This window comes from Heterodontus francisci, unplaced genomic scaffold (assembly GCF_036365525.1).
Source record: "Heterodontus francisci isolate sHetFra1 unplaced genomic scaffold, sHetFra1.hap1 HAP1_SCAFFOLD_571, whole genome shotgun sequence".
In the NCBI taxonomy this organism is placed as follows: domain Eukaryota; kingdom Metazoa; phylum Chordata; class Chondrichthyes; order Heterodontiformes; family Heterodontidae; genus Heterodontus; species Heterodontus francisci.
Window position 1 is genome coordinate 715,558 of NW_027141237.1, and position 72,089 is coordinate 787,646.

The 72,089-nt window shown below is 42.7% G+C and overlaps 2 protein-coding genes and 1 pseudogene across 3 annotated transcripts in view; all 3 read left to right on the forward strand.

Moving 5' to 3' along the window:
- Positions 1-7,887: 7,887 nt before the first annotated feature.
- Positions 7,888-23,468, forward strand: LOC137362519 (myelin-associated glycoprotein-like; annotated as a pseudogene).
- Positions 23,469-36,265: 12,797 nt separating this feature from the next.
- LOC137362505 (myelin-associated glycoprotein-like) lies at positions 36,266-56,180 on the forward strand. Of its 2 annotated transcripts, XR_010972509.1 has the most exons (8): positions 36,266-36,497; positions 37,399-37,755; positions 39,999-40,322; positions 42,325-42,585; positions 43,626-43,886; positions 52,934-53,027; positions 53,816-53,861; positions 55,192-56,180. XR_010972509.1 is itself a non-coding variant. In XM_068026890.1 (6 exons), coding segments are annotated over exons 1-6 (1,254 nt in total). In that variant the 5' UTR covers positions 36,266-36,448; the 3' UTR covers positions 52,936-53,028. The 2 variants fall into 2 exon arrangements, 1 of the variants encoding a protein (XP_067882991.1); XM_068026890.1 differs by lacking the exons at positions 53,816-53,861; positions 55,192-56,180 and having other exon boundaries at positions 52,934-53,028.
- Positions 56,181-67,501: 11,321 nt separating this feature from the next.
- LOC137362504 (myelin-associated glycoprotein-like) overlaps positions 67,502-72,089 on the forward strand; it is a 9,852-nt gene continuing 5,264 nt past the window's right edge. Inside the window, exons 1-4 of the mRNA XM_068026889.1 lie at positions 67,502-67,758; positions 68,397-68,777; positions 69,467-69,724; positions 71,870-72,089. The exon at positions 71,870-72,089 is cut by the window's right edge and continues 68 nt beyond it. Coding sequence (XP_067882990.1) covers positions 67,716-67,758; positions 68,397-68,777; positions 69,467-69,724; positions 71,870-72,089 — 902 coding nt within the window. The 5' untranslated portion in view covers positions 67,502-67,715. The remainder of the gene's footprint in view (positions 67,759-68,396; positions 68,778-69,466; positions 69,725-71,869) is intronic.

Here is a 72,089-nt window from a genome sequence, read left to right on the forward strand (position 1 = left end):
GTAATAGACATGAAATAACTTCGTCGCAAATTTACAAATCACTCACTATCAATATGCTACTTCTATCAATACGTACTTTGTTAGTTTTCCACAAGCTGGAAATCGCCTCAGTCTGAAATGATTAGAAAGAATATTATACCTTTGCTAACTATCAGGATGGAAGAAGCAAACTTCACAATCTTCATCATTACAGAAGCTTCACCATGTAGAAATAAAGAGCAACTATCGGATTATAATGTTAAACATTGTTCTGGATTCCGCTGGTTGGTAGCATATTGCTTAGCGATGCTAATTGAATTGGGGTATTGGGAGGTCCCCTGCTGGACACCCATATTGGGAATCATGTTACCTTGCACAGCTTGTGCTCTCTGCTCCTATCCTTCACTGTCATAGACCATAACTACCAGCAATCTAGAACAGAGTCAATATAAAGGTGGGAGCAAAATGTGGGACCTACAGTTACTGGATATGATGATATCAACACAGTTACAAAGACTCTCGAACAGAGAATGAATGAGCTACATTCCCATCAGCAGCAGCTCAGCAGTTACAGGACAGGAACTGCATTAACATCCCCCCCCGCCCCGCCCCTTCCCACATCCCCACTCTATCAGCAGCTCTGCAGTTATAGGACAGGAACTACATTAATCTCACCTCCTCTCCCCTTCAGCAGCTCTGCAGTTACCGGACAGGAATTGCATTAACACCCCCCACCCCTCCCCCTCCGCATCAACAGCTCTGCAGTTGCAGGACAGGAACTACATTTCACATTCCAAGATAAAGCTTCTCTGCCTTTTCAGACTGTCACTACATGCTGAGGTTCTATCTGTCCCGCGTGCTGCAAAGGATGGTTATGGCCACATTGCCGCTACACACTGCATTTAGTTGTCCCTCGTGGAAAGGTTTGTGCAGAAAAACACCTTTGACCACCAATCCATCAGGCAGTGCAATGCACAGAATGTCCTCAAGACCCTACGGGATAAGTAGATGGTAGATCCTGTCAGATGGTTCCCTGAACAGATTGTCAACTCATTTAGCAGAATAAATCATTGCCAGAACGTTCAAACAAGCAAAACGGAGTAGCTTGGCTGGTGGTGTGAAGCTCCCTCCCCAACAAATCCTTCCTGCATGCCAGGAGTGTCAGTGCCTCTGCACGCTGCCCTCGAGGCGGCTGTGGTGAGGAAGACACCGTCGTCCACCTCCTTCTGGAATGTCTTTGCAAAGTAGGTGTGGAAAGAGATACAATGGTTTTTGCCAAGGTTCATCCTGAGAAGCTCCATAACACAGGAGTCTGTGCTCTATGGGCTGTTCCCAGGGACTCATACCGAGATAATCATCAACTGCTGCTGATGGGAATGGGGATGTTTGTGAAGTCTCCTCCAACCTTTAGTTTTGAATTTGTCCACCACCATTCATGACTGGATGTGGCAGGGCTGCAGAGCTTTGATCTGTTGGTTGTGGGATCGCTTAGCCCTGTCTATCACATGTTGCTTTGCAGATTCACCAGTTTGGCAAATAATTCTTAGCTATGCTCTATGCTGCTCCTGACATGTTCTCTTGCACTCTTCATTGAAGCAGGGTTGGTCCACCGGCTAAATAGTAATGGTAGAGTGAGGGATATGCTGAGCCATAAGGTTGCAGATTGTGGTGGAATACGATTCTGCTGCTGATGGCCTTCATGGATAACCAGTTTTGAGGGGCTTGATCAGTTCTGATTCTGCCCCATTTATCAGAGTGGTAGTGCCACGCAACACGATAGAGGGTATCCTCAAGGTGAAGATGGGACATCGCCTCTACAAGAACTGTGCAGTGGTCACTCCTACCAATTCTGTCATGGACAGATGCATCTGTCACAGGTAGATCGGTGAGGGCGAGGTCATGTAGGTTGCTTCCCTCTTGTTGTTTCTCTCACCACCTGCCGCAAACACAGTCTAGCAGATATAGCCTTCAGGACTTGGCCAACATGGGCAGTCGTGGTTTTACCGAGCCACTTTGGTCATTAGCTTTGAAGTCCCCCAAGCAGAGTACATTTTGTGCCCTTACTACTATCGGTGCTTCTTCAAAGTGATGTTCGACATGGAGGAGTACAAATTCATCAGCTGGAAGTTGGGGGGGCGGGGGCGTGGGGTAGTGGAGGTGTGGTGATGGGTGGTAGGTGCTAATAAGCTGGAGGTTTCCTTGCCCATGGTTGGCTTGATACCATGAGACTTCATGAAATCCAGAGACAATGAGAGAAGTCACAGTGCAATTCCCTCCCAACTGCTGTCACCTTTGTTGGGTCTGTCCTGCTGTTGGGAGAAAACATACTCAGGGATGATGATGGTGGTATCTTGGAGATTGCCTGTAAGGTATGATTCAGTGAACATGACTATGTCAGGCTTTTGATTGACTAATCTGTGTCACAGCTCTTACAATTTTGGGACAAGTCCCCAGACGCTCGTAAGGAGGACTTTGCAGTGTCGACTGGGCAGGAACTGGCTTTGTCATGTCCAGAGTCTAGGTCGATGCCAGGTGATCCATCCGCTTTTATTCTGCTTTGACCTTTCTACAGTCATTTGAAACAATTGAGTGACTTGCTCAGCTATTTCAGAGGGCAGTTAAGAGTCAACTGGATTACTGTGGGTCTGGCGTCACATGTAGGCCAGAGCGGTTAATGACGCCATATTTTCTTCCCTAAAGGACATTATTGAACTAGAGGGTTGTTATGAAAATCCATTTGCTTCCTGGTCACCATTACTGAGATGAGTTTCTGTTTTTTTCATTGCATTCTTTAATAATTAATTGAATTCAAATTCCACCAGCTGTCATGCTGGGACTTGAACTTGTGTCTCCTCAGCTTTAGTCCGAGCCTCTGAATTACAAATCAATTAACATTACCACTCAGGCACCGGTCTCTTACATACCCAACCTCATACACAAATATTGAAAAATTGATAAAATATTGGTTCACTTTAGAACAAAAAAAGCGTGCTTGAGTGTGAAGGTAAAGAGTTAAATCAATTCGGGAAAAAAACTGCTATACTACAGGGTCGATCTCTGACGTGAAAGATGCATATTGCAAGACTAAGGTGTGATAGTTACCTGTGTACAGATTGCAGAACCTAAATTAAGTGTCGTTTCGACTCTCCAACATGCATCTCATATTAGCTACCAGAAAGCTAAATACGTGTGAAATGTGAGTCAGAAGTGTCCATATGCGTGGGCGGTGCTGTTCTGCCTCAGATTCCGTGAAGTGGTAATGCAACTGATTGTACCATTCTTTATGGGGCATTTGCAGCGTGGAGCTGGAGTGATGTTATCAAGCTGTCCAGGCAGCCAATCATATGAAAGGGTTTTCACAACAAGGGAAAAAAGGTGCAAAATAAAATCACAGCAGAGTCTGTGGAGGACTCCTGAAGGAAAAGCCTCAACTTCAGGACTTCTGGCTGATCTGTGCGTGTTCTACATTCAGAAGTTGCAGCCAGTTTCAGAGGGGTAATGATGGGACAGTTCGCTGTTTAGCATTCTACCCCCATGCTTCCCTCACAAAATCCGAGTTAGTAAAGAAATCCAAGATGCGACGGCCCAGAGAAAATGCAGAAAGCTGAATGGCCTTAATTAGGAAATGGTTCATCATTTTGATAGTGAAATGGGCAGCAGTTTTCAGCCACATGGAGTTGCATGTCTATTTCTATCATGACACTGACAGGAATAAATCTGTTATGTTTTTTTACAATCTTTGCAACAGTGAGGGGGAAACAGGAAGAACATAATATAAATGACTTTGGTTATTGGTTTTAAAGCTGATGGGAGGCAGTGCCGCAGTAGTAATGTTACTGGGTTAGTAATTCAGATGCCCTGGCTAATGCTCTGGGGATGGCACCATGGCAGATGGTGAAATTTGAATTAAATTAATAAATCTGGAATCAAAATATAGTGTTATCGTGATCATGAAACCATTGTCGACTGTTGCAAAAGCCTATCTGGGTCACTAATGTGATTCAGAGAAGAAATTCAGCAGTCCGAACCAGGTCTGGCCTACATGTGACTCCATACCGACAACAATGTGTTTGACTCTTAACTGCACTCTGAAATGACCGAGTAAGCCACTCAGTTGTACTAAACTGCCACAAAGTGCAAGAAAACTAATGAAACCAGATGGACTACCCAGCATCAACCTAGGCACCAGCATGACAGACCCACCAGAGGTGGAAGCACAGTGGTATGCAATAAGGAAAGAGTTTCTCTGGGACTCCATGAAGTCTCATGACATCAGGTGGAACATGGGAAATGAAACCTTCCGCTGATTACCACCTAACACCGCTCCCACCGCACACCAGCCCCATGCCCCACCCCCACCACCACCCCCCCCCCCCCCACCCCCCCCCCCCCCCCCCCCCCCCCACCGCCAACCCACCTGGCTGATGTATCAGTGCTGCTCCTTGTTGAATACGAACTGGAAGAAGCACTGCATGTGGCAAGGGCACAGAATGTACTCTGGGTCGGGGACATTCATGACCAAAACCAACATGGCTCGATAGCATCACTACTGAGCGAGCTGGCCAAGTCATAAAGGATATTGCTGCGAGAATGGGTCTTTGGCAGGTGGTGAGGGAACCAAGAAGAGGGAAAAACCTACTTGAACTCAGTCTCACCAATCTGTCGCAGATGCATCTGCCCATGACATTATTAGTAAGAGTGACCACCGCAAAATCCTTGTTGAGACGGAGTCCTGTCTTCACATTCAGGATACCCTCCATCGTGTTGTGTGGCACTACCAGCGTGCTAAATGGGATAGAGTTCAAACAGATCCAGCAACTTAAATTTGGGCATCCATGAGGTGCATTGGGCCATCAGCAGCAGCAGAATTGCACTCAACCACAATCTGTAACCTCATTGACCAGCGTATACCCTATTCTGCCAGTACTATCAAGCCGGGTGACCAACGCTCGTTCAATGAAGGGTGAAGGAGGGCATGCCAGGAGCAGCACCGGGCATACAACAAGTGAGTCATAACAGAGATTAAGCGTCATCACGGTTCATAAAGGGGCTCATGTTATTGATAATTTATTTAGATTAGACCAATTCCTATAACCCAACCATCGGCTTATTCTTTTGGGTTACAATTAGCTTTTTCTTTTATGAGTGGCTCGACAAGCTGAACCTTGAATTTTCATGCTGCTGTCACGATGTTATTCCCGCTGGGATTTTCCTTAACACTTCAGTGTTTCACAGGTTTTCATTTCAGTTCAAGTTAAAGTAAATGACGGAATTCAGGAGGGGAAAGCAAATGAACCAGTGGCGTTGCCATGCCAACATTATTTGTTAATCTGCCGTTATGCATTGATGAAATTATTCCACGGCAATCTCCATTGTTTTGTACAGACGTATGCCAACGTTCATTTAAGATATCATCGGTGCTGTAAATCTCTCCTATCCTTATATATGTGTGATTTCCCCAGTTTTACACTTCCCACCTGTTCAATATCGATTTATACAGATTAGACTCGTTTATTTGAGTTCTGATGAAAGGTCACTAACCTGAAACGTTAACTCTGCTTCTCTCCCCACAGATATTGCTGGATCTACTGAGTCTTTCCAGCGCATTTTGTTTTCATTTCAGATTTCCAGCATCTGCAGTATTTTGCTTTTATATTAGACTAGTTTTTTTGTCAGTTTCAGTGACTGACAGTGTTTAGTATAGACACTGTACATTTAATGGAGAGATTTGTCCTGTTCTGTAGGGGAGCCTTTGGCCCAGTGCTATTGTCACTGATTTAGTAACCTCGAGTCCGAAGCTAATGCTATGGATCTGGTTTCAAATTCGACCACAACAGCTGGTGTAATTTAAATTTAAGGAATACATCCAAGTAATCAATCCGGAACTGAAAGTTAGTCTTTGTATTTGTGCCAGGACACTATCATCGACTGTTGTACAAACCCATCTCGTTCACTAATGCCCTTGATGGAAGGACATCTGCAATGTGGTTGACTCTGAAATGGCCTTGTAAGTCACCCAGTTATCAAGGTTAATTAGGGATGGGCAACAAATGCTGGCTTTGTCAGCGACGCCCACCTCCCATGAACGAATTTTTAAAAAGTATGAGTGCCAATACGAATAGAATGGAAATATTTCCTCTCGTCTCTTTGTGGTAACGACTGCAAAAATTTCGAGGTTTTTTTCTAAGCTATTTACGGGCGGAGCAGTGTGGAAGTTTTCCCTCTAGTCTCCATAGGAGAGAGAGTGTAGAAATGTTGGGGACATTACTTCTCATCTATGCGCGTTAGGGACACTGCAGATCCAGTTTGAAGAATCCTCTGGTATCTATGTGGGTCGATTCTCGTTGCACGAGTGGATTGGTAAACAGCCTGCTGAGCAGCTTTAAACTTTGCATAAATTGCTGTTCCAATTGTAACACATGACTGCTTCTAACCGTAACTTAATCATAGCCGCTGCTATTGTGTGTGCTGCCATTATTTTCCATGATTTTCTGAATTATCATTCTCCTGCACACAAATAACCATCTCACTGTTTTTTACTGCATAGTGCAGTGCTGCTACTTAGTGATCAGGGCAAACATTCTTTCATTTCCTCTTATCACGGTGCAAAATCCAGGATCAGTGAGCAAAGCACTGAAATCAACTAGAATCTCCCCATTTAGCGCCTCTTTTATCACCAATTTACAATGATGCCTTTAATGGAAATAATGTTTTTTTCTCATGAGGAATCGTGTCAGCATCATGCAAAAAGTGATATGCATTTGTTTGTGGTGAAAAGAAGTGTCCACAACATCAAACACACCTGGTTACTTATAGCATCTACTCCAACCAGCTGCCGAATGAGCAATCCGAATCATCTGTTATGAACCAGAAGACACATGGACTAAAGGCGGACTTGACAATATTTGTGGTTCAGTTTAATAATTCAATGAACTGCTTGCCATGACCTGTTGCACCAGTGTCATTGTTTTCATAAAAAAACCCCGTATTCTAATGCTAAAAATAATTATTCAGCATAGTACCAAATATAATCCGAGGCGAATTTTCACTTTTACACCCGGATGGGAAACGGGCGGGAGGCCTGGGCTCAGAATAAAATATCCCGGAGAAATGTTCACTTCCGTTGAGCTCAGTTAATAAAACCACTGAACCCTGACTGTGGCTAATTCGGCTCTTTTTTACGATTCGGGCCTTTCATTCACAATTGGAATAAATGGTTCGGACCTGAACCCATGTCAATTTCGTTCCACTTCCGCTCAAGTGATGTTAGAGGTGAATGGTTCATAATTACTATTTATCCAGGATCTTCCCATATTGATCAGCTTCTCGGGGGCTGTTCATTCAAACACTTGCAAGCGGCACTTGCATTTACGACCATAACTCAAGATCAATAAAAAGTACCAGACCTTGCACCGAAATGTGAAAAAAACACTGCTACAATTGGTTTAATTTTGTATTATTTCAGCCACATGACGGCACTTGTGCGTGATGGTCAAGAGTTAATTAAATTGGGGATAGTGGCTGCTGCACAGGGGGTTAAGCAATTCCTATTTCTGACAAAGCAGATGCGCATTGTAGCGCTAACTAAGGAAGATGCAGAAACCACAAGTCTACACGATGTAATAGCCACATTAACTGCAGTGACATATCTGAAACATTCAACTCGTATTAGCATCCAGAAAGCTAAATGTGTGTGAAATGTGATTCAGAGCTGCCTGCATGCTTGGGCTGCACCGTTCGGATTCCGTTTTCAACATATTGGTTTCCTAAATAACAGTACATTTGGTGCGTGTATGTTTGAGCGAAAGAGAGATATGTTGTTTCTGAACCGGGCATTCTTTAGCGACTGTTAGATATACCACAGCATTATACTCAATAACATTGGGGCACACGCAATACACGGACAAGATGCGCAAACTGCCGACCTCGTCAACGGAGCTGAGTGAGTAAGCACAGTTCGGTAAGCTCCGAATATCTGAATTCCCAAACAGTCTGAAGTTGATTAGTCAAGAAATACAAAGATGTGACTGGCAAGAGGAATGCAGAAACGTGAATATTCTGAATAGTGAAATAAGTTCTCATAATTTTGACAACGAAATCGGCAATTGCTCCAGCCATGAGGAGTTGCGTGTTTGTTTCTCTCATGACCTTGACACAAGGTACATTTCTGATGTTTTCACAATTCTTACAGCAGGTCATTTATGTTTTATTGGAAAAGAATAGGAAGCACAGAATGTAAATGATTTCTGGTTATTGATTTTAAAACTAGTGGAATGGTAATTTCTTGAATGATTGATTTTTGCCTTTTCAAATAACATTGAAGTCCAGGGCTTTTCAATTGTATTAAATGAGTATTGTGGTGCTCAACTAAAAGCATTTTAGTTCATATTTATTGCGCAATTCAAAGCAATTTAATGCAGGTTGTGATCAATGCTTAAATGAATATTTAAGGAGCATTTTGGAGCATTCAATTCCTCGTTAGTGCACACATATTCGGTTTTAAGAAGAATATTGTATCTGCATATTATTAATTCATAAATCTCCTATCCAACAGGTATTTCATCCTGCAATTTAGTAGGTGTCGTGATTGGTGTTTTATAAGTATTTTGCCTTGATTTGAAAAATGCCGTAACTGATATTTAAATTGTTGTAGAGATTTGATCTGTCAATTAAGAAATATGTTAAAGTTTAAGATGTTGCAATCGATTTTGAATGGATGATTAAAGGGAGTCTATTTTTTTCTCAGTTATTTGTGTTGCTCAATGCTCTGTCGCGATGCCAAAAGTTGTCCCAGCGGTGTTGGGTTCATGTGCAGAGATCCAGACTAAACGGGATGTGGATGAAGTTGGGCACTGGTGCTGGTGAACAAAGCATATCCATTATCTATGATTCAAAACATTCACGCAGTCAGCATTCTAACTATGTTAGGAGAGCTGAGTTCAAGGGAAACCTTGCAACAAATCAATGCTCCCTCCTGATAAAGAATATTAAGAAAAGCGATCATGGCACATATCAGTTCATCCTGGAAATATCTTCCGGCTGGAATATTTTGCAATATCACGAGGAGCAGTCCCATGTCTTTCTTTCTGTTTCAGGTGAATGTTCTCTTTGTTCCTTTTGCACATTTTCTCTCCATTGGTTCAATATAAATTAAATGACGTGAAAAGTGGGCAGATATTGCAATGTCTGTGGTCAAACTCAGAAGGATCTTGAAACACAGGATGACTTTTCTGAATGGAGGGATGTGACTAGTGGTGTTCCGCAGGGATCAGTGCTGGGACCTTTGCTCTTTGTAGTATATATAAATGATTTGGAGGAAAATGTAGCTGGTCTGATCAATAAGTTTGCGGACGACACAAAGGTTCGTGGTGTTGTGGACAGTGATGAGGATTGTCAGAATATACAGCAGAATATAGATCGGTTGGAGACTTGGGCGGAGAAATGGCAGATGGAGTTTGATCTGGACAAATGTGAGGTAATGTATTTTGGAAGGTCTAATGCAGGTGGGAAGTATACAGTATATGGCAGAATCCTTAGCAGTATTGACAAGCAGGGAGATCTGGGCATACAGGTCCACAGGTCACTGAAAGTGGCAACGCAGGTGGATAAGGTAGTCAAGAAGGCATACGGCATGCTTGCCTTCATTGGTTGGGGAATAGAGTATAAAAAATGGCAAGTCATGCTGCAGCTGTAAAGAACTTTAGTTAGGGCACACTTAGAATATTGCGTGCAATTCTGGTCGCCACACTACCAGAAGGACGTGGAGGTTTTGGAGAGGGTACAGAAGAGGTTTACCAGGATGTTGCCTGGTCTGGATGGCATTAGCTATGAGGAGTGGTTGGATAAACTCGGATTGTTTTCACTGGAACGACGGAGGTGGAGGGGCGACATGATAAGGTTTACAAAGTTATGAGTGGCATAGACTGAGTGGATAGTCAGAAGCTTTTTCCCAGGGTGGAAGAGTCAGTTACTAGGGGACATAGGTTTAAGGTGAGAGGGGCAAAGTTTTGAGAGGATGTGCGAGGTAAGTTCTTTGCACAAAGGGTGGTGAGTGCGTGGAACTTGCTACCGAGGGAGGTGGTGGAAGCAGGTACGATAATGACGTTTAAGAGACATCTTGACAAATACATGAATAGGATGGGAATAGAGGGATACGGTCCCTGGAAGTTTAGGCAGGCATCAAGATCGGCGCAGGCTTAGAGGGCCGAATGGTCTGTTCCTCTGCTGTACTGTTCTTTGTTCTTTGTTCTTTGACTGGGTAGCGATAACAGGCGCAGTGCTCCATATCCTAAAGACATAAATATAGAGAAATGACAGCAGTAAAACTGACGTTTCCACTCAGCCAGTCCGTGTTGTTGTTTATCCTCCACATGAACAACATTCCTAATCGCATGTGCGTGCTCATTTCACATAGAAATTTCAATTCCCATTTAACTTTCTAACCTATTCCTAAATGTCCAATTGAGAATTTATTTGCAACGTGTTGACCGAACGTGAAACCCGGGTTGTAGGGCTAATGTACAAAACAAAAGTCAGCAGGTTATTATTGTCATTGAAATCGGGGATTGCGCGAATGGGCGGCTGATTGGGAATGCCAGTTTTCATTGGCAATTCAAATCCTACCACAGGCTGATTCTATTTCCGTTGACCCAGCTACTTCATAAGTTTAAGGACTTTTATTAAATTATCCCCAAATCTATTTTACTCTCACATCTGCCCCAGTTTTGGGGCTTTGTATGTATTTATACTCCCTCATACCAGCCAGACCCACACCAAACCGCCCTGTGGCCTTCCTTTCGAGTGGAGCGAGAAGGACCAGGTATAGATTTCTGGCACAAGACGATGTTTCCCGTCCTTTATCTGGTCTATTCATTTCTTCAGTATCATCTTTGTATAGTGATTGTTCTTTGCAACAGATTCTGGGGTTTGTCTGAATCTGCATTAGCAAGCATGAGACTGGTAAAAGCTGGTCAAAAAGTCAAAAGGAAGCACATGAGTAGATTAAATATTCGTGATATTAATGGAAATAATGCTGATTCAACCTGCAGTTTGCAAAGCTGTTCCACTTGTCTCCACCTATCAGCTCCACCACCTGAATAATGCAGGTGTTGAAACAAGCAATGATTCATTAAGTGGAGCTATGTATTCCTGGATGAGGCATTGACTAATTTATTACTCAAAGGAATAATTCAGAACAATGAACTCACTCGTAAGACATAACTGACAGAAAATAATGAAGTATGATTTTTAAAATATTGTTTTTCAGATTTACTTGGTGCAGATCACTTCCCAGTTTTAAGATTGAAATGAACCTGATATACACCTTCTCTCCTGCTCTTATAGAAACGCCAGGTATTTCAGGTTACGACGACCTGATTGCTGCACGAACTGCACGACTGACCTGTTCAATCACCGACAGCTGCCCGAATAGCAACCTGAAAGTGAAGTGGATTCATCACAGTGCGCCCCTTCCTCTTGCATGGGATACTAAAGAAGGTGCAGAAATAATCAACAATTGGTCATATTCTCGGAGAGTTTTATCCGTGCTCACCTTCACTCCATCATTTACTCATCACGGAAGCATTCTGGGATGCACACTTATAATTGATGTCTTCCAAACCTCTTCAACACAAAAGCTTAACTTGCAGATTAAATGTAAGTGTTTGTTACAAAATTCATAGACATAATTTGATGTCCAACCAGTTCAATATTTGTATTTCCATCACAATCATTGTGTTACGGATTTGGTAACATATTAAAGAATGAATCGAGGTACCATTCGCCCCTGTACTGTGAGAGTTTAATCTGATAATCAATGAAGAGGAATGGAGCTCAGTCGCACTCTGTGAGGAAGAGACAGACCCGTCGAACAATTCTGGAGCTTTAACAATTTGGATTATTAATTTATTAATTCTTAAACCAAGGCCTTTTTGTGTCATTCTGAGTTTAGTCAGTCAGAAAGTGACACAAATAAACGGCCATGCTGAGTCATGGCCTGAAGCTGGTCTCTGATTTGAAGCCCGATTTCAGCTCTCGTTGGCCATCAGAATTGGGGTGAATAAGGTACCAGTGTCACTGTATGTACAACGCCAAACAGACAAAACGGAGAGGAGAGGAGGAACTTCTCAGGAAAAAAAAAAGAAATTTTTATAACTTTAAACTGATTTATACTCGTCCTCTTACCCAGTAAAATGAAGAATGGTTGAGCAGGTTGAGTCGATACCCATTGGATTTTAGAAGAATGGGAGGTGATCTTATTGAAACACATGGATCCTGAGGGGACTTCACAGGGTGCATGCTGAGAAGATGATTCCCCTTGTGAGGGAGTCGAGATCTAGGGGATGCAGTTTAACTGTTAGGGGCCTCTCGTTTAAGACTAATAAAAGGAGAAATCCTTTCAGAGGATCGTTAGACTGTGGAATTCTTTTCCCCGGAGAGAGGTGGAGGCTGCCTCATTGAATATATTCAAGGCTGACTTAGTTAACTGCTTTATCCACAAGGGTTAGAGGGAGCAGGCAAGAAAGTGGAGTTGAGGCCACAATCAGATCAGCCATGATCTTATTGAATGGCGGAGCAGGCTCTCGGGGCCGAATGGCCTACTGCTGCTCCTAATTCGTGTGCGTTCTTGTAATATAACGATTTACATTCATGCCTGTTTCAGATGGACTGGAAAACCCAAAAGTCAATTCGTCTGCAGTAGCGGTGGAAGGTAACTCACTATTATTATATTGCATGGCAAGGTGGAAACCTCCGTTCAATTTAACGTGGGTGAAAAATGGTAAGGAGATCAGCAGATCTTCCATTGGTGAACTAAAACAGCTAATCCACAGCATCAGTTCTGAAGATGACGGTGAATATTGGTGCGTGGCTGAAAATGAACAATGCAGCGCGAACAGCTCCACACAGATTTCTGTACAATGTAAGTGTGTATGACTTCCTGAATTTCCATTTCATGAACGCTCAATTAAAACCCAACTTTTTGTCACCTGCTTGCTCGAAAGAACCGATGTGATGTGCGTTTGGTAAACATCCTCTCTTCTTTGCGCATTTATGTAAAAAATAAATCCATGGGAAATGCAGGAGAAAAAAATGACCCTCTGGGTTAGGATGGCAAGATTTGCCGATGGCATAGTGTGATATAAATGCAGCCTTTTGCACTATTCTAATTAGGAGAGAGGCAGATTTACTGGGTGTTTTTAGCTTTGGTCTCCTTGTCTCAGGAGACATTGGGTAAGTGCCTGGAGGTGGTCAGTGGTTTGTGAAGTGGTTTGTGTGCTTTACCCTGCATCTAATTGTTCAGAAGTATATTGTAGCCTGGATTAAACAGTTTACACCCTTTAGAACTGGCATTGCGCACTTTGATGTGCACTAATACTCCAAAATTAAAATCAAATGAAAAGTTGCTAACTCAGACTCTGTTCGTTGAACGAATGTTGAGCTAACAACGTCATATTTCAAGAAGTTTAAATAAAATGTTGTCATGTCAACTGAGCCTCTAGAGAAGAATAGTTCAAAGTTCCCAACAAAGGAAGAACATAGTAAAGAAAGTAGCAATAGAAATAAAATGGATTGACATTTAAAACACTGACACGTCAGACATATTTTGGATGCGTTATACACAATAACACCCAGATCCCCTCCATCTGAGGAAAAGCCCACAACATTTGTTTGTGAAAGCATTGTTGCACTGAACACTCACTGGATTCAACATGAAGCTGTAACTAACGTGCTACCCTGTTTTAAGTGTAAATGTCATAAGCTATCTTAACTTATTTCATGTTAAAATAGAAGCTGCTGGCACCATTATGGTCAGTTCAAAAACTGAATGTATTTGTCTTTGGAGACTATGGCTGTTAAGGTAATCATTTATTTTTCAGATAAACCCACAATAATAGCAGGCCCGACCTGCACTTGGTCTGAGAATGAGACAATTTGTAGCTGCCAGATCAGAGGCAATCCACCAGCTAATATTACATGGGACCTCAATGGGAAAATTATCACTGGGAACACGTCATATATGGAAGTGTTCTCCTGGGCGATGAATACTTACCACATGCAGAGCTCCCTGAGACTGATTCACTCAACTGGAACTGGAAACACGATTTCATGTGCTGCAGCAAACAGGCACGGTGATTGTGTCAGCACATACCAGCTCCACTCTGAGGGTAGGTGTTTAATTTCTCTGCAATTTGAACACTATACGGGAGCTGGTCATCACTGGTCAGTCATTAACTGAACGGTGTTAGAGTCAGCAGGTTAATACTGAATTTGTCTCTAATTAGTGTCAAGAGTTCATTTTATCACTGTTCAGTCTCCAACTGAATGGTCAAGCAGTAAACTGCATTCTAGCCTTTTGTATGTGCATGCTTATTATATCTTGTTCAGATTAATTTGAGTACATATAACAGATATTTGTTCATCTAAGCAAAATTCAATTATTTTCATATATTACAGACCTTTCATCTGTAACTGATAGTTTTGGCGGGTCTGCATTCCAATTAAAGTATGTCCATAGTTTTTCAAAAGTGTAAGTTTGCAGACCCTTAATTTGTCAGTTGTGATTGGTACATCATGAACATTTAATTATCTATTGTAAACCGGGATCAGAGGGGAGCTGGCAAGATGGATACAGAATTGGCTCGCCCATAGAAGACAGAGGGTAGCAGTGGAAGGGTGCATTTCTGAAAGGAGGGATGTGACTAGTGGTGTTCCGCAGGGATCAGTGCTGGGACCTTTGCTGTTTGTAGTATCTATGAATGATTTGAAGGAAAATGTAGCTGGTCTGATTAGTAAGTTTGCGAATGACACACAGGTTCCTGGTGTTGCGGACAGTGATGAGGATTGTCAGAATATACAGCAGGATATAGATTGGTTGGAGACTTGGGCAGAGAAATGGCAGATGGAGTGTAAACGGGACAAATGTGAGGTAATGTATTTTGGAAGGTCTAATGCAGGTGGGAAGTATACAGTAAATGGCAGAATCCTTAGGAGTATTGACAGGCAGAGAGATCTGGGCGTACAGGTCAACAGTTCACTGAAAGTGGCAACGCAGGTGGATAAGGTAGTCAAGGTGGCATACGGCATGCTTGCCTTCATTGGTCAGGGCATAGAGTATAAAAATTCGCAAGTCATGCTGCAGCTGTACAGAACTTTAGTTAGGCCACACTTAGAATATTGTGTGCAATTCTGGTTGCCACACTACCAGAAGGACGTGGAGGCTTTGGAGAGGGTACAGAGGAGGTTTACCAAGATTTTGCCTGGTCTGGAGGGCAGGAGCTATGAGGAGTGGTTGGATAAACTCGGATTGTTTTCACTGGAATGACGGAGGTGGAGGGGCGACATGATAGAGGTTTACAAAGTTACAAGTGGCATGGACAGAGTGGATAGTCAGAAGCTTTCTCCCAGGGTGGAAGAGTCAGTTACTAGTGGTCATAGGATTAAGGTGAGAGGGGCAACGTTTAGAGGGGATGTGCGAGGCAAGTTCTTTACACAGATGGTGGTGAGTGCCTGGAACCTGTTGCTGGGGGAGGTGGTGGAAGCAGGTACCATGGAGACGTTTAAGAGGTATCTTGACAAATACATGAATAGGATGGGAATAGAGCGATACTGACCCCGGAAGTGCAGAAGGTTTTAGTTTAGGCAGGAATCAAGATCGGCGCAGGCTTGGAGGTACGAATGGCCTGTTCCTGTGCTGTACTGTTCTTTGTTCTTTTTGTTATTTGATGACTGTGAGCAAGTTAGAAATATATAGTTTTTAAAGAAGAATCAGCAGACAGGGACAAATGGAGTACCTCAGTTTCCATTAGCTTTATGATCCAAATATAAAGGAAACTTCCTTCTTTGGACTCAAATATGTTTCCACAGTTGATATTTTGAACCCAATATGCGAATATACATCAACGTGTTTTCCAATATTTTAGGTCTAATCTCTTGGACAAACATCTGCATAACAGGAGGAGGGGCCTCTGGACTTGTTATTTTAACTGCAATCGTGCTCATGGTGAAGATGCAAATGTATGTGTGTTTCTAAATAGCATAAACTTGAGTTTTAAAGTGGATTTCCACATAGAGTCATAGAGTTATAAAGCACTGACACAGGCCTTTCGGTCCATCGTGTCTGTGCCGGCCATCAAGCTCCTATCTATTCTAATCCCATTTTCCAGCACTCAGCCTGTAGTATTGCATGCTATGGTGTTCTAGGTGAACATCTAAATACTTCTTAAATGTTGTGAGGGTTCCTGCCTCTACCTCCCCTTCAGGTAGTATGTTCCAGATTTCAAACTCCTACTGGGTGAAACATATCGTCAAATCCCCTGTAAACGTCCTGTCCCTTACCTTAAATCGATGCCCCATGGTTATTGATCCCGCCATTAAGGGAAAATGTTTATTCCTATCGATTCTATCAATGCCCCTCATAATTTAGTGCACAACAATCAGGTCCTCCCTCAGCCATCTCTGCTCTAAGGAAAACAACCTTCGCCTATCCAATCTCTCCTCATAGCTGAAATCCTCCAGCCCAGGCAACATTCTGATGACTCTCCTTTACACCCTCTCCAGTGCAATCACATCCTTCTTATAGTCTGGTGAACAGAACTGGACACAGTACTCCAGCTGTGGCCGAACTAGCGTTTTATCCAGCTCCATCATTACCTCCATGCTCTTATATACTATGGCTCAGCCAATAAAGGCCGTTTAAATAACAACCCCCTGATAAAAGTGACCATCTGTGGGAACTGGAGCAGTGTTGTGAAAGTAGAGGACGGTGGGCGGGAAGTGGAAGTGTGGCCATTGCACACTATCGATGTTCTCGCATCTCCCAGCATCGATTACAGTGTTCTGTTAGTAAATGCCAGGATCAGACTGTCTTTGCATTCTTCCTGAAGGAAAGCTTTCACTGGCAGCACATTGTAAACTGAGCAAACAGTAATTTCAGCCTGACCATTTCAAAGCAGGGAGTCTGTCTGGAGCTTTTAAGGAGAAGGGAGTTCGTCAAGCCAAATAGCTGAAATTGTCCTGTGTTTTTTTTAATACCTGTTTAAAGAGGCCATTTTTGAACTTGTGATGACAGCGACTTCTGTCCCGGCGAGTGTTGTCACCACCCCTGCATTCTACAGAAAATGTGTAGCATTCCCGAAGAACGAGCACAGAATGCTGTTCAGTTTGTTTCAGCTGCTGCTTTTCTCGGGCACCCCCGTGTAAGTCTCCTTGACATGTTAAGGTCTCAGCATAACAATATACTAGAATGACACTCAACCTCTAACGATCAAGCGATTCCATCAGACAGTGAAATAATAAGAAATTAGTAGAAGTAACGAGAGACAGATGTTTGCCGTAGTTGTTAAGTGTGTTTGACTCCAGGAGCAGAAGATTATATTTCAAAATTGGGTGCGACTGATATGCGAAAGTATGAGGAAACAATCAATTCTGTTGGGTTTGCTAACCTATTCTTAAAAGTGAATGAAACTATTTGGCCTGACTAGCTCTCTTTGAATACTCTAGGCAGACTCCCTGCTTTTACATTGCCACACTGAAAATGACCTTCAAAAAGGTGACTGGCTCCAAGTTTATTCAAATTACTCTGTTTGGTTTACAATGTGCTGCCAATCAAATGTATCCTTCGACAAACCACACTCAATGTTTGCTATTGAAATCAATGACGTGACTCCTCATGTCGGCAGTTTTGAGGTTGTGCAAAAACAGAGTGAACTGGTGGTGTTTGTGCACAGATCTTCTAATGTGGTAGGATAGGTTTACAAAGCCCTTAATGAAGAGGGATCCTGCCTGGGCTTTATAAATAGAGGCACAGAGTACAAAATCAAGGATGTTATGCTAAACCCAAGGAAAAACAGTGTCGACCCTAACTACAGTATTCTGACCAATTGTAGAAAACACACTTGCAGAAGTACGGGAATGTTTTGGACATGGTACTAAAACGATTTACTGGAATGGTTCCAGGGATGAGTGCTTCCCATGACAATGATAGTTTGGAAATACTCGGGTTCATGTCTTTATAGCAGAGAAGCTTGAGAAGAGATTTGATTTATTTGTTTCAAATCATTACAGGTTTTGTTACAATAAATAAAGATAAACTGTTTCCAATGATTGAAACGTCGTTCATGAGAGGGTGCAGATTTAAGGTGAGTGGGAAAGAGTCAGAGACAAGAAGAGGAAAGAATTGTAAGGTAACCGGTGCTTACAATTTGGAATGCAATGCCCGATAGGGTGGTGGATATAGATTCAGTAGTAGCCTTTGAAAAGGAGTGGGATAAATTCTTGAAAGAAAAAGGTGCAGGGATTCGGGTCAAGAGTTCCGAGTGGGATCAAGAGAGCTGGCTCATTACGCAGTGGGCCGAATGGCTTCCATCTCTGCTGCTTCTCGATGATTCTCTATGTGTATATTTCTTACTTAGAGCGGGGAATGTGTTTTCTCGCTGAAACATTTCCACCTGCTATTTAGCAAGATTTGCATTTATTTTATTATTGTATTTATTTGGAGATACATTACTGAAACAGGCCATTCGGCCCACCGAGTATGTGCCGACCAAGAACCACCAATTCTTCTAACCCTGCAGTCATCCCATATTCCTCCCATGTTCTCGACCACCCAGCTACACTAGGGGTAATTTACAATAGCCAATTTACCTATCACCTGCAAGTGTTTTGGTAGTGGGAGGAAACCGGAGCACCCGGTGAAAACCCACACAGTCACAGAGGGAGCAAGCTTCGCACAGGCAGTACCCAGAATTGAACCCGGGTCCCTGGAGCTGTGTGCCTACGGTGCTAACCACTGCGCCACTGTGCCACCCTGTGCGTCACTGTGACGATGTTAAATTATTGGATGAGCCTCCTATACCCGTTCGTTAGCACAATTTATTTCATCTGCAGCAGACAGCACCTCGCCTTTCGCGGGCTTCATTGGAAAAGTAGACAGATCGCTTTTGAAATCTGGGCAGGTATTCATTGAAAAGAATCCGGTATTGGAGCTGGTCGGTGCTAGTTAGGAAATGCAAAAGGCACAAGTCTGTCCTGATTTACTGATGTTCTTCTTCGTACAGTTACAGTATACATTAAATAAATATCCAAGTTAATAATAGGAAGCCCATCATTTTTATGTTTTATTATTTAGGAAGAAGCGTACTGATACTGCATGTGTCTCAGAAAGGGATAGTGATGCGGTGATTTACAGTACAGTGCAGATCGTGTTAAACGCTGGGGTAAGTGATGCAGAGCTGCAATGACAATTATGGGATATTTGGTCTCTTTTCAACCAGCAAGTGACACATGAAAGACAAAACACAACAGATGAATGGGAGTTTCAGAAACGTGGTCGCTGCTATTCTGAAGAGAAGAGTAGTCACTAAGTGTGAAGTATTTCTATGGCCTCTGTAGTTAGTGACCTGTTAAATTCAATTAACGAGTATTACTCACGTGGGCGATTCTACGCTAAACAAACTGGTTCAAACAGAATGTTAGCCCGCAACTCATTTTACTCCCTTCCCTTTGACAATATGCCTCAAGATTAAATGCTCAACGTGGTCTCAGAAGGTTTCAGATGTCCCAGAAGGGATGCACATTACTCTCAATTATATGCAATTTCCACTGGCATCTTCGTGTCTATATGGCTAAGTTATCCCTCAACTTCCAGTCTGCAGAATTTGCCTTCAAGCGTCGCTCCAGCTTTGAAACATAAAATCGAGGCTGAAAATTCAATGCAGCATTGAGTGAGTGCTGCATTGCTGGAGATCCCGTCCTTTGGATAAGCCTCAAAATGCTGCTCCTTTTGCTTCTTTCTGAGGAGCCAAGCATAAGAAAAAAACAAGAGAAGCAGGAGTAGACCGTTCGGCGCCTCGAAGCTGAACCACCATTCAAAATGTCATGGCTGACCTGACTGTGACCTTAACCCCACTTTTCTGCCTGCCCCATAACCTTAGATTTCCTTGTAAACCAAAAATCTGTCTAACTCAGCCTTGAATATATTCAATGACCCAGCCTCCAGTGCTCTCTGGGGAAGAGAATTCCAAAGATTAACAACCCTCTGAGAGAAGGAATTCCTCCTCATTTCCGTCATAAATGTAAGATACTTGAAACTGCACTCCCGAGTTCTCGATTCCCCCATGAAGGGAAATATCACCTCAGTATCTATCCTGTCACGCATGCTCAGAATCCTGTACGTTTTAATAAGATCACCTCTCATTCTTCTAAACTCCAATGAGTATAGGTCCAATCTGATCAATCTTTCCTCATAAGACAACATCTTATTTCTTGGAAACAGCCTCGTGAACCTTCCCTGAACAGCTTACTCATGAGGGAAGAAGACCAAATTTGTACGCAGTACTCTAGGTGCAGTCTCACCAATGCCTAAACAGTTGTAGCAAAACATTCCTACTTTTATACTCATCACCCTTGCAATAAATGCTAGTTAATTGCTATACCTGCATGCTAACATTTTGTGATTCAGGTACAAGGACACCCAGATCCCTCTGCACTGCAGCTTTCTATAATCTCTCTCCATGTAAATAATATTCCTTTTTTCTATTCTTGCCTTCAAAGTGGGCAACCTTACACTTTCCCACATTATCCTCCATCTGCCAAAGTTTTGCCCACTCAATTAACCGATCTATATCTATTTGCAGGCACTTTTTGTCTTCCTAACAACTGGCCATCCTACCTATCTTTGTATCATCCGCAAATTTGGCTGCAGTACACTCGGTCCCTTCATCCAAATCATTAATATAGATCAAAAATATTTGAGGGCCCTGCACAGATCGCTGTGACACCCCACTAGTTACAGTTGGCCAAACTGAAAATGCCCCATTTATCCCTACTCTTTGTTTCCTGTTACTTAGCCAATCCTCTATCCATGCGAATATATTACCCCCAAACTATGAGCTTCTTTCTTATGTTTTAACGTTTTATATGCCACTTCATCAAATTCTTGTTGGAAATCCAAATACACTACATCTACCAGCTTCCTGTTATCCACCCAACTTGTTCTCTCCTCAAAAACCGTTAATAATTTTTCAAGCAGAATTTTTCTTTCATAGACCCATGTTGACTCTTCCAGATTGCATTATGTTTTTCTAAATGTCCTTTTTTTATTCTTTCATGGGATGGGGATGTTGCTGGCATAGCCAGCATGTGTTGCCCGTCCCAAATTTCCCTTGACAATTGAATGGCTTGCTTGGCCATTTCAGAGTGCAGTTAAGAGTCAACCACATTGCTGTGGGAGTGCAGTCCCATGTAAGCCAGACCAGGTGAGGACGGCAGATTTCCTTCCCTAAAGGACATTAGTGAACCAGATGTGTTTTTCAACAATCGATGATAGATTCATGGCACCATTACTGAGACGAGCTTTCGATTCCAGATTGATTATTGAATTTAAATTCCAACAGCAGTCGCGGTGGGATTTGAACCCGTGTCCCCAGGGCATTAACCTGGGCCTCTGGCTTATTAGTGCAGTGCCTTTATCACCCTGCCACCGTCTCCCCTCCATTCTTAACACTGGCACCTGGCAGACAATACAGCCTTTGGGACTCACGATCATGGCTGCAGAGAACAGTTTCTATCCCCCGAAATAATTTTCCGCTACAACTGCTACATTCCTTTTTATTCACCTCACTTGAATGGCCTCCAGCACCACGATAAGGTGGTCAGTTTGCTCATCTTCCCTGCAGTCCCTGCTATAGTCCACGCAAGCTGCAAGAACCTCAACCCTGTTGGAAAAGTGCAAGGTCTGAGGCTACTCCATTGCTCCCTTCTGGATCCCATACCTACCTCACTCACAATCGCACCCTCCTGTGACTGGCCACGGACCGAATCTTAAGTAAGTAACCTAAGGGGTGTGACTGCCTCCTGGAACAAAGTGTCCAGGTAACTTTCGCCCTCCCTGATGCATCTCTGTATCCGAAGCACAACTCCAGTTCCACAACTCTGACCCAAAGTTCCTTGAGCGGGACACTTACTGCAGACGTGGCTGCTGCAGCTCACACTGGTGTCCACCAGCTCCCACGTGCTCCTGCCTTGCATGTTTATTCTGTTTTATTTAAATAGTTAGGTTTCAAGTTTAGAAACATCACTCAATATTAATTTGTAGCTAGATTAAGTAGTTTAACGAGTTAAGTTGTAAATTATAATATAATACTTATATCGTCCCGGCACCAGTTTAAACTACTGTCCCAGATTCCTGAGTTAAGCACTTCATCTCGCAGGAATCAGTGGAGCTGAACTTCGGGCTGCTTCCTTCTTGCATTGGCAAAACCTTTTGTACTTGCACTGGTTGGAATTCTAGCAACCTGAGTCAGCCCCTGCTGACTGGGGAACCAGTTCTCACTAGCTACCTAATTATCTAACTATGTGGCTGGCACTAACAGGCAGCTTCTTTATTACAGACTAAAACTGAAAGAACTACAATGTAACGTTTAAGTTAAGTTAAATTATAAATACAAACAGGACTATATTAGGGAAATAGATCAACCATTGAAATTCCCAAACTTACCATATTCCCGAGTTAAGCACTCTGTTTCGCAGAACTCAGTCAAGCTGGCCTTCTGGCTACTAACCTCATTGTTCAGTTCCGCAGAGAGAAGCAATTGCTGCCTCTGCCCTTGCAAACATTTCTCTCCCAATGAACACGATCTAAAACAGATGAACTCTCCATTCTTCAAATGTACTGCTTGCTGCATTTTTACAGAACGTTCGGTATACATTAATAGTTATCCATTGCATTGCAATGTTGAGTCTCTTTAAAACGAAAAATCATACATCACAGATGGAGGGAATTCAGTCTATCATGTCGGTGTTGGATCTTTGACAGAGCTATCCAATTGGCCCCAGTGTCCACAACTCTGTTTGCACAACCCAGTAAATGATCTCTATTTCAAATGTTCCCCTTATCTGTTTGCTCCAAGGACAACAATCGCTGCTTCTACCGTATCACCACTGAACTGAAGTCCTGTACCCCTGGTACCATTCGTGTTAATCTAATCAGCACCTCTCCGAGGTTTTGGCATCTTTATTTAACCGTGAGATCCTGCAACACTGCAACTGAGAGCTAATCACTGATTTATAAAGGTTTAGCAACATTTCTTTACTTTCGTATTCTCTTAAGTTACTCATAAAGCCAGCAATCCCATATGCTTTATAATAGCTTTATCTGCTTGTCCTGATATATCGTGGCATCAAAAGTCACCTCCCCCATCTCATGGATCAGTGATATTGGAAAACTGAGCTGAGATTAAATCGTTAGATTTCTTCTGGTGCAAACAACATACTCAAATCACGTTCAGCTCACTATCTGCAAAAACTAACAAAAACACCTTCCCTTGCAGAGTCAGGATCAATATACAGACGCGGGTTCAGGTGCCTCACACCCGAGAAAGACAGCTCAGAATAATGTGTCCGCAACTATCAATATTTCAGACTTCCATAAAAATCAACGACACATCAAAAATGAGGAGACCTGCGAATATGCTGCAATCTCTTATAAATGAAAGCCTACAGAAGTTGTACCATAAAGTCCGATGGTCTTGAAATTGGCAATACCTTAATACACCTGATGTTATGAAGTAAAACAGACATTGCAATGAGGCACATGAAAGTGAACTTCTTGCAAAAAATATATGGAATATACTTTGATTGACATTCACAAATTTAGTTATGCAATTAAAATGCAATTCTTTAACATTGTTCTTTATTCTGTGTTAATAACTGTTTTACAAACAAGTTCTAACATGACCTTGTCTGAAAACCTGCTGCAATGAAATGCCCACAATATGAACCCTCACAACTGGGGACTAGGTTGCAAATAAAAAAAAAACTTGCACTAAAGCACCAAAAAAACAATTGTATTTGCAGCTGCGCCTCAAAATGTCGTCCCAATTTATCGGAATTATGCACGGCGACAAATTACACTTCGAGAGTCAGACAAGTTACCAATTATTTGGGCGCAGTTGATTTGAACCCGATTGTGTGTGTGGGCCACAATTCGCAGGGCGTATTAGTCTTTTGCTGGCTGAGTCAGAAGAACATACAACTTTCTGCTTGTTTCTGTAAGTTATAACAGTGAAATCTGGGATGAATCGGCCGCACCAGAGCAAGCGATGCTAACATTTTAAAACACATTTAGCTACATCCAGAGTAATGCTCAAGTTTCCCGTGATCGTTTAAGCTTGTTCAAGATGTAATTCGGCCCAATAAGGCTTCATGCAGAAAACTGAACCTGTCCCCTCCGATATTGCATGATTGTGCTTGTTCTGGAGGCTGTTCCGTGTATGTATATTGTGTTCAGTGCACAGTAACTAGCAGACGCATTTTAAAAGTTTCCTCATATCAATCAATGTGTAACTTCTAAGAAGCAGACTATTGGTGCAACAATTACATTTGAGCCCTAACTGAAAGCCTAACCCAACCAGCGCAGCTGTCAAGTGCAAAGTTCCCTCTTTGGAGGGTATTCGGGAAATTGTGAATGAATACGCTTCATGTTGTATTGGTTATGTTAGCGATTTCTATATTTCAGTAATAAATTCATATTTCCGTCTTTTTGTGGAGCTACAGTGCGTCAACATCCGGGAGGGCGGAATTACATTTTGATCAGTTTGCACAGACAGTTTCCATTGGAAATCAAGGCACAGCAATTTATTGTGAGAATGATTGACTGGAATTGCATCAAATGCATGTTATACTATTTACTGATTCAACATTTATGTCACACCACGTGTGGTCAATCAAAGAGCATGACCGCTCTTACCTTCCTCAACACGCATCCGCTTTCCATTTTGCTCTGTCCATTCATTTTCCACTTCTCTCTCTCTCGTTCTCTGATCTTTTGTGCTTATCACCATTAAGTTTTCCACTTTCTTCTCGCCCCTGCTGATTTGCTATATTTTTGTTATTTTTCTTCTGCTGTTTCAATACGCTTTGTATTGCATGAGTTGATGTGGGAAAACAGTCACTAATCTCTTTATCTTGATTTGAAAATTGTAGGAAAATGTCTCCACAGCAGTTCTTGTCCCATCTGTTCCTCAACAGTTAAGCGACCTCAGTTCCCCAATCCAGTCTCATCGCCTATTTCTTCAACTTCCGAATGCCCTCTTCCTGTCCTATTAGGGCTGCACTGCCATAATGCTGCAATCTCTGCCACCTAACACGATCTTCTTAACCGTTGTACGCTTACCTTATTTTCTGCAGTATAATTCATCCAACCCTTAACCACCCCTTCAGCACCATACCATCTCATAATAGAGATGGTGAAAAATGATAATAATGGATTTTAAAAATTGAGCTGTCTGTATCCTGCAGCCTGTTTTCCAGAATGAGTTTTCCTCTCGGTTTCTATTCCCCTTTCCAACTTGTTGCTCTTAGAATCGTGAATGGTGGAGGACAATTAAACGGCTAACAGGAGAAGGTGGCTCCACAATTCTCCGCATCCACAATGATGAGGGAGCCTATCACAACAGTGCAACGTAAAGGCTGAAGCAATTGCAACCATCTTCAGCCAGAATTGGCAAGAGAATTATCCAGCTCGGCCTCCTCCAGAGGACCCCAGCATCACAGATGCCAGTCTTCAGCCAATTTGATTCACTCCATGTGATATCAAGAAATTGCTGAAGGCACTGGATACTGAAAAGGCGAAAGGCCCTCACAACATTATGCCAATAGTACTGAAGAAGTGTTCTCCAGAACTAGTCACAATCCTAAACCAAGTTGTTCCAACACTGGCATCTACCTTGCAAAGTGGAAAATTGCCCAGGTATGTACTGTGCACAAAAAGCGGGACAAATCCAACTCGGCCAATTACCGCCATATCAGTCTACTCTCAATCATCAGTAAAGTGATGGAAGAGGTCATCGACAGTGCTGTCAAGCGGAAATTGCTCAGCAATAACCTGCTCACTGACGCTCAATTTGGGTTCCGCCAGGGCCACTCAGTTCCTGACGTCATTACAGCCTTGGTCCAAATATGGGCAAACGAATTGAACTCGAGAGCTGAGGTGAGAGTGACTGTCCTTGACGTCAAGGCAGCATTTGGCCGAGTATGGCATCAAAGAGCTCAAGCAAAACTGGGGTCAATGGGAACCAGGGCGATAACTCTTCACTGGTTAGAGACATACCTCAAGCAAAGGAAGATGGTTGTGGTTGTTGAAGGTCCATCATCTCAGTCCCAGGACATTACTGCAGGAGTCTCTCAGGATAGTGTCCTCGGCCCAAATTTCTTCAGTTGCTTCATTAATGACCTTCCCTCGGTTATAAGTTCAGAAGTGGGAATGATTGCTGATGATTGCACAATGTTCATCACCATTCATGACTCCTCAGATACTGATACAGTCCGTGTCCAGATTCAGCAAGACCTGCACAGCATACGGACTTAAGCTGAGAAGTGGCAAGTAACGTTTGTACCACCAAAGTGTCAGGCGATGACCATTTCAAACAAGAGAGAATCTAACCATCTCCCCATGATATTCTACGGCATTACTATCGCTGAATCACCCGCTATCAACATCTTGGGGGTTACCATTAACCAGAAACTGAACTGGAATCGCAACGTAAATACTGTGGCAAAATCAGTCCAGAGGCTGGGAATTCCATGGCGAGTAACTCACCTCCTGACTTCCCAATACCTGTCCACCATCTGCAAGGCACAAGTCAGGATGTGATGGAATACTCTCCACTTGCCTGGATGGGTGCAGCTCCAACAACACTCGAGAAGCTTGACACCATCCAGGACAAAGCAACCCACTTGATCGGCACTCTACTCACAACTTTAAACATTCACTCTCTTTACCACAGATCATAGTGGCAGCAGTGTGTACCATCTACAAGATGCACTGCAGCAATGCAACAAGGCTTCTTAGAGACCACCTTCCCAACCCACGACCTCTATCACCTAGAAGGACAAGAGCAGCAGATACATGGAACACCACCACCTGCAAGTTCCCCTCCAAGCCACACACCGTCCTGACATGGAACTACATCGCTGTTCTTTCATTGTCGCTGGGTCAAAATCCTGGAACACCCTTCCTCACAGCAATGTTTGTGTACCTACACCAAATGGACTGCAGGCTCAAGACGACAGCACACCACCATCTTCTCGAGGACAATTAGGGATGAGAATGTCATGCTGGCCTAGCCAGCGACGCTCACAACCCACGAACGGAAAATACATTAAAAAAAATTAGGTGCATTGACACTTAATCTGTACTAATGCATTGTCTTTCAACACACCATTAACATATTGTTTGCTTTTGCTCCGTGACCTTTTGGTCAGCTATGTGGCCTGGTCCAATCTGGACCTCCTTTGTTATCTCTTGCCCCACCCCCACCTCACTTGCTTATAACCTGTGACTTTTCTTATATTTGTCAGTTCCGAAGAAGGGTCACTGACCCGAAACGTTAACTCTGCTTCTCTTTTCACAGATGCTGCCAGACCTGCTGAGCGGTTCCAGCATTTCTTGTTTTTATTTCAGATTTCCAGCATCTGCAGTATTTTGCTTTTATTTTAAAAAAGGATGTTGTTCTCTCGAGCTAGCTGACTGTTTGTCGGCAGATTGTTTTCGAGGTCAATGGCGAGCTCAGTTCCTTCCCTGTTGACTGGAACATTCTGACACAATTACGTTTCTAGCCTCTTGTTTGCACTGACTATCAGATTGCCATTTCATGCTGTGGAATAATGACAGACAGTGTCATTTCAAGGCCAGTTTAGCATTTGTATGTTATCGCGCAGTGTTATTCTAAGGTAAGCAAATTATTCATGCAATAGTGCCATTTCAAATCCAATCCTGTATTTGTAAACTGCTGTCATGCAATGCCTATCAAAGCTGGTATATTTTTTTATCATGCAAAAAAAAAACCTCAGTGAACCAAAGAGAAGAACTTTGTCTGGGTGACGGTAACGAAACTGCAAGCTCACCGATTCTAATTTTGGTGATACAGGAAATTCTGGACAGCTGCACGTTGGAAATGCGGAACCAGCAACAAACTATTCCAAAACTTGTGGCTTATTATTAACCCATTAATAAACTATTTTCAGGGAAAAGACTGAATGGAATCTACTATTGTGTCAGATGGGCACTGGAACTTCAAAATGAGATAACAGATGCCGGCCTCACCTGCATACACCAATTAGAAACTAATTCATTGTTATGCGCTGGAGCCTCGTCCTGTTCAAAGCTGTAAGATGTTGATATGGAGAGTCAGAACAGTGCATGCAGGTTAGTGTAGGCAGCGAGTGAAAATATCAGAATGGGGCATATTAAATACAACACTAACCTGACAGTACTTCGGAGAGAGATCAAAAAGGCGTGAAGCATTTCAAAGATCAACTATGTGCAGAAGAGCTATTGTACTTGGACTGTTGTAGGAGTAAATAAGACCAATGATGCCCTGAGTGCTGTGTGCATTGACAGCATCAATGAATATTGAGTATTATCTCTAATTTGTATTCCCAGTTAAATAGAAAATAGATTCCAGCAGATCACATATTAAATCAATTCGCTAATGCATCCAGTCCAGGAGTTTGCATTGTTTATGTGTGGAGAATTGATAGGTAAGTGTAGGTCATAGCTGAAATGTAAAGAAGAAGTAACTACTAACATAAACTCGATCAAGTAATTGCTCAAATAACGTAAATAACTTTAAAACTAAATACATGACCTTCAATTAACTAAATTAAGGCTTGACAGGGGTGGTAGTGCAGGATTGGAACTACAGCATATGGCAGTCTGCAGACTACATCTCAATCCCAAACAACCACACCTGCTGCATGTGTTGTTGAGCTGAAGTCTGAGGTGCAGGAATTTTTGGGGCATCAGGGAGGGGCAGAGTCCCCTGGACAAGGTGATCCAGAGGCTGTCACACAACTTATGAGACTTGGCATTTGCCTTAATGCAAGAGATACAAGATTATTGCTGCCTGTACGGACGAGTGTAAATGCTGCACGGTGAATAAACAAACTGATCACGGCACCACGGCCATTAAAGTGGCGGGTCTGAAAAGCATTGCGGTCGCGGTAGGGGACAGTATGGTCAGGAGATAGATACTGTTCTCTGTAACTCAGACCATGACTTCCAAAGATTTTGTTACCTTCTTGATGCCAGGGTGAAGTATACCTTCTTGCTATTGGAGAGGAACTTGGAGTATGGTGGGGTAGAGATGGGTGATGATGATGTGGTAAAGAATCCAGTTGTCTTGCTCCACCTATGAACCAACGCCGGGAAAACGAGGAATGACGTTCCGCTGAGAATGCTTTTTTGGAGTTTGGGGTCCATATGAAAATGCAAAACCTCACAGGTAATAATCTCTGGGTTACTATTTCCTGAAATTGCTTTCAGGCAACAAGATTAGAAGTCTACATGCATGGCAGAATGAGCGGTGTTGGTGGCAGGGGTTTTGATTCATGGAGCCCTGGCACCAGGTCGGGGAAGAGAGAGCTATTTTGTTGGAATTGGCATCACTTACACAGCCTGCTATCAGTATCCCAGTAAATCAAATAACTAGGGCTGTAGTTCGGTCATCAAATTAATGAAAGGAGTGGTTGGGCGATTCAGGAAACGGTCAATTCAAAAGCAGTAAGAGAAAGGTTATGGCTGTAGAGCAGGACGATCTTTCGGGTAAAAATAAACAGAGTGGTTGAGAAAGGAATAGAGAAGAAAATGGAAAAGGGTGGGCTGGAGTAAAGACTGTCCCGGTATAAAATTAAAACACGACCTGGGCCAGACCCCACAACAGCCAACCCGAATTCGACCCAGGCCCGAGTCCTTTAATTTCTTTCCATGCCCGACCTACCAGAAATATACTATTTAACAGGAAAAAAACATTGTAAATGAAAAAGAAAACAATACCAGCAGCTAATGGGAAGGGCAATTAGTATTGTAATTGGGAAATCTGCATCAACAGTGCTGTGTCACAGAGTCCCCAAACTCTCCTGGGGTTCCTAAGGTAGACAAGATAATTCAACAAACGTGAGGATGAGCCATGCACACTACTCTTGCAGACAGTTCAGGAACCCAGACATGTGCAATCAGAATGCATAACCAAAGTTTGTCTGTTTTAGATCCTCTGCTACTTACTTCTTCGTCTACAATATTGAGGAAGGAGGTACTTGAAGCAATTGTTGCATTCTGGTCCCTGTCCAATTTGACGAGACATAGAGGGAAATTTCTAGCTTACAAACTTACGTAAATGACACAGGAAGGCTGGCTGGTCCATCAAGACCACACCAAGATGGCTGGTCCATCGTGGCTAAAGACTTCTTCCCCCTCCCTAAATCGCATATAAATCTACTAGGAGTGGCAAAAAACATAAAAACCCTGGGTCAATGTAAATTTCTTCTCCAATGCCCTGCTGCCCGGGCAGTGGAACACCTGTCCAGGCGATGACATGGACCACATGTTACCTATGAAGAAACTTACCTTCTATACCTTTCTCTCTGAAATGTTACTTGTCTGCTACTGTGAAACAATCAGTTGGCAAGTAATGGGGCAAAAATTGCTTTTGAAAATCAATGATACTTCTGTAGCCATTGCTTGAAATTATTTATATTTGATGGGAAAATAATGCATTAATAATGCTACGCTGTTTAATGCCTTCAAAATGTTTTTGACATGAACCGACGTTTGTAGAAATACCCAAGCGGCACAGTGGCGCAGTGGTTCGCACCGCAGCCTCACAGCTCCAGCGACCCGGTTTCAATTCTGGGTGCTGCTTGTGTGGAGTTTGCAAGTTCTCCCTGTGTCTGCGTGGATTTTTTCCGGGTGCTCCGGTTTCCTCCCACAAGCCAAGACTTGTAGTTAGGTAGGTAAATTGGCCATTATAAATTGCCCCTAGTATAGGTAGGTGGTAGGGAAAATATAGGGACAGGTGGGGATGTGGTAGGAGTGTAGGATTAGTATCAATGGGTGGTTGATGGTCGGCACAGATTCGGTAGGCCGAAGGGCCTGTTTCAGTGCTGTATCTCTAAACTAAACCCAGTTCTCTATTGATCCTATGGAACAGAACACCAGCCCTTTGAGATCAGAGATATACTGGAACACAAGCTATTAAGTTGACTAATAGCACAGTGGTTAACACTGCAATAGCAGATTAATATGCTCATATGTTTTAATTCATTACTATGGAAGATTTAGAATTTATACTTGGATGGCTCGTGGTTATTATTCACCGCCTCCCCTCTCCACCACCCCCCCACGATCCACATATATGAAGATAAAAACAGTGTGCACAATGGCAATTAACGTCTAGACTAGATACAATAAATGTTGGTTCTTTGCATTTTCATTTTTAATGTTTGCATTTGAAACACTGCATTATCAAAACTAGGATAATCTGAGTATCAGTCAGAATCTCACACATTCAATAATGACAATTAACTAAGTTGGCTCCTGCGTTTTGGCTTATCTCATAAGTCCTAGTAGATCATGCGCACAAGATCCATTGATGTGGTCAATGGCACTCACTTTCAACCATAATTTTGGAGCTTTCATAATGTACATCTACAGCTACAGCTACAGCATGACTTTCTGCAAAAACAATCCCATCATGGAATTCCAGGGTAGATGTTTATTTCTCTTTCAATAACCGGGCAGATCTACTTCTTTTTTTTTTAAAGTTAAGACAAATCATCAACATGCTTACAACCAAGGTGGTTGGAGAAGGGCACTGCAGCTATTATTCCAAGTGTGCACTTGCAAAGTTGAAACAAACAAGTTCATAAATTATATTTTAAGCATGTGTTATGTATAAAATGAGACTTTAGTATTCCTTTACAGCTTAATTTTAATTCGCATAACTGTTACTCAAATCATAGAATTGGGTGGCACAGTAGCACAGTGGTTAACACTGCAACCTCATATATCCAGCGACCCGGCTTCAGTCCTCAGTACTGCGTGTGCGGAGTTTGCAAGTTCTCCCTGTGATGGCGTGGGCTTTTGACGGGTGCTCTGGTTTCCTCCCACAGCCAAAAACTTACAGGTTGATAAGTAAATTGGCCATTGTAAATTGCCCCTAATGTAGGTAACTGGTGGGGATGTGGCCGGGAATATGGGATTAATGTAGTATTAGTATAAATGGGTGGTTGTTGGTCAGCACAGACTCGGTGGGCCGAAGGGCCTATTTCAGTGCTGTATCTCTAAATAAATATACATTTCAAACCACTTTGGCAACCACCACAACTGAAATATGAATGGACTTTACCATCTACTCCTGGGTTTCCTTTGGGCAGAGAATTAAGTCTTTAATTTGTGTTATTGAATGTCATACTCTAAAGTCATTTTAAATACAATTGTCTGAGAAATGCAATTCACAAAGATTTCCAGACTTAAAACCAGTCTGGAAAAATATATATATAACTATAGTACCAGGGGTTTTAGAATGGTCATCGCGGATTAGAGGGCGACAAATGTTAACCCACTATTCAAAAAACGAGGGAGAGAGAAATCAGGGAACGATAATCCAGTTGGCCTGACATTAGCAGTAGGGAAATGCTAGAATCTATTATTAAGGATATAGTAACAGGGAACTCGGAAAATCATAACATGATTGGTTAGAGTCAACAGGGAGTTATCAAAGAGAAATTAGAATTAGAACATTACAGCGCAGTACAGGCCCTTCGGCCCTCGATGTTACGCTGACCTGTGAAACCATCTGACCTACACTATTCCATTTTCATCCATATGTCTATCCAATGACCACTTAAATGCCCTTAAATTTGGCGAGTCTACTACTGTTGCAGGCAGGGCGTTCCACGCCCCTACTACTCTCTGAGTAAAGAAACTACCTCTGACATCTGTCCTATATCTATCACCCCTCAACTTAAAGCTATGTTCCCTCGTGTTTGCCATCACCATCCGAGGAAAAAGACTCTCACTATCCACCCTATCTAACCCTCTGATTATCTTGTATGTCTCTATTAAGTCACCTCTCCTCCTCTTTCTCTCCAACGAAAACAACCTCAAGTCCCTCAGCCATTCCTCGTAAGACCTTCCCTCCATACCAGGTAACATCCTAGTAAATCACCTCTGCACCCTTTCCAAAGCTTCCACATCCTTCCTATAATGCGGTGACCAGAACTGCATGCAATACTCCAGGTGCAGTCTCACCAGAGATTTGTACAGCTGCAGGATGACCTCGTGACTCCGAAACTCGATCCCCCTACTATTAAAAGCTAGCACACCATATGCCTTCTTAACAGCCCTATTAACCTGGATAGCAACTTTCAGGGATTTATGTACCTGGACACCAAGATCTCTCTGTTCATCTACACTACCAAGAATGTTCCCATTAGCCCAGTACTCTGCATTCCTGTTATTCCTTCCAAAGTGAATCACCTCACACTTTTCCGCATTAAACTCCATTTGCCATCTCTCAGCCCAGCTCTGCTGATGTGTTGGACATATCAGTTCCGGTTTATTAAGTTCTGACAAGACGAACTGATAAGTGGGCTGTGGATATTGTTTAGTTCTATTTTCAAAAAGATTTCGATAACGTGAAACACAAAACCTTATAACACAAAATTAGGGCCCACGGAATTCGGAGCAAAATATTACTGTGGATTGAGAATTAGTTGACGTACAGAAAGTTAAGAGTAGAAATAAATAGGTCTTTTTGGGTTGCCAGGCCGTAACTAGTAGTGTACCGTAAAGATCATTGCTTGGTCCTCAGCTATTTTAAATCTATATCTTTGACATATGTGAGGGAACCATGAGTATGGTACCAATATTGCAGATGATACGAAGTTGGGAAAGTAAGCTATGAGAAAGAAGCAAAGAAGAAAATACTAATAACCAGATTATGTGAATGGGCAAGAACGTGACAGATGGAAAATAATGTGAAGTCATTCACTTCGGTTGAAACAATAGAAAAGGAGGTAATTTTAAGCCACTGCGACATTCTGCTATTGACAGGACGCAGGCTGTCCCTGTACACCAGGATTGTCCAGCATATGGCCCATGGGCCGGGATTCTGCGACACAAAGGTTTCCATCCGGCCCGTGGATGTATATCAGAGATGAGAGACTTCCAGACAGGCTTTTCAAGAGTAGGCTATTACAAAAACAAGTCAGAACCCATCGGAAAGCCCCGTAACTGTCGAAGTTGGGAAAGCACTGTTCCTGCTGTCAACTTATAAAAAGAACTGACCAAGCACAAACCCAGATAGTTTTTCCAGTTGCACTCTTAAGCTTCTGTGCTAAGCGCCCCCTCTCCCTGCAATTGTCAGAGAGAGAGAGAGAGAGATCGAGAGAGACAGGGGGAGAGAGAGAGGGGGCAAGAGAGAGGTAGAGAGGGTAGAGAAAGTGATGGGGGGAGAGAGCGGGTAAAGCGAGAGGGGAAATAGAGGGGGAGAAAGAGAAAGGTGGAGACAGAGGTGGTGGAGAGAGAATGGGAAGAGAGAGGAGGGAGAGAAAGAGGGCAGAGAGAGGGGGAGAGAAAGAGGTGGGAGGAGAGAGAGAGGGAGAGAGAGAGGTGGTGGAGAGGAGTGAGAGGGAACGCCCTGCCTGCAACAGTAGTAGACTCGCCAACTTTAAGGGCATTTAAGTGGTCATTGGATAGACATATGGATGAAAATGGAATAGTGTAGGTCAGATGGTCGGCGCAACATCGAGGGCCGAAGGGCCTGTACTGCGCTGTAATGTTCTAATGTTCTAATATACTCTGGAGTATATCCAGTATACTCTGCATCGCGACATCAAGCATGCAGACAAACATGGACTACTTGTGCAAGCAAAAAAATGTGCCAGGTGTCTCAGCAAATCAGTATCCAATATAGTGACGAGAAAGTAAATCTATGAATTAATATTCTCATTTAAAGCTTCTTCACAAAAGTACACATTTGTAGTTGCTTTGATTCTTAGTAAGATACGTTTTTAATGCCTTTATCTTACCGAAATTGTCGCACCAGCCCCCGATGTAAAACAAAAATTGTAATGTGCCCCACGAGTAAACCCAACCCCCATCCCAGCCAACATAGAAAGGTTGGAATCACAGAAAGTTACCATGTAGGTACAGCAAGCATTTAGGAAGGCCAATGACACCTTAGCCTTTATTACAAATGGATTGGAATATGAGAGTAAAGAAGTCTAACAGCAAGTGTAAAGAGCTTTAGTGAGAGTACACCAAGGGTACTGTATACAGCTCTGATTTTCTTAGCGAAGGCAAGATCAAGGTGGCTTTGAGGGAGTGGATCAGATGTTCACTATACTGATTCTTGTGATGAGTGGAGTGACCTGTTAGGAGAGAATAGAAGGCCTCTATTTAAAAGATTTCATTGTAACATAAAATGCTTAAGGGGCTTGCTAGTGTACATACTGGGAGGATGATTCTCCTGGCCAGTGAGTCTGGAACTTGGGGTTACAGTTTCAGAATAGGGGATCAGCCATTTCAGAGTGAGCTGAGGTGAGAATTACTTTTCAGTATGAGTTGTGAAACTTTGCAACTCTCTATCCCAGATTCTCAGTCGTTGAGTATATTCAAGGCAGGGATCGACATATTTTTGAATGCTAGAGATAAAAGGATATGGGGGTAGTGCAGAATGGTGCAGTTGAGGCAAACGATCAGCCGATCTCAGTGAATGACCGAGCAGATTCGAAGGACCAAATGGTCGAGGCCTTCTCCTATTTCTTATGATCTTAGTAACAGATACTGGAAGCCATCGACAGGCTAGGATCTACTCGAGGGTACAGGTGGATTATATACAGTGTGACAGATATCCCGGAGTGAATTACAGGCAGAAGTGTAATCTCAGAGTTGGAGTGGTTTATTTATAGAATAACGTATTTGCAGGAGTGAATTACAGGCCTAATACGCCGTTTCGGTGGTCATCTGTGGAATAACAAATACCCGGAAGTATGTTGTGAGATGGAATCTAATCGAACAGTTGGTGTGTGTCATGTCAGCAATATTGCTTGCACAGAGTTATTGCGAGACGCTGAGATGCAGCGGTTGGCAATTTGAATATTGGTGGTTTCACAACAAAGAGCACAACTAGAAATAGAGACTTGGCGTGCTTGTGAAAGCGAGTGTACCAGAGGGAAATGAAGCTGATTTGTTGCATGTTTTCTAAACTCGGCTTTCAGAATCCCTGACATATCTTTCATAAATCATTTTGAAGATTAATGTAGAAAGAGGATATTCCCTGAGATTTACACCGCGCATGTGGCACATGACTCAGTGAAAAAGGAAGTCAGAACTGCTTTCTCAGCACTTCGACTGCCAGAACAACAGTAGAAGGGGAATTGCAGGCACACTTCTGCATTTCAATCCCCCCTTGGCACATTTCCTCAATAGACGCTGTTGTATGTATGGGGGAGGTTTTGCGGCATTTAGAGGAGGCACCATCAGTTCACGGTCCATAGAGAGTGAACTGACATTGTACAAACTGGTTGACCGTCTGTCACCTCGGACACGTTGGTCATCTCCCCAGCCTGACCCCGTGATATCAAAATCAGGGGAAAGAGAACAAACTCTTGTCGGATTCTGAAATTCATGAACTTCTTGGGAATTGGTTTCTTCGCCGTCCTGCAGTTTGCTGAAGGTAAATTACTGATATTTTCTTCCGAAAAACCAACCGAGCAGAAGTAATGGCGGGGGTGAGGGTGGTGGGGGTGGGGGTTGCGGGGGCAGTGGTACTATATCAACAGTCCGGTTACAGTTTCATGGTTGGGGTCATTTATCAATTCCCCGCCGTTTATTCGGTGGATTATGGGATGAAAGCCGGTGAAAACTCTCTGGCCTTTGGGAGAAAGTTGCTAGAGACTCTCTGTGCCGGATAGGGCCTCGCTATTCTCCCTCTCCCAGGTGTGTGTTTCCAAGGTGGATTAAACAACCGCCTCGGACGAATTTCCCGTTACTTTGTCGATAATCTTTACCCGATTTGGCTGCTTGTTAGACCGCAGTGAATAGTGTTTAATGTGTGTCAGAGGTGGCAGAGCTTGTCGATAGGGTTTAGGTGGAGGTTTTATTGACAGTAGCAATTATTCTTGTCATGCTTTGTAGGATCACCAATATCTGTCTTTTCCAAAACTCACTTGGAGCAAGAGCAAGTTAAAAATAGAACCCCAGGTCTGCGATGTGGGATAAGTCGTTTTAGACTGCACAGTTCCTGTGTAAATTCAAGTTGTTGTTAAAACCGCCATATTTCTTGAAAAATTACTTCCGAACCTTTTTGCACGGTGATTGTCCACCTTTTACTAACATGCATCCAGGATTCTTTTAACAGTTACATTTAACATAAAGACAAGGGCGGTCAAATTTCAACTTGCACCTCGACATAAAAGTGGCACATTGGCCACCTGTGAAAGAAACCACAGGAATGGTATTTGTAATGGAAGTTAAAATCGGGCGAGTTGTACGCTCGATGCACAAGTCCAATTTTACACTGGAGTGACAAGTTTCTGTCCTTTAAAGCTTTTCATGGTTCAAATTTATTTCTTCAGCTGCTCTTGACAGAAAATGGTCTGTGCAGATGCCTCAAAGACTGTCGGTGTTGATTGGTTCCTGTGTGATAATTCCATGTAATTTTCATCATCCATTGGTTGGCAAGAATTGGATGTGGTTAAAGGGAGGGTCTAATCCCAATGATCCAGGTGTCACCATCATCTACAATGCAAAAGATATACTATCGGTTGACGTTGCTTATCAAACTCGCAGTGGAATGATGTCATCTGAAAATCCAAATGATTGCTCCTTGTGGATATCTGCCATCAGGAATGAAGATCAAGGTGAATATTACATCACAGCAACAGTTGATGGAAAAAGAAGTCCCACTGACCCAGTGTTTCTTTCCGTTGTTGGTGAGTGTTCATTTCTCACGTTTTATTCGGTGATGTTTTCCAATTGAGAAAGTGTAATTTTCAAGATTCGTGCGCCAGTAGCAGGGCCGCTATGTATTTCCCGTTTCTACCTATGCATTGATACTGGTAGGCTTTCTTCCACACTTGCTACAAGATATTGTTTTATGAATCTGAATTCTCTAAATTTCATTCTGAATTACTAATCCTATAACAAAGATACGACACTACCGCGTGCACTTATTTTCATTCGTTCAGGGAATGTGGGCGTCGCTGGCCAGGCCAGCATTTATTATCCATCCCTAAGTGCCCTTGAGAAGGTTGTGGTGAGCTGCCTTCTTGAACCGCTGCAGTCCGTGTGGTGTAGGTACATCCACAGTGCTGTTCGGAAGGGAGTTCCAGGATTTTGATACAGGGGCAGTGAAGGAACGGTGATATAGTTCCAAGTCAGGATGGTGTGTGGCTTGAAGGGGAACTTGCAGGTGGTGGTGTTCCCCTGCATCTGCTGCTCTTGTCCTTCCAGGTGGCAGAGGTCACGGGTATGGATGGTGCTGACTAAGAAGACTTGGCGAGTTGATTTAAGTGGCTTCTGCTCACCAAATCAAAGCTTGGTTAGATTGGACAGCAGCGAGAATAAAAAAGAGACTATAACTAATAAAGAAAATAGCAATTGATAGACGTTCAGTTCACATGATATAGCTATTGTAGTGCTGCTACACTTAACGCTCAGACTTTAGATATGCAAAATCGCAATTATACTGACTACGATATAACCACTCTCACCATTTAAGGTTTTCAATTCGAATCATTTCAAAGCTTGAGAATAAGGGTTTAATTGATTCTGTTGCCCCGAATTCCAACAACGTGGCAGTAAGCAGTTAGGAGGATTGGCCTTCTCATCTGATGGCGGATGTCTATGTTGTGCAAAGCAATACGTTCGATTTCAGTCACAAAGTGTTAACGAGAAATATTGCCGATCAGTTGTAGCAATGATGAGACACAGATTAGTTGGTTCTCTTCACCAACACAGCTATGTGTGCATCCAAGCTAAAATGCGAATCGCCTAAATTGAAATTAGATCGCCATTCCATTACTGTCACTGGGTTAAATACCTGTAACTCCCCCCGAACAGTACTGTAGGTGTATCTACACCACATGGACTGTAGCGGTTCAAGAAGGCAGCTCATAACCACTTTTGTAAGGGCAATTGGGGATGAACAACCAATGCTGGCCTAGCCAACGATACTCACATCACATGAGAATACAAAAAATGCAATAATTTCCCTCTGTCATCGCACCAACCGAGTGATCTTCACAATTTAGCTCAAGTTAAGGCAGCTTTGTGAGGTGAGTCCCTCCAATGTAAAAAGGACTCAAATAGCCTTCCTACATTTCACTTATAGCTGCGGAAGGATGGAGTCTTTCCCCCCCCCCCCCTGAGGTTCCGGGGGTTCGAATGGGCTTGAAGGGTGGACTGGCCTAATAACATTCTTATGTCTCTCTGTTAATCCTTACACTGAATTAATCATCATTTTGAATTCATTGCACTACGACCTCACCCAATCCCCAGGAATGAAGTCAACAAAATATTGGAGATGTGATATTCCAATGGCGGTATTGTGTGGGTGAGTTTAGAAAGAGAACAGTAAGAGTTGCTGCCACAGCCATGTTGTCACTAAGTTCAGAAACATTGCAGTAACATTACTTCTGATTATCGTGTGTCCATGACCTTCCAAGCAAAGCAGAAATAAAAACAGAAAGTGCTGGAAAATTCCAGCAGGTCTGGCAGCATCTGTGGAGAGAGAAGCAGAGTTAACGTTACAGGTCAGTGACCCTTCTTCAGCACTCAGAGTTCTCCCGCTGCAGATTCTGCCAGCCCTGCTCAGTTTTTCCAACCCTTTCTGTTTTGATTTCAGATTTCCAGAATCCGCAGTATTTTGCATTTCTTTATGCAAAGCAGAACGTTTTCCTCGAGTAACTGCGCCTAAGGTTGGCACAATATCTTGTTTAGGATTTTTGGTGGGAGTAGAAATCTGCAGCACGCGCCCCACCCCCACTCCAATACACTACCCCTCCCCCTCCCATCCCCATGCCCCATCCCCTCCTCCGACACACGCACACACAATCCTTGCTCATTGATAAAGTGGATCAAGGCGCTATTTCCCCACATGTCCTATTCATTATTATAGATTAGTACAATTCCATGAAAAGAAACGGTAACATGTATTTTACTTCTCATCTTTTAGAGAAGCCCAATATATCAGTATCAGAACAAATCACTGCTGGAAATTTAGTGACTGTAACATGCTCACTCGTTCAGAGCTGTCCTGATGCCAAAATTGATTTAAAGTGGATTAACGGCACCAATTTTGGCGCTGCACTTTCGGACAGTAAATCGAAAGACATCGACACGGGTTTTGATCATCCGGATTGGAAAGGATCACAGGAAGTTTCCGCTGTGCTGACATTCACAGCCTTGCGTCACCATGACGGGAAAATGCTTGGCTGTGAGATTCTGTTGAACGAACACTCACACGGGATTCGGCAAATGGTTACTTTGGACATTCAGTGTAAGTATTGGCTGTCTGCTTGGACGGTGAAAGGCATTTCAGCTTGGGAATGCAAGTACTTTAGCAGGACATTGAAATTCATCCGCTGCATCTGTAGGCAGGAGGAAATAAATAGGAACAAAATAATCTTATTATTGAAAATGCAGCTGCTTGCCCTTCCCTGTACTTTGTGTCATTTGGAGCTGTATTCAGGATTCTGCAACCTGACACTAATATATGTGGAGTGCCAATTGCAGTCAGCAGATAGCAATTGCATTACCAGCTGAGTTTTCCTGCCAAGTCCACTAAGAATAACGACAAAGGAGCTCTATGAGTAAGTATTCCGATGGATTAATTCAGATGATGATAAGTGCCTAGTGAGAGCAGGAAAAATATGCTTCTCCAACACTGGCTGCAGTCTACAACATAATGGAAGAGCTAGCAGTTTAGCGGCAAATAGTTTAGCACATTGCCTTCAAGGAAACTAACAAAGGCAACATAGCCATAGGCAGCCAAACATGAGTGTTGAAAACGGCAGCCATGGATGGAGCAGTTGCTTGCAAGCAGTAGTTGATGGTATCATCATGTTATTACCAGAACATTCGTTCCTGTTATTGCAATCAAACTGGCAGGTTCTACTACTCACTAGCACTGTTTGAGAATAGGCATACTTCCAGATTGTTAGGTGCCCTTACCCTGTTGCTAAATTTGAAACAGATAGAATCTAATATTCTATGGCTATATTGTATTCGATCTGCTAACTTTTTTTTAAGGATGCAACAGAGTTGCGGGAAGAAAGAAAGGAGAGAAGGAGGAAAGTAATAATGATGAACGCAAACTGAATAAACAGTTTGCATTTACATACCACTTTCTGAAGCTTTACAGGACAATATTGAAGTGCCGCACCTATAATGAGTTAAAATGGAAAGAAGATTTATTCTGTTTCTTAGCGCTGCGTAATATGCAATACAATCTTAGTTTGACATCCATTGCAGGTTAACTTGTAATTCAAGGTTCACAAACTATCAGAGTCCTTCAACTTTCAGACTAAAGATGCTTGAGTATTCTGATTTCAGAGTTTGAAAGCTCGCTTCTCTGACCTCTGCTCACATTTAGGAGAAAACTAAGGACATAAGAAAGAAGAGCCATATTGCCCTTCGAACCTACTCCGTCATTTAATCAAGTCATTGATGAACTTCTAAATCAAATCCACTTTCCCGCCTTATCTCAATAACCCTTGTGTCACATTGAGTCAAATCTCTATCGATTTCAGTCTTGAATATATTCAATGACTGAGCCTTCACAGCCCTTGAGGATAGAGAATTCTTAGGAGTCATAACCCTTTGAGTGAAGAAATCTCCCCTCATCTCATTCCTAAATGGCCGGTCCCTTATATTGATGCTATGCTGCCCAGTTCTAGACATTCCAGCCAGGCGAAACAACCTCTCAGCTTCTGCCGTGTCAAGTCATGTAAGAATTGTATACGTTTCACCAAGAACACTTCCTATTTTTCTTAACTCGAGAATATAGGCTCATTCTTAATTTACTCACTCTTTCATCACTGGACAGCCTCTCACCCCAGGAACCAATCCACTGAACCTTTGTTGCACCCCATCTAAGGCACATATATGCAGTACAGTAGATGCGACCTCACCAAAACCCTAGATCATTATCAGAAGACTTCATTGCTCTTATGCGGCCACCCCTTGCAATATAGACTAATGCAAAATTTTCCTTCCTAACTGTTTGTTGTACCTGCATTGTAATTTCCTGTGATTCGTGTACAAAGACACCAAATCACTTTGAATCCCAACAGTTCCTCGTCTCTCACCTATAAAAAAAAGATTTATTTTTCCATTCTTCCTACCAAAGTAGAAATTTTCTCACTACTTCATTTATTGCTGAATATCACGCGGCAGCTAATGACAGCTTTAAAAAATGTGTTCATCAAAGCAGTGCAAATGAACGTGCCCATAACCGTCCAAATATATGAACCTTGATCTGCTACACTCCTCTTTTGCAGATCCACCAACGGAGCCTGTACCCACTTCGACATCTGTGATATTGTTGGGTAGATCTGCATTCATTCGCTGTTCAACAAACAGTAACCCCGAGTCCTGGTTAGAATTGGTAAAGCACGGTATCATTCTTAGCAACTCGTCCTCAAACAATGTTTTGACGGCAGAATTTTCCAGCATTACTTTTGAGGATGAAGGGCAATATTTCTGTTATGCTGCAAATAAACACGGGACATCAGTGAACTCCATAAACATTACTGTAGAATGTGAGTATAGCATTCTATCAATACTTGGAAAGAAATATTGCGTTGGTTTTCATATTTTTTTTCAGAAGTGAATGAAAATATATATTGCGAATTACAATATTGCGTCTTATACCAAATGAATTATCAAACGCATGGGTGAAAAAAGAGCGCAGCAGACGCCCATTTTGCACCCGCCTGATTTTGGTTTCTGTTGACTATAATGGAAGGCATGTTCAGAGTGGTGTCCCCTTGCTGGAGTCCCGAAGTAGCTACCTCAAGTTTCACTTTCACCCCCTATAATTTTAATGAATCCTTATTTTCGACTGAGAAGAAAACTAGTAATGTATGCTAGTAGCAGCATGGCAACATAAGCGGCTGCAGCTTTTGGTGTGGTGGTACCTTTTAGTGTAGAGCTGGAACTTGCTCCTGATAGCTTCAGAGAGTTGTAACCGGAGGCCTGAATTCTGAGATGACAGACGGCATGATACTTCAGTTTTATGGAAGTGCGTGTACCCTCTGCACCATGGGGTTTGGGAGCCCAATTGACCCTTCAGCCCTTCATGGCTACTTGCCATATTTATTCACACACAGACATATAATTACCAGTCTTCACATTGCCTGTCAAATTGTTAAGTAGATAACAGGCTCCCTACAACAGAAAGGGCATGTAATGCCATGGGGAAGGTAGCGTTGAATATGTCTGAACAATAGAAATGTCTAAGACTGACAGGAATTAGGACATGATGTCATTCAGAGATCCTCGCTGGGGACACTGCGATTTATCACATGTACAAATAAGGAACTGGGGGAAAAGGGGGAAAATTGCACTTCACCTATGACACAGAGCAAGTAAAATTGAATGGGCGTTCCATTTCGCACTCTTGAATGGAACGGAAATCGAGCAGTTGTCAAATGGGGTCCAATTCACGATCACTCATTTTGCACTATCACAAAAGTTCCCGTATTTGCAGATGAAACCAAACTGTGATATATAATTTGAAGGAATACACCGAAATACCATAAGCATAGTTCTTCTTCAAGATTTTATTTCCCTTTGACAGATTCACCTTCAAAACCACAGATCAATTCCTCGTTGACAGTAAGAGAGGGCAGTTCCCTCCTGATATACTGCATCACGCAGAGTAAACCAGAATCTCGATTACAATGGATGAAAGATGGTGCGCCCATTAGCAACTCCTATTCAGGAAACGTTGTGACAAAGATGTTTGCTGACATCAAATATGCGGATGATGGAGATTACCAGTGCGAGGCAAGAAATAAACATGGTACTGTGAGCAGTTGGATGAACATCACTGTGGAATGTAAGTCTGAAACCCTATTTTTCTTCTTTGTAACCACGCACGATGACTAATAAGTATCTTTTCACGATATTCATCTCTGAATCCTTAAGTTCCAATTCATCCATTAAAATATCTGCTCAAAATATTCGTACTAACGATTCAAGCACTCGTGTACTATTAGAACAAACAGCAATTTCTTGGACATATTATCTTTACGAGTCATTGGATTTTCCTTGAAAGAGGAATTATTTCAATAATTACTTGCATTTCTGTTCAATTCCCAACAAAACTTTAGCATTCAGATCTACAAATTAATTTGTCGATTTAACTGACTGAAGGGGGAGAGGGTGAGAAATTAACTCGGTCCAGACATAGAATATTTGCTTCCAGAGAGAGTAGTTACAAGGAGATCATAACAATCTTTGGCAGCGATGTCGGACATCCTCTAGATTGCAACTGATTCAAGAAAGGATAGGAAAGACAGGCAAACAGGGAGGCAACTTATACAAATGCATGGACAATGCATGAGTAAGAATGAACTGTTACTTCAGATGTTTCCAACAGCACGGTGTGCTGAAAGGCATCACAGTGAGGCAGATGTGAATGCGATGTGGAACTCTGCTCCCTTGCACATGAACAGTAACTTTCCCTGCAACGCTTCACAGTGGGTACAGATCTGAATGTAGTGCCGTGGAACAAATCTTTCAACTGGAATACAATGCTCTGTAGGAGGTCATTGAACTATAAGCGCTATACGATACAGAAAACTGAATGACACGACTTTGATGCGGAAGAGTAATTATAAGTTTTTAAATATTCGTTCCTGGGATGTGGGCATCGCTGGCAAGGCCAGCATATATTGCCCATCCCTAATTGCCATTGAGAGAGTGGTGGTGAGCTGCCTTCTTGAATCGGTGTAGTCCATGTTGGCTAGGTACAGCTACAGTGCTGTTAGGAAGGGAGTTGCAGGATTTTGACCCAGCAACAGTGAACGAACGGAGATATAGTTCGAAATCAAGATGGTGTGTGGCTTGGAGGGGAAATTGCAGGTGGTGAAGTTCCCAGGCATCTGCTGCCCTTGTCCTTCTAGCTGGTAGAGGTCGCGGGTTTGGAAGGTGCTGTCGAAGGAGACTAGGTGCGTTGCTGCAGTACGTCTTGTAAATGGCACACGATGCTGCCACTGTGCGTCGGTGGTGGAGGGAGTGAATGTTTGTAAATGGAGTGCCAAACAAGTGGGCTCCTTTGTCCTGGATGGTGTCGAGCTTCGTGCGTGTTGTTGGAGCTGCACCCATCCAGACAAGTGGAAAGTATTCCATCACACCACTGACTAGTGCCTTGTAGATGGTGGACAGGCTTTGGGGAGTGAGGAGGTGAGTTACCCGCCGCCGTATTCCTTGCCTCTTACCTGCTCTTGTAAACACGGTATTTATATGGCTATTCCAGTTCAGTTTCTGGTCAATGGTAACCCCCAGGATGTTGATAGTGGGGATTCAGTGATCATAAAGTCATTGAATGTCAAGGGGATATATTTAGATTCTCTCTTGTTGGAGATGGTCATTGCTTGCCACTTGTGTGGCGTGAATGTTACGTTCCACTTATCAGCCCAAGCCTGGATATTGTCCAGGTTTTGTTGCATTTCTACATGGACTGCTTCAGTATATGAGGAATTGCGAATGGTGCTGAACACTATGCAATCATCTGTGACCATCCCCACTTCTGTCCTTATGATTGAAAGAAGGTCATGATGAAGCAGCTGAAGGTGGTTGGCCCTAGGACACTACCCTGTGAGATTCCTGCGGTGATAACCTGGGACTGAGATTATTGATCTCCAACAACCACAGCCATCTTCCTTATCGCTTGGTAAGACTCCAAGCAGCAGAGATTTTCCCCACAGATTCCCATTGACGTCAGTTTTGCTCGGGCTCCTTGATGTCATACTCGGTCAAATGCTGCCTTGATGTCAAGGGCAGTCACTCTCACCTCACGTCTTGAGTTCAGCTCTTTTGTCCATGTTTGAACCAAGGCTGTAAAGAGTACAGGAGCTGAGTGGCACTGGCTGAACACAATCTAAGCATCTCTGAGCAGGTTATTGTTGAGCAAGTGCCATTTGATAGCATTGTCGACACCTTCCATCACTTCACTGATAATTGAGAGTAGACTGATGGGCTGGCACTTGGATGGGTTGGACATGTCCTGTGTTTTGTGTACAGGATGTTGATCCTCAAACTAGGGTGTCAGCTGACCTGGCGGACAAAAGACACCTGCACGAGATACTTCGTAGAAACACTTTCATTGATACTTAAATCGCTTAGGTACTCGTTATTTCACTTGTGAAACTACCTGTTACTTGTTACAATAAATCACAAGACTCACGGCTTGGACTTAAATACTATCCATTGCGTGGCGAGGTGATCAGTCTCCCTTTGATGGGTTCTCTTCACTGACTCCTGACCTGGTTACCCTCCACGATGGTCCTGCAGTCTTCTTCTTTTCGGGGCTCCTAGCCTCCTCTTTTTATCCAGATGTTCCCAGCCCCGAGAATGTCCTTAGTCATGTACATCCATGACCTGGAGTTAGTGTTAGTTGCAAATCAAACCAAAATACATGTGCTCTCCTTATACTTGCTTTCTGTCCTCGTCCAGCAGTCTCATCTGCAGCACATCTTATCTCACACACAGCTTATTCAGCGGGGTTCGTTTCTCACAGTTCTCGTGCTTGTGCAAGGCTGGCTATTTTTCCCTTCATGCTCTGCAGATGCTTAGCTGTTAGCCATCCAGCTACAGTCCACCCTTTGATCCATTAAGCATTAGCGAATTGGATCATAAATGCGCCCAGATCATACCCCACCTCGCAACAGCAGATATTCAAGTCCAGGCCGTGTTACATTTACTCATATCTATCATTCGTTCACGTTTTCACACATGCCAGTCTATTTCAACTTCCCTTCCATTTCAACTTTCCAACGTTTCAACATTATCATATTATATATTTGATCCACCAACATCACAATCATACCAATAATTACCATGTAGGAAGCAATTCGTATCCATGGATGTATCTCTATGTTGGTATCCCAATTCAAAATATCGTCCCAACTGTTGGTTACTTTAATCATTTCAATCTTTTGCCCAGTTTCCTCGGCTTTCTGAATGTCTTTGACAAATGTCTGGTGGGTTTTAGCTAACTGTTTCTTGATCCGTTGCAAATCCTGAGGTAAAAGTCTACTGTTCGTTTTGCAATTTTCAAAATACCTTTCTAAACTCTGTTTAATTTCTTCCGTGACATTAATCATAGTTTCTTCCCTCTTACGTTTACCGACCAGCTCGATTTGGCCTATCCTGGCTGGTATTTGGCCTTTAAAGCAAAGGGTGGTGCAAGCAGGCAAGTCTGGATGCCATATTTGTATTCCTTTAATGAGGTGGTAACACAATACTCCCCTTTTCCCTTTTAAGTGACCACTTAAAATCAATCTTGTGGGCTCTGGCTTCCAGGGTACAATTCAGATCTCTGTCTGGTCTGAATCCACATAGGGCTTACTCACTGAGGTATATGAGGTAGGTGCAGACAACTATCTTGTCTATTTGGTGGCATTTGGTCAGTGTGGTACCCATCATTTTCCCTTCCTTTTCCACAGTGTAAGGCAGGACATCCTTGTAACTCATCCAGATTCCTAGTTTAATGATACCTATATTTTCCACCTGAGAGACGTTTAGCCCTATCCCACACGTAGCGACTATTGGGAGTCCTAGTACCATGCCCAAAGCCTTGCCCATGGTTCCTCCACAATTCGTATTGAGCCATACCCTGGTCAGATGTCGAAGCTGACAGCCTGATATCACTGAGTGCATTTCCCTAATGGTCAAGCTTTTTTTTAATTGCTTGTCACTTATCAAAGAGGGAACTGTCCCTTGGTTTGCCTACTCAAGGTTTTCCCATAGCTGTTCTAACATCCAACTGCCATAGATACTACACAGAGTTCTATATTGCTGTCTGGCATTGTCGTCCGATTTTCCCCTAAGAATTTGTTTAATAGCTTTAGCCTGCTTCTCCAATATTTTAACTATTTGGATTTCAGCCAGCTTTTCAGCCAACCCATCTTCAGCATCTCGGTTATCATTATCATTCAACTCACATGGGACTTGCTTAATTTTCTGGGTCAAGATTTTGAGTTTACTATCCAAACTTTCTAAATCGAGGATGTTAATAGTGGACATTCCATTCCCACAGGCTGCTGCAACATCATTGACTATACTCCTTTTCCTTCAGCTTTTGATTTCAGGTTCTGACGTCTTCTCATTCCATACCTCACATTCGGCTAATCTTTGGGTTAATTGGGTGCAAAAATTCTTAATCTGGGTTGGACACCATTCTGCCACTTGGGTCCATGTTATATTCACTCTGTCCACCAGATGGGGACACGTTTCAGGGTTTCTTGGTGTTTCTATGTTGATTGTATTCATCATTTGGAATATGGCCAGAATGGTAGTGGCAGCGGCTATGGTCGTCAGGGAGGCTGGTTCCAGTAACCATTCCGACTGGATTTTTGTTATTGTGCTTTCACACTTAGACTGTTGAGATGAGTTCAAGGTTTGATCCTGTTTCTTCTGATCTGACGTGGGGTCAGCACATCCGCATTTGGTAAACACTACCCCACCCCCCCCCCACCCCCTAGACGCATACAACTAGTTGAGGTGTTGGCAATTGACAAGGTATTATGGTTCCCAGGCTCATCCTGAATCTGGTCGCCCTGAGCCGACACTTCAATGAACATCAGACTGGGAAATGCTGAGAGATAGTTAATACACACTTGTCTGTTCAATGGGACACTAATGGCTAGTTCAAATTAAATGCCAACACACCTGTTGAATACTGAACCAGGTGCCTCACCATCCAGTTATGGCCCCAGGATTGGCCCATGATATGGATGCTCCTTACTTTCCAATGCATAATTTTCTATAGGGATCAAAGAATATGGGGCAGAAGCGGGAACAGGTTACTGAGTTGGATGATCAGCTATTATCATAATGAATGGCGAAGCAGACTCGAAGGGCCGAATGGCCTGCTCCTGCTTCTAATTTCTATGTTTCTATCACGAGTTGGTACCACTTTGTGTTCTCCGAATTTTACGACCTTTCCATATAGCTTTTCTCTGAAAGTGCGGGCCGTGTCAGACCTTGGTTCGTTGGTATTTAGCAGTCCACACATCACAAACACGATTAACAGCTTCATTTCGAATCACTTGTAATCTGTAAAACACAAAGTAATTTCAGCTCTTATTTACAGTTTCTTATTATAGCCAAATAACCTGGCTAATTTCAATTTCATCACCCAGGCGATTTAAACGCCTGTTCCCCCATAAGCGAGTCCAGGTCGGGGAGATCGGTATCTGGATAGGCCTTGTTCACCTGTGGACCCGATTCAGGGGTGGTTGTTGTTGTTGGGTCCCTTGAACGTTCCCTATAGCTTGCTCCACTTGCGGCACTTGTGGCAATGGCAGAGGGATAGGGACCGGAGATGATGCTTCGCAAGCGTCCAGCAATACATGTTGCTGGTGGTTATTCTGTTTGCTGACCAATTTTAATTGGTTTACACGATAACATCCGGTCTTCCCAGAGTTCATTAGGACTTTGTACAGCGAGGGACTTGCTTTGCCCACGATGGAGTGGGGGCCGAAATACTTAGGGGACAGAAATGTGCCCGGCTGGTGGACCTGGAGCATAACTTTCTCTCCTATTTCATATTCGACAGGCTTCACCTTGCCGTCGAAATATGCCTCAGTACATTTCTTCTTCCATCCCATTTTGACCGTGGTGGCCGTTTGTGCAGCCTAGACATTGTCCAATAACTGTTGCATGGCTTTCTCATGACTGAGAGCTGTTAGTACAGGATGGGACAGGTCGAGTCCCAGGAGGGTTTCAATTCCTCTCATGGGACGGCCTACCATCAGAACATGGGGGAAAAGCTGTTGAGCTTGATCTCAGCATTACGGCAAAGGGTAGGACCACATTCCATGTTGAATTTTTCTGTTGGACGGTCTTCTGGATCATGCCTTTCAAGGTTCTATTTATCTTTTCTACTATACCACTAGATTGCAGATGTTAAGCTATGTGGAATTTCTCATTTATGCCCAAAAGGGCCATTACATTTTGCATGACCTGGGCGGTAAAATGGGTACCCTGGTCGGACTCAACACTGCGCGGGAGTCCCCTTCTGGTAAATACTTGCTGCACCAGTATGTCGGCCGTTATTTTAGCCGCATTAGTTCTAGTGGGGAAGGCTTTGACCCACTTACTGAAAGTGTCAATGATGGCCAGGATGTACTTATATCCCCCCTTGCGTGGTGGCATAGGGCCTATATAATCTATTTGTAAGTTTGCCCAAGATCCATTTACTGTTCTCGTGTGTCGAAGATTTCCCTTGTTGGCATAATGATCAGGATTATTTTGGGCACACACCGAACAATTGTCCACATAGTGATTTACATCCCTGTCAATGTTAGGCCACCAACGCAAGCTTTTAATTCGCTCCATTGTAGTTTCTACTCCTTGGTGCCCCTGGATATCATGGCATTGGTATATTACCTGATTGCGGTCTTGGGTTGGCACCATGTACCGCCCGTCCATAAGGACCAGTATGTCCTAAATGTGTATCTTAGCTCTCCATTTGTTACATAATGCAGGGAATGATCCATCTCGGATTTGTTTTCAATCATTATCCATACCTTGGGCCTGTAAAAGGTCCTCAGCCCTAGTCTGATTGACAGTGACTGTGTTTACTTGCTCATCCACTGGGAGTTGGCTCCCCGTCTCGGGCGCCTTGCTTTACCAATTCGTCTGCTCGTATGTTCCCAGTTGGGGAAGATTTATGGTGTGCTTTCACTTTTATTATACCATATTCTTGTCCTTGGGCTGAATGTATAATGTGTTTTAAGAGGGGCGCAGATGGTAGAGATTTGCCGTCCGCTGATACAAATCCTCTTGCTTCCCACAAGGGCAGGAAATTAGTCAAACTGTTGCATTCATGCATGCTGTCCGAATATAAATCTACTGGTGGGGGAAATCTGCCGTGGTGGCTGACCACATACACTGCCGCTGCTAACTCGGCAGTCTGAGCTCACATTTTAGCTGGCTGTTTTAAAACTATCTCTGCTAGCGGTGTACCTTGATACTCTTCTGAATAGATGCCACATCCTGTTTTGCTCTGTCCATCCTCTACTATGGAGGACCCATAAAGAATTTAGTTTAGCGCCTGATTGCCAGGTTCACATCCCACTCTTTTTTATTTGGCAAATATGGTCCCTTGGGATCATGCACTGTCAATACCTGTTATTCATTTGGCTTACCGCTATAACTGAGATTGTCAGTGAGAAAAGTGGGTGCTTTGATCCGCTTGACGACAATATGCCGACCCTGCAACATCAGAGTCCGTCGGGCTATACCATTTTGTCTAATGTTACCGTCCATGATCTGTCCATCCAGCAACAGCTGAATGGGTGTCTGCTGTGTGAGGACCATTAAGGGGTCTGTCCAATTATGTACCCAAAATACTGTACCGCCCAGAAAACCGCCAGAAGATGTCACTCACAGGCATAAAACCCTTGCTCTACAGAGGTTTGAAGTCAGGATGCATACGCGACTGGTCTGAGTCTCCCTGGCACTCCTGCAAGAGGACCGCTGAGATGGTAGAATCCGTTTTGGCAACCTCCAGAGCACAGGGGCTGGCTGGATTTGACACTTTCAAGGCCAGAGCCTTGGTTCGGGCTTGCTTCAGTTCCAGAATAGCCTGAGTGCGTTGTTCATTCCACAGTCATGGGGCATCTTTCTTTCGGAGCTCTGACAGTGGGGAGGCTTTGGTGGCAAAGCCATCGATATGGTTCCACCAATATCTGACAAGTCCTAAAAAAGATCTGAGGGATTTCACGTTCCTGGGCAGGGGTAATTGCAATATTGCCTCAATACGTTTAGTCTCAATTTCCCGCTTACCATAGTTTACGTAGTTCTTAAGTATGCAACTTGGGATTTCATAATCTGGGCCTTTTAGGGTTAACCTTGAGTACCAAGGAAGTAAGGAGGGCTAACAATTCACTGAGGAGCTGGGGATGTTCCCCTTTAGTGTCTGTTTGGAGGAGGAGATCATCAACCTATTGAATTAAACATTCAGCTCGAGAAAAACTGATGAGTCCCTGCGCTGAGCAAGGAGCTGGGACTTGACCACAATGTATCTTGTTATGGAGCAAACAAACACGGTGTCACTTTCTCCAGCTTGCAACTCGATTTACCAGGTAACTACTGCTTGTATTTCAGTGAGTAAACTTACAAAGGGATAGATGACATACCGTCTTTTTCACTGATAATCGTCTGCTTTTTGCCTTAAAAATGAAACAACCAAGGCAATAATAATAACTTTGACCAACAGTGTAAAATGCACAAGTCGACGTAGCCAGCCTTTAAAAAGCTCCCTAGAATTTCCTCCTGGAATTTCACACTGTGTGCATGTGACAGGCCAAGCTCCACGGCAGTAACGTGTGTTCAGAAAATATGTCCAGAGATGGCATAAGTGATCCCCAAAAGGAGAGTCAGGTTTATATTTTCATTTAAACTATGGAGCTGAGCGTCACAGGAAAGACCGGCATTTATTGTTCAGCCCTACTTGCCCTTGAGAAGGTGATGCTGGGCCTTCTTCTAGAATGGCTGTAGTTCAGTGTGCTGAAGGTGCTCCCATCGTGCTGTTCGATCAAGAATGAAGGAGCGGAGCGATGTGCCCAATCAGGGTGGTGAACAGAAACTTGGAGGTGATGTTCACATGCAGCTGGAAAACCTTGTCCTTCGCGGTGGCTGGAGGTTGGGGTTTTGGCAGGTCCTGTCGTTATATATGGTATTTAGAAATATTATAGGACATAATACTAAAGCAACAGAATGCTATATATAATCTTACATGATTGTATACAGTTTACAAACTTTAGAGATATTTTTAAATATAGTAAAGTTGCTCTCAAAATGGGAATTACTACTTATTATTGCCAGCTGCAGTTCGATGTTTTCTGTCTAACATCATGTTCTGATATTTAGGAAGACCAGACTATAAATTGATTGTAGGAATCGGAGCAGCAGGTCTGATCACTATTGTTTTGGTTGTCATCTGTGTGGCCATGAAGTTCAGAAAGTAAGTGACGTTTCTCAATTGTAGTTGTTGTTGTAACTTACCTGCAATCAATTAATTCAATGCCTGTTAGTGGGATTCAATTGGGGAAATGCTATGTTAAATTGTCAATAATTAACAGATGATCGATATTTTTCGACCTCCTGCACGCTACAGAGAGGGATGTACCTTTGAGGCAGAATGTAACACAGAACGGATAAAACCTCTTTGTTTTATCTATTACCTGTGCCCTTGCTCAACTGTTTGGTCAGCTGTACAGATGAGAATTGACCTTTGCCCACAGGCCTTTTTAAGTCATTGGTCCAAAGGGAAACAGTGTGAATATTCGCTCACAAATGCTTAACACATTGGTGTGAAATTTTCATTCTGGGCTGGTAGTCATGTTGATTTCACTCAAGTTGCACGTTGCTTCCAATGGTAGAAAAGTCGCTATAAAGCGATTTCGAGTGGTAGCACAAAACGGGCGATAGCCAATAGGCAGCTTTAAATGAAAAAAGAAAGTCGAGTGCAACACGAACTAGTGATTGGCTATCGCCCACTTGAAACTACCGCACAGACACTTTGTACCCCAGTGGAAAGTTAGAAGTTTTCTGCTCGTTTTCGTTTCCAGCGAAATTGTTACTGGGCCAATAGAGCAGATTCAGTTTTCAATGCAAACAATGAAAGAGGAAATCAATCTTCTCTTTGTGCTTTTAACAAAAATGCTATCATTAAGTTTACAGGGAGTGTTAATCAGCAACCAACTCAATGAATACATGCAATTTAAATTTATTTCACTCTGTCTTTATCAGGAGAAAACGCTGTAACGATGTGCTACGATACTCGAGAACAGAGAAGGTAATTAATGAATGGAGCTTCAGTGAAACAGGTCTCACTGATGTGTCCGTGTGAAATTAGTACATTTATGTAGCGCCTTTCGCATCAGCAAGACTTCTCAAAGTGATGTGCAACAAATGGATTGACTAGGACTTTTAAAATTCCTGCTCTGTTTTTTTCAGAGAGAACTCCTTGTGGTCTGAGCTTACACCTGGTCTAAGAGGCTCAATCACAGGTCTTTGCCAAACTAGCAGTGGCTGCTCTATGAATAGCATCGAGACTAAATTGAATAAAACTGCCAGTGCTCCGGTGCCTAATCCCTGTCGAGTGATCCCTTCCCAACTGTTCAACATCCTCGTTTCAGGCACACTTTGAGCATGTAGCCCACTGGCACCCAGTGTGCATGCATTAGCAATATCCACTGGATTCCAGGGAACAATTGAAAACAGTTGGGCGGCATAGTGGTGCAGTGGTTAGCACCGCAGCCTCACAGCTCCAGGGACCCGGGTTCAATTCTGGGTACTGCCTGTGCGGAGTTTGCAAGTTCTCCCTGTGTCTGCGTGGGTTTTCGCCGGGTGCTCCAGTTTCCTCTCACATCCAAAGACTTGCAGGTGATAGGTAAATTGGCCGTTGAAAATTGCCCCTAGTGTAGGGAGGTGATAGGAAATATGGGATTACTGTAGTGTTAGCATAAATGGGTGGTTGTTGGTTGGCACAGACTCGGTGGGCCGAAGGGCCTGTTTCAATGCTGTATCTCTAAATAAATAAATAAAACCCGAGAGCAGAACTGAGGCGGTCGTGTAAAACTGGTCATATCGCATTGCAATGGAATTGAATATGAAGAGGGGTGATGAAGAATATGAACAATCTATCCATTCCTGATAGATTTCTACTCCAATATGTTCTGAACTCTAAGGCTACATTGAAGACCAGTCAGTTTAGTGATGCATCGCAATAGATCTCCTGTGTGAGGATTGTTTGATCGCGTCAAGTCCAGTGGAGCCGCCGTGCCACCTACTGGCAGTAGCCAGAAAATATACCTGCATCTGCACTCGCCAGGATAACGATAATGACATGTAGCTAACACAAAGTGTGCAGACGTAAGGAAGACTTTCCCTCTGTGAATTTTATGTTTCGCAACACTGGTTCTATTCCAATAGAGGCGGAAATTCATCTTGCTCTCTCAGTACTGCGTGTTCTTTATGCATCGCACTACGTGTCATTCAGGCATTTGTGCAACGTGCCCTGTGTATCGACATCAAGTTCAAGTTGTGTAGCTCTAGTATGTGTTCCTTGTGAATGTGTACCGCCTTTTCTGGTGCATCTGTCCCATTTGTTCTTTCTGTTGCAGGCGGAACACGTTGAGAATGAGCCAGACAATGAGGGCAGAGAAGTGATATCCAACTCGACTGAGCAGAACGAAGAAATTCATTACGCCAGTGTGAACTTTGCAGCTATTCATTCAGGGGATGGATATGTGCGTTGCAAGGACATGAGTGAATATGCAAATCTTAAATTTAGCTCAAAAGGACCAGAACATACAGAGACAGCCTTTTCTGAATCGTAATGCTTCGGTTTCTTTCTCGAAAAGAAGGAACTATTAAAAGCAGGAATAACTTGAATCCTTAACTGAGGACGGGTTCCTCCACTGCTTGTCTGGATCTTCAACTTTGTCGATGCGAATCTTCATCGTGAGGTTAAGCACGAGGCCAGTTTGCCCCTAACCTGGTCCTCTCCGCTTTGGATGTTCACATGGCCGCTTTCAGGGAGTAGTGAATAGTGATAAGAAACGATTGATACTTTGGATCAAACCCTGTTCATCACATGGCTCCGTATCTGATCAAACCATCTCATTGACCCAATTCTGTATGGGGCAATTTGAATTATTGCTGATCTCACTTAAAGCTGTGGTAGGATTGTTATACTTGACGCTGCAGGGCAGGGAAAAGCCAAGAGCCCCATTCTGTTATGTATCCAGTGGCAACATTGGTTTAGATGAAAACAACTAACTCATCACAACCTTCTATTGACTGTGAATATTGATTGTCAAAGCTCAAAGCAGAAGGCGTGAAAAATGATCCAACACGTTTCAGCGTCTTCTGAAGAGAAAGAGAGTAAATAAATCTGGGTAAAGGCGGAAAGCATTCACGCTCTATGGGTGGGTTGTGGGTCAGTGCATCCGTCCTTCTTCCATTGGAAAACAGTTTCCTTCTTGGTAATCTCCGAAGTAAAGGTTGAAGATAAGACTATAAAACAAGGATCTGATACAATGTTAGTCTTTGAACACCCATTAACATATTCCATGGTATATCTAAATAAACTGGCGAAATGTTCACTAAACCTCTTTAAATTCCTTTAAAAATTCAAACAAAGCCTGTTAAAGAACAGTAAATATAAAACCAGCCTTTTAACATAGATCAGGAAATAAAATATACACTTCACGAATGTACAAAGAACTAAACGTGTACATTTTCTGGAACTGATTGCCTCGTTTTTTGGCAGAAGATCGAAATCGCTCTTAACAGAAATTGTTGGTGAATATTTCAACTCCTGCTAAATATCATATGGAAATAAGTGTAGTCCATTACATGCTGGGAGGCTTTTCACAGCGTCAAAGCGACAAACAAAATCCCTGATGTATCACCTTTCTGGTTTATACTGTTGGGCGATATACTGGATTTTGGAGCTCATTAAATCAGGATATGGGGATGTTGCTGTCCATTTGTGCAGGAAGTGCCTCCAATTCCTCGTTCGAGCTCAGGCTATCCCACCTTGAAGAGTGGCTGGAGTAATTGCAAGACATATGGGAGTTTTAGAATTGTTTTGAGCAGATGGGCCAGTCTGTAGTCATCCTGCATTTGCAGACAGCTAGGGAAAACAGTAAGTCTGTGGCTATCAGTAAGGGTAATAAGAATCAACGCTACAGGAACCTTGAAGGAATGAGGCCCTCTCAAACCGGTTTTCAGGACTGAATGGTGGTGAGGGTGACAAAACCTTGGATAAATTCTGTCTAAAGTATGTCCATAGCGCTGTGGGGCAAATAACGTACTGGGGTGGGGGGGGGGGTGGAGGGTACACACAAAAGTGCAGAAATGCTGTTTGGGTTGGGGGGGTCAGATTCCTGGGTCATTGGGACCGGTCCTGCGGCAGGAGGGACATTTTCAAGGTGGACGAGTTGTACCTCAAAGGAGCTGGTACCGATGACCTGGCGGGAAATTAACCAGGACTATGGAAGAGGGTATGAACTCATTTAGATAGGAGAAACAAGGTACACAGACAGAGAATTGGAAGTGACACATAGCACGAGAATAAAGAATAGTTCAGAAATAGGACGCACCAGACAGGAGGCGGGAATGAAGCAGTCGGCAATGGGTTCAGGGTGCACATACGAAATTGTGTGTAGTGGGGTCAATAGAATTGGTGAGCTGCAAGCATCAGTTAAGGGGAGGCGGTGGCGTAGTGGTATTGTCAATGGACCAGTAACCCAAAGATCCAGGGTATGGCTCAGGAGACGTGGGTTCAAATCCCACCACAGCAAAAGGTGGTATTTGAATTCAATTAATAAATATCGAATTAGAAAGCTAGTCTAATGATCGCCATCAAACCACTGTTGATTGTTGTAAAAACCCATCTGGATCACTAATGTCCTTTAGGGAAGGAAATCTGCTGTCCTTACCTGGTCTTACCTTACCTGGTGTGACTCCAGACCCACGCCAATGTGGTTGACTCTTACATGCACTCTGAAATGGCCTCGCAAGCCACTCAGTTGTATCTAACCACTACAAAGTCAATAAAAAGGAATGAAACCGAACGTACCACCCGGTATCGGCCTAGGCACTGTCGCTGGGTCAAAATCCTAGAACTCCCTTCTCAACAACACTGTGGGTGTACACACCCCACATGGACTGCAGTGGTTCAAGAAGGCAGCTTGCCATCTCAAGGGCAATTAGATATGGGCAATAAATGCGGATCTGGCCAGCGACGCCCACATCACATGAATGCATTAAAAAAAAATCGCCACATGGGATTCTGATATCGTGGCGGTAACAGAAAATTGGCTGAAAGAGATGGAGGCATAAAACAGAATATTTCCGACTGCAATGCTTTCAGGAAAGATAGAGAATGATGAAAGGAGGTTGGGGTGCCAGTACTGATCAAAGAAACTATGATCGAACTGGAGAGAGATCAAGCACTTCAGTGACCAAAAATGGTCGATTCGGTTAGAACTCAGGAAAAATAGAGGTGTTCTGACGCCACTGGGTGTGTACCATAGTCCACCAACAATTGGGAAGGTGATAGAGAAGTGGATGTGCAGAATTACAGAACAATGCAGGAAATACAGAATAATGTTCATGGGGAACTTCAATATCCCCATTATAAGCTGGGTTAGTAGCAGTGGAAAGGGCAAAGTGGGACATCAATTTCTGAAATGTGTACAAGAGAAAATCCTTGACCATTACATTTCCAATGCGACGAGTACGTGGTCAGTGCTGTATCTTTCTGGGGCATGAGTAGGGGTCGGGGAACATCTTGCAGTGGGAGCCCCTTGGGGAAACATTACTCATAACATTAGAAAATTCATAATAGTTGTGGGAAAGTGAAGTCAACAATAAGAACACTTAACAAGAGGAGGGTTCATTTAATTAATGAAAAATGGATCTGACCCAGCTGGACTGGAATCAAAAAATCAATAGGCAATTCAGTATTTAAACAATGTAATTCCTCCAAAGAGGAGATGGTACCGATGAAAAGTAGGCACATTCACACGAGAGGGAGAGTAAGGGTATTAGATCTGGATCTCCCTGGACGGCTAAAGATATCGAGGTTTAAGTGAGATGGAAAGGTGAGGCATATGACAATATTAATTTTAATAATACAGTGCAGAATCATGCTGAATATAGAAAGTACAGGAGATGTCGAAGCACAGAATAAGAGAGACAAAGATACAGTAGGAGAATAGATTAACATCTCGCATAAAATGAAACCCAAACGTCCTTTATATCACATAAAGAAGACAAGGGTAGTCAAAAGAAGGGTGGGCCAATAGGGATCAGAAAAGAGATGGTGTGGAGGCTGAGAGCATGGCTGGGGTATTAATTGGTACCATGCATCTGTCGTCATTGGGGAAGAGGATGCTACGAATGTCACAGTAAAGGAGGAGACATCAGCAATATCGGACAGGATGAAAAAGATAAAGAGGACGTTGTGAGAGGTTGTCGGTCTATAAAGTAGATGCATCCCAGGTTTCTAAGGGAAGTAAGGGTGGAAATTGCAGAGGCTCCCGTCACAATTTTACCAAACTTCCTTGGATATGGGGCTGATGTCGGAGGACTTGAGGACTGCAAATGTTACATAACTGTTTAAAGAGGGGCGCGAGATAAACTCAACAACTACAGGCCAGTCAGCCTAACATCAGTGGTGGGGGGACTTTTAAAGACAATAATCTGGCAAAGTTAATTTACATTTGGCAGAGTGTTATTTTGTAAATGAAAGTCAACACGGAATTGTTAAAACCAAATCCTATTTGTTTAACTTGGCAGAGCTCTTTGATGAAGTAAAGGACAGAGATGATGACGGCAGTGTGGTTAATATTATGAATATGGACTACACAATGTTTTTTTATTCGTTTTGTGGGATCTAGGCATCCCTGGCTAGGCCAGCATTTGTAGCCCATCCCTGATTACCCTTGAACTGACTGGCTGGCTAGATAATATTAGAGTCAACTACATTACCGTGGCTTTGGAGTCACATGTAGCCCAGACCAGATATGAACAGCAGATTTCCTTCCCTAGAGGACATTGGAGAACCAGATAGGTTTTGAGCAGCAGTTGACAATGGTTACCACTATACTAGCTTTTAATTCCAGATTTATTAATTGAATTCAAATTTCACCATCTGCCGTGGTGGGATTCGAACCAATGTTACATGGGAGACTGGGTTACGGAATACTAGTTCAATGACATTATTACTACGCCAGTGCGTTTGAAAAAGTACCTACATAATATACATGCTAGCAAAATTAAAGACCATGGGGTTAAAGTGTAAGTGATATTATGGATGCAAAATTGCCAAAGGGACAGAAAAAACGGTGTTAGCGAACTGAAAACTATACAAGGCATATTTTAAGAAGTTTGACGGTGATACGAAACTCTTACATGCAGTAAACAATGAGAAGGCTGGTAACAGATTTCATGAGGATCTAGAGAGACTGGTAAAATGAGCAGACATGATGACATTTAACACAGGGAAATGTGTAGTGGTCCATTTTGCAAGGAAGAATAAGCAGATGTAAATGGAACAAATTGAAAGGGAGTGCAGGAACAGAGCGACTGGGGGTGGGGGACGAAAGAACGCACATTCTTGAAGGTTGCATGACACGTTGAGAATGCTGTTACAATGGGTCTGGGATTCTTGGATTTATTAATAGGGTAATACATTATGAAAGCAAGGACGTTTACCAAACTTTTATAAATCACCAGTTTGGCCTCAGCTGCAGTCTTGTGCTCAATTTTCACCACACACTATATTAAGGACCTCAAAACATTGGAGGGTTACAGCAGAAATTTACCATCATTATCGCACTGATCAGGAACTTCAGTTATGTGGAAAGACTCGAGATGTTCAGATTATTCTCCTTGGAGCAGGGAAGTTTAAGAATGGTTTTGATACAGTAACCAAGGAAAAGTATTTTCACTGACAGAAGGGACAGTAGCTAGAGGACTTGGTTTTAAATTGATTGGCAAAAGAGCTGGAGGTGACATAAGGAACCATTTTGTACACAGCAAGTTGTTATAATCTAGAATGCACTACCAGAAAGGGTGGTGGACGCGGATTTATTGTTAACATTCAAAACTGAATTGGATGAATACTTGAAGGCGAGATAAAATTACAGGACTGTGGGAAAGGAACAAGAAAGTGGGATTAATTCGAGATCTACTGAAGCCTGGCACAGGCGAGAAGGATCGAATGGCCCCCTTCTGTGCTTCATCATTCAACGATTTAATGGACCGTGATAGTTCATACAGTTTTCGGCATTCCTCAGCTGTCAATGACCAATCTGGGATAGTTCAAATATGACAATGTACATCAGTGTGTGGCCCACAGTTAAAGGCTAACAATTATGACTAAACACGCCCGACCAGCGATATGGGCAGTCCCCTTCACTATTTATATAGTTGCAGGACAGGCGCTGGCATTTTAAATTGCAATCTCTAAAAATAAACTTCTACATCAATTTTAGACACCTCCACTCAAAACTCCCACATATGTAGCTATTTATCAACAATTAAACTATGAATGTTTGTGCTGTACAGCTGTGGTTAGTTCAGTAGCCTCTGTCTGCAGACATGTGGGTTTATCACCTTCAGTAAGGAGGGGCACAACACGTATCTGAAATGTCAAAGATAAAAAAAGAATTTGTCAGTTAACATTTTCACAGGGCTGATCCTCCGTTTTCAGAAATTACTTTAACTGGTTATATTGAAGCTCCAGCGATATGAGATCTGCTGAAATTAACTCAGTTATAACTGAGTTGCTGTAATCACCCGTTTCTGATTTTTTTCTGATTGCATTGCTGGATCTGGGAGTCGTGAACGTATCTTTGGGTTTTAGATCAGAGTGCCAGGAAACAATATGGATATTTTTACCTGCAATAGCAAATCCCCTCAAATTGATCAGTGTACACAAATCCGGGATCCATCCAGACTCTCAGTCGTCATTGTCCACCTTCAATTAGACACATTTACGACGATATTAAGTTCAGACCAGTTGGAAGAATAGCAGCCAATGTCACTTCTACCATTGAGCCAAGGTCGATCAATCGATACCTTAATTTATAGATCATATTAAAGCGTTACCTTACATTATTCGCCAGAGTGAAGGACCACAAATGAGCCCCTTCCGCTTTGTAGAACTCAATCCCCCTTTTTCTGTTTCACAAATCTACACCTGACCTCCGTTCCACTTTCATGAGGAAATCTATGGTAATGTCCAGATGTAATAGCCTCACATTACCTTCTTTTGGACATTCTATTCATACTTGTGCTTTTCAACGAAGCAAAAAGAATTCATTGTCCCAGTTAACTCCATACGAACATGGAGAGGGGTATGGTGGCTATGCGAGAGAGATGAAGAGCTTGGACATCCCCGGTATCGAAACCCGTGTTGAAAACCAAAGAGTGCTGCAAAGACAGTACAGCTCAGTTTCTTTCTTTGAGGAAAATATATTCAAATATATTAGTGAATATTTTGGCTAAATAGGTCATCAGAATTGAAAACGAACGATAAGCAAACAAGAAAAAGGCTTGACGGGACTACAAAGCTGCACATTACCGAATGGGGATCAATCCCTTATGAACTGCTTCCCAGAAGACTATTAGAAAATATGATATCAACCGGAGCCCTATTGTCTTTTAGTCAGAAGGTTGTGAGTGCAAGTCCCACCAGAAAGACACAAGTGCAAAATCTGGTCGGACACACCCAATGTCGTACTTAGGGAGTGCTGCACTGTTGGAGGTGCCGTTTAGAAATGAAAGATTAAACCGAAACCCTGCCTCATTTCTCAGGTGGGCCCAAACTATCTCTTGGCTGCTATTTTGGAGAAGAACAGAGGTTCTCTCTCGAGTGGCCTGGTCAATGTTTGCATCTCCAGCAACATCACTAAAAATCTGGATATTATCACATTGCTGTTTGTGGGAGCATGCTGTGCGTATGGTGGCTGCCATATTTTCTACATTACAACAGCCATTCCATTTGAGTAAGTACGTGTATGGCTGTGGAGCGCCCAAAAGTCTCGAAAAGAGCTAAATAAATGCAAGTTCTTACTTTATTTCTTCGGGTTCTCCACATAGATGTTGCTGTTTGCGAGGATATTAACAAACCTTTATCATTTTATCCCAAATGTTCCCTCTCTCCTTTTTAAAACATGGTATAAATATATTGAAATAAATGGATCACAAACTCTCTGTTTACTTTCAAATGCTGACCGACTGGTGGTGCATTTCATTTTATGTAGCATTTTCACACAATGGGTGTGTGTATGTGTGTTTTATATATATATATATATGTATATATAAACATATATTTCGAAAAGGATTGCCTATGTTGGGTTGTATTAGTTATTTTCAAACATATCAAAACACATTTGGTTCTTTTTACAGACTCTATGCATTGGGAAAAGGTCTATTCCCACACATAACATATTCCAGCAGTCAACTGCAGCCCAAACCACAATGAGATCAGATATTCTAGTGTGCAATGGACTGGGCCTACAGTATAACCGCTAATGCAGGGTATTTCTGAATGATTCAGAATATGTTGCAGAAACGGGCAGTTGAGCCACCTTAGTTAGTAAATGATTCTTTTACAGGTCTCTCTCACTCCCTATATCCTCATTACGTTCAATTCAACATTTTTCATATAATCTCCCGCTCTAGTTCGATCTTTGCACATGATCTCAAACCAGTGAAGCCCTTCCATACTGCCTTCCCTCAATTCCCTTCCTCTTCTACTCTACAGATATTCAAAGCCCTAGTCTGTCCTCACCTAACGGCTTGATTTGTCTTAGCTTCATCCCTATGCATCCCTTCTTCGCTGAGTTTCTCTATGAAATAATAAAACTTCTGCTTACCTACCCTCATGACAGGCTTTGTTTTCGCAAGTTAATTTATTATTACCTTTTCTTTATCCACTTGCATTTTACCACTTGCTGTTCACTGTAACTTCTCTTTACTCTCTCTCGTTGCCTTCTCCCATTCTCTCTCTCTCTCTCCTTATCTCACTCAATTTACAAATGATGTTTACACAAGGCCGCAATCGGCAAAACACACCCAGCTTGTGTTGGACACTGGGTCAGTATTGAAGAGTTGAAGGTATGTTCAGCTTTCAGCGCAAGCCTTTCAAAGGCGCGAACGTAAATTAGTGCGACTGAGCTGCCTAATGGATCAGAATCGATTTGTAAGTGGAACAGAGGCATATCCGCAGTATCCCAAAAAGGGGTAGTTTTCCAAGGAAATGGGACATTCCTTCTCTTCTGATTGGTCAGTAAGGGTGATGCGTCACCACTCACATTCACATCGAAACATAGGAACATAGAAAATAGAAGCAGAAGTAGGCCATTCGGCCCCTCGAGCCTGTTTCGCCAGTTAACTGCACCATGACTGAGCGTCTACCTCAAAGCTGTTTTCCCGCACTATCCCCATATCCTTTGATACCTTTAATTTGTGGAAATCTAATGATCTCTATCTTGAAAAGACTCAATGACTGAGTCTCCACAGCCCTCTGTGCTGGATAATTCTAAAGATTCACAACCCTCTGAGTGAAGAAATTCATCCTGTTCTCAGTCCTAAATGGCCTACTCTTTATTCTGGGACTGTGTCTCCTGGTTCTAGACTCCCCAGCCAGGGGAAACGTCATTTCTCCATCAACCCTGCTGAACCCTGTAAGAATTTTGTATGTTTCAACGAGATCATCTCTCGTTCTTCCACACTTTAGAGAATACAAGCCCAATCTCTGCAATGTCTCCTCGTAGGACAATCCCGCCATCCCAGTCTGGTGAAGAAATTTGTTACTTTTTTTTGAAAGGTGCATGCACAATCAATCACAAGTTGCAGTAAAGAAAAAAAAATGTTGCTCAATGATAACCTTATTGGCCGGGTTGACTGTGTGTTCCAGTCCTTTTAGTGCCCACTGGTGTTGGAAAGCCTCAATATACCTGTAGATGCCACACGTTCCACCTCTCTGGGCACTCGGGTGTTGATATGGGCGCAGCGAAGGGGCATATAGACCAACTGAGTGGTGCCCTTGACGGCTAGTTGTCTGGACTTGTTAATGAACATCTTGGCAAGGCCCAGGAGCAGACCCCTGAGGAGTTCCTTGACTTTCCGCCTCCATACTACAGCAGGCGGCCATGAAGTGTAGCCAGAAATTGTGGAGCTGTTCCTTCAAATAATGGAAGAAGGGTTGCCAGTATTCTCACTCCAGAAAGCTGTGAAACACAGATTCTTCCAGAGCAGCGTGGCAAACCACGAAACTGTTTAAAACTCTGTTCCACATGATTATTCCGTGCAACCCTCTCCACATCTAGTGAGACCTCACCGGGCGACACTTACCTCCGTCGCACTGCAGTATAAACCACTCTTTATATGATTTGAATTGAAAGTTTTGATCTCCACGTGGAACCTGAGACCTGCGACCAGTAGTTAATAGAAGGTGGACACTGTTTCAAATGAATAAAATGAGATGATGTGGAATTTAAAGTATTTACAGCAGCCAAGAGAGAGGCACAACAACGTCAGGTGTCATTGTTTAGCTGGTCGTTGTAGACATTGATGAATAAGGTTGGAATTCTGTGACAACGAGGTGACGGTGCGCCCCCGGATTCTGGGCTCAATATGATGTACACATCGAGATGGACGCATTCTGCTGAAGCATGGAATTGTGACCTGCAGGCAGGGCCAATTATGTGAGCGGGGGCTCCTTTGGTCGAATGGCGAATGGAGAGGAGGTGAGGGGTATGAGGAGCAGGTAGAGTAGGATGGAAAAGGGGAAGGTTACTGGGATATTTGGACGTGGGGAAGCCCACATACAGAATATTTGTCCTATAAGGTGATCCGATGCAAAACAGGTACTGATTTAATTCCAGAAATTGTTCTAGCATAAAAGACACAAGAGCCCCAACTTGTCCAGTATTACCTCAGACCTATAACCTTTCAAATCCGCACAGTTGGGTTTATATCCGTGCTTAAATAATTCAGAATGGGGCTGGGGGGGGGGGAAGAGAAAGTTGGGAGGAGTGGGTAGCAAGCGAAGGAGATGGGGAGGGGACTGGATGTGCTAGGAAATGGAAGAATGGAGCGAGGGAAGAAGGGAAGGGTAGGTGAGGAAGTGGAGCAGAGGAAGGGAGGAAAAAATGAGATGGTGCTGAGGGGCGTGGGCTGGAAAAGGAAAAAGATTTAATAAAGATGGAATAGGCTGTGACTGATCAGGTGGAGAGCACGAGCAGATCACATGACAGAAGTGTAATAGCGTAAAGCAAAAGTAGAAATGATGAGACCACTGGGAATATTCACAACAAATATTCCCTGTGTCAACTTCTTTCCCCAGAGAGTTGTGACAATGTGAAACTCGTTGGCACAAATAGTACTTGAGGCGTAGCGTATCGATGCATTTAAAGGGAAGCTACGTAAGTAAATGGTAGAGAAAGGAATCTAAGGTTATGCTGATCTGCTGAAATGAAAAGGAGCAGGAAGAGGCTCATGGGGAGAATAAACACCGGTAAAGGCCAGTTGATCAGAATGGCCAGTTTCAGTGTCACAAATTCAATGTAATTGTACATCGTCACTAACACAAAGAGGGAACCTTCCCACTATAGTATACAGACATCCTGCATTCAGTATGGACTGCAATAGTTGCCAATGACCTTGCTGGTTTGGTCCAGATGAGAACAGCGGGTCTGGTATCACACCAGGATGCAGGTCACGAGGTAGATTTCATTCATTACGCACTGGATTTATCCATTCAATTGAAATGGAAGTGACAAACCAATGCAACCGGGTCTGAGGAGCTTCTGGTTTGAGAACTGAGGCATTTCGACTCCTGACAACGTACAAGATGTCAATGTTTCATTCAGTCAATTTCTTTATAAAATGCAAATAGAATACAAGTTCTCCATGACACGGATGATTTCTGTTCTTGCCCTTGCTAGCTTCAAAATTGAAATATAGTTCATTGGGGTTTTTGAAATCTCTCCCCACGGGCTATTGCAGCTTGCATACCTAGTTCTGTCTCAACATCAGTTGTATTTGATATTTCTGTCCTTTTCACCATTAATAACTGGAGATCACATTTGAAATGACACTGATATTCTTTCTAATGAAATCGCACATGTTTTCCATTTTGGACATTCAAATAACCTTTAGTGCAAAAGATGACGACCAACGGGCCAAATGGAATTTGTGTAGAATGTACCTTTTCTCATTGGTCTTTGGTTTCTACTCCACGAGAAAAGGAATGCAATGACTATTTGTTCTGAGACTGATATATGGTGTGGAATGTGCACAATTCAGCACAAAAGGGATAGGAGACAGCCTGTCCAAACTTTCCTCAGAAGACAACCCGCCCATTCCAGGTATTAGCCCAGTAAACCATTTTGTACATGCCTGACCTCAAACCGAGACTTGAAAGAGAAGCCCTGTAACAAATAGAGTAAAATTTCGGTTAATTTCGCAAAATTTGGTGAGCTCAATTGTGAATATACTGAGTTATATTAATGAGAAAACAGGCCGTTTACCACAATGAATACTGTTAATGTCAAACATCTCCTATCTCTGACGTCATAAATGGGTACCAGAGCACAAATTAACCAAGGTCTCGAAACCACACGGCTACCAACTGCACAAAATTAACTGTGGTCACAAGTCTACAACTTTCATCTAGGATTAGCTGCCAGAAAGCTAAAAGTGAGCAAAATGGGAGTTAGAGCTGTCTGCAAGCGTGGGCGGTGCCCTACTAATGCAGATTCCAATTTGCAATGTTCGTATATAACGGCACATTTTGAATGTTTGTGTTTGACATAGACAGATATATGCTATTTCTGTATTAAATATTATTTTGCAACTGTTAGATAAAGCGTGCCATCACATTCAATAAGAGTCGGTGACAGACGTTGCATGTGTAAAATATGCTGCAGTCCACCTCACCAGCCAGACAAGCTGCATGGGTAAGCACAGTACTGAATCCCTGACTTCTCCCAGACTCTGATGATGACTAACAAAGGAATACACGAAGTGACTGGAAAGGAGAATGCGGAAATTGAATGAACTTCATTACAAAACTGGTTCGTCATTTTGACAGGGAAATCGACAATTGTTTCCAGCCATGTGGATTTGCGTGTTTGTTTCCCTCATGACACTAGCAGAAGGTAACTTTCTTATGGTTGTAGTAATTTCCACAACACTTTATTTATATCTTTTGGTAAGTGAACAGGACAGTGCATAATAGAATTGATTTGTGGTAACTGATTTAAAACTGGTGAGCAGGAATTACATGAGTGATTAACGCATGATTTACACATGTTTTATTGCCGTTTGTTACCTATTCAAACAATATTTGAATATTGATCTTTTAAATTAAATTTAATTAGTATTGCAGTGCACATTTATAAAATGCCAATACATATTTATTGAGTAATTCAAGTGAGCAGCAATGGATATTGAACGTTCATTTTAATTAACTGTAATTTTAATGTATATATAAGAAGGATTTGAATTGGACATTCACGTGCTTTTCAGTGAACATGAATTCAGTTTCTAGATGAGAATTAGATTTGCATATGATTAGCCCATAAAGAGTGATCGAATAGGTCTTCCAATAAACATTTCTATAGGTGCGGTTGGTATTTAATTAGTATTTAACTTGATGTGAAAATGCATTGAATGAGACATGAATTACAATTGCGATGGGTGATTATTTCTCAATTAAAAAATGTTTTTATAGCTATTAAAGATGTTGCAGAGGATTTTGAATGCATTTTTAAAAGTTGTGTATTTTTGTTCTCAGTTATTTGCAGGGTTCAGTTCTCTGTGGTGATGCCAGAAGTTGTGTCGGCAGCGTTGGGTTCAGATGCAGAGATCCCGTGTACATTTAATAATATAGACTATATCACCAACCTGCACGGCAGGTGGTTAAAGAAGGGCCCTGGTCCTGATAATCCCCGTGGCATCACCATCTATGATTCGAAAAACTCATCCAGGCAGCACTCTAACTATCGTGGGCGAGCTGAGCTCAAGGGCAACCTTGCAAAAGGGCAATGCTCCCTCCAGATAAAGGATATTAGGAAGAGTGATGTGGGTACCTATCAATTCATCGTGGAAATTTTCTCCAGCTGGATTTATTCTACGTATCGCACTCACTGTTATGAAGTCCGTCTTTCTGTTTTAAGTGAGTTTTGATTTTGTTTCTTTGGTACATTGTCTTCCCAATGCTTCAATCTGAATGAACCAAGCATAAAGTGGACAAATGTTGTTATTTCCTCGGCTGAACTTTTAAGGGCAGTTGAAACTGAGGGTAGCGAGTTTCTGATGACAAACGCAATGGGTCATATTCTAAACACAGAGATATATCGGAATTCCAGCAGTAAAACAGGTCATTCGGCCCAACCACTCCGTGATGCTGTTTATCCTCCATATGAGCAAGACTCCGAATCTCACTGGCTGTCCTGTTCCCACGTCAGTGCTGCCGAGTCCAGGAGATTGGTTTGTGTGATTGTTATTTTCATTCTAAGAACGTGCAGCAACGCTTTGAGTTTAGTTGGTAATCAATGGTTATAGCAAATGATATGGCGAAATATGATCTAAAGCTAGTCACTTCGATAACATCAGATCTCATCTCTGGTTGGGCTTCAGAACTGGCCTGAATTTGTGACTAGTATTAATGTACCGATCCCAATAAGCAGAAAAACAGGGGCAAATGCCCAAACAAACTACGTTTTAATTGTACATTTAAACTCTGAGACAGTAAACAATTGAAGATTGTAATTCAGACACGACCTGCTACCCAATATAATGACTACATTAGGAGTTAAATCATGCTGAATCGTCATTCATATTTTACCTTTATGCCTGTTTTAGGTGGACTGGAAAAACCAAGCGTTAATTCCTCTATAGTAGTGGTGGAAGGCAGCTCCTCATTATTATACTGCACGGCCAGGGCAAAACCACCGCTCAGTTTAAGATGGGTGAAAAATGGTGAAGAGTTGAGCAGATCTTCCACTGGCGAACTAAAGCAGTTTATCCACAACATCAGTTCTGAAGATGATGGTGAATATTGGTGTGTGGCTAAAAATAACCAGGGCACAGTAAACAGCTCCACACAGATTTCTGTGCAGTGTAAGTCTGCATGCATTTCTGAATTGGATATTTGCCTTACATTTCATGAGTTCTGCTTTAATTTACAGCTTCCATGTGCACACTTGCTGGAAGGCTCCAATGAGAATAAGGCGAGGACAGTGAAAATTTCGGGACCCTTCCTGCAGACAGAGCGCAAACCAACCTGTATGGCTTCAATAATGGAAATTGACCTGGCCATCTCAGTGAGAAAGCTAGGAGTGGAACATAGCTCAATATCTAATACATTCACCGGGCAGTACCTTTATGAGGTTGGGACAGAAGCATATTTACTCCGCATTGAATAGTTCACAAGTAATGCTGGTGGTCTGAAGTAAACAATCATCCATTCCTCAGAATTTACCTCCTGCATTTTGATGAGCATAAATTTTCCGAATACTATCTGATGAAGTGGTGAAAACCCAACCTCTGGTATATGTCATTGAGTTATTAGAGCACGAAGGGAGGAAATTCGGCCCATCGAGTCCATGCCGGCTCTTTGTAGAGCAATCTTGTCAGCCCCATTCCTCTAATCTATCCCTGTAGCTCTGCAAGTTTATTTCTTTCAAGTGTCTATCCAATTTTGAATCCATTCATCTTCTCCTCTTCCCTCACCCTGTAGGCAGCGAGTTCCAGGTCATTACCACTCGCTACGTAAATCGTTCTTCCTCACCCCCATGCACCTCGCCCAAAATTTTAAATATGCTTCCTCTAGTCCTTGTACCATCAACTAATGGGCACAGCTTTAGTTTGTCTACTGTATCTAAACCTCTCACCATCTTGTACACATCTATTAAATCTCCTCTCAATCACCTTTGCTCCAAGGAGAACAACCCCAGCTTCTCCAAACTAACATTGTACCTAAAATCCCCCATCCCTGGAGCCATTCCAGTAAATCTCCTCTGCAGACTCCGAAGGATCCTCACATCCTTCCTAAAGTGTACTGACCAGAAGTGGATGCAAACTCTAGTCCTGGGCTAATCTGAGCTTTATAAAGGTTTGGCATAATTTCCCTACTTTTGTACTCAATACCAGAGTTTAGAAAGCCCAAGATCCTTTATGCTCTGTTAAATACTCTCTCAATATGTTCTGCCACTTTTAAAGATCGATGCACATGAATCCCCAGGTCACGCGATCGCTGTACACAATTGAGAACTGTTCCATTTCGTCCATATCGCCACTCCCTATCCCTTCTGCCAAAGTGCACTGCCTCACACTTCTCTGTGTTAAATTCCATCTGCCACTTGTCTATCCATTCTGCTCGCCTATCTGCGTCCTATTGCAGATGACTGGTATCATCCTCACTGTCTGCCATACCTTCCAATTTGGTATCATTGGCAAATTTTGAAATTTCACTCTATATTACAATATCAAAGTCATATGTATATAGAATAAAGCGGTTGTCCGCGCATTGAACCTGGGGATCATCACTGTCTACCATCCTCCAGTCTGAAAAACAACCATTTACCACGACTCGCTGTTTTCTGTGCTTCAGCTCTTTTTTTTAAATCCAGGCTGACACTGGCCCTCCTATTCCATGAGCCTCAATTTTGTTAACCAGCCTTTTATGTGGCACTTTGTTGAACACTTTCTTGATATCCAAAAAGACAACATCTGTTGCTTACCCCTCAACAATCTTGTCTGCTCCCTTTACAAATCCGTGCTGGCTGTTCTTTATGAACTCAAAACATCCACAAGATATGTGTCAATGTTGAGTTAGTCATGTAATATTCAGAGTGTCGACTTTTTGAACTGGAGTCTGTTAGCTGACAAAGGAATATGCTTAAAAGACCAAACCTAGGGAAGCTATAAAATTAATTGACCTTTTAAAACACTGGCAGGTAAGACACATTGGTGGGCATATTATAGATAATTAGCATTCTGCAATTCGCCCATCTGATGAATCTGATAACATCTGTCAAGAGAAGGGTGGGACGAACATTCATTGCATTCGATATGAAATGGTGTCTAAGTGCTAGCCTCTTAGAAGTGAAAATATAATAAGCCATTACTGTTGCAGTATCGGCTGTTTCCTATTTAAAAGAAAAATCTACCAGGACCATTATGGATAGTTCAACAACTAAGTTAATTGTACTTAGACACTGCAACTGTTAGATGTAATCATTTCTTCTTGCTTTTTTTTTACAGATAAACCCATAATTATAGCCGGTCCAAACTGCACCAGCTCTGCATATTGGACTAATTGTACCTGCAGGATCAGAGCTAATCCACCTGCAAACATTACGTGGGGCCTCAACGGGAGAATCATCACTAAAATGAGATCAGATGTGGAAATCAGCTCCTGGGTCATGAACAGGTACCTGCTACAGAGCTCCCTGAGACTGGATCAACCAACTGAAACTGGAAA

Bases quoted from the DNA above. Each gene is read 5' to 3' on its own strand.
- LOC137362505 (XM_068026890.1), top strand. From the start codon at position 36,449: ATGAACTTCTTGGGAATTGGTTTCTTCGCCGTCCTGCAGTTTGCTGAA. The intron at 37,756-39,998 runs GTGAGTGTTCAT...CTCATCTTTTAG, and splicing joins AGTGTTTCTTTCCGTTGTTG to AGAAGCCCAATATATCAGTA. The intron at 42,586-43,625 runs GTGAGTATAGCA...TCCCTTTGACAG, and splicing joins CATAAACATTACTGTAGAAT to ATTCACCTTCAAAACCACAG.